This window comes from Pinus tabuliformis, chromosome 8 (genome assembly GCF_031772625.1).
Source record: "Pinus tabuliformis cultivar Carrire ecotype Pingquan chromosome 8, CPIR1, whole genome shotgun sequence".
In the NCBI taxonomy this organism is placed as follows: domain Eukaryota; kingdom Viridiplantae; phylum Streptophyta; class Pinopsida; order Pinales; family Pinaceae; genus Pinus; species Pinus tabuliformis.
The window spans coordinates 672,274,178-672,346,266 of record NC_142294.1 but is presented as its reverse complement, the minus strand read 5'-3'; the positions used below and the strand labels follow the sequence as shown (position 1 = coordinate 672,346,266).

General features: G+C 36.7%; 2 pseudogenes; both read left to right on the top strand.

The window, feature by feature from the left end:
- Positions 1 to 34,984: 34,984 nt before the first annotated feature.
- LOC149237362 (13 kDa ribonucleoprotein-associated protein-like) lies at positions 34,985 to 36,199 on the top strand (annotated as a pseudogene).
- Positions 36,200 to 40,029: 3,830 nt separating this feature from the next.
- On the top strand, positions 40,030 to 45,514 carry LOC149237361 (large ribosomal subunit protein uL10-like; annotated as a pseudogene).
- The last annotated feature ends 26,575 nt before the right edge of the window (positions 45,515 to 72,089 follow it).

Genomic DNA, 72,089 nt, shown 5'->3' with positions numbered 1-72,089 from the left:
GATTTGGCTTTCTAGATTCGGGTGAATTTTCCTTAATTTCTATTCTACTATATTGTCATTGGATACCATCGGGATCATGTGTTCTATGATGGAGCTATCATATGTTTTAAGATCGTTATAGCTCCAAGGAAAGATACATTTAATTTTTTAATAAATGAATGAATTCTAATCTCTCATCAGGTGAGAGACCAAGTCATAAATTGATGTTTTGGGGTTTGAGATTAGTTCGAAGTTTTACTAGCTCAAACCTTAAGGTTTAACTTTGGAGTTTTGAAATAGTAACCTTCTTAAATCTGTCTTTTAGATCATAAAGATCTTCAAGCTTCACCATAGATTTAGGTATGGGATTTTCATTGGGTTTATGTTTCAACTGATTGTTATGTTCGTTTTCATCAATTATCTAGTTGTCATATGATCCTTCAGATGTTAAAAAGCTTAGGATATCTTCATCGTCATTAAACACTCATCAGTGACATTATTGGGAATCGATGGTTGAAAAATTAATTCTATAGAAAACCTATTTGAACTGTAGTATTCTGATGGTATAAGCTTGGATGCTATATTAGCCAAAAGGTCAGCACTTGCATTTTGAATTCTTGGAATAGGAGAAATGTTGAATGGTAAAAAATGTGAAGTAAGGTCCTGAATCAATGATTGATAATGTTTTAAATCTCCAAGGAGACAATGAATAATGTTTCTCAATTGTGTGATAACAATTTTAGAATATCCAAATACTTGAAGATATTTGATATCAAGACCTATTGCTTTATATAAACCCTCGATCAATGCCTCATATTTAGCAATGTTGTTTTTGCATTCAGATTCCAACCTACATGCTAGCATTATTTTTTCTCCTTGTGGACTAGTTAATATACAATCAACTCCTGCACCATCATTGGAGTTAGATCCATCAAAATGTAATGTCCAAAATAAATATTTAACTAATGGTTTATCTACAAGATTTATACATTTGGAATAATTTGTTTGTGAAAAGTTCTCAATATAGGAAGTAACAGTGTTACAAATAAAATTTGACTTATGTGCATTAAAATTTCCTAAAAATGACTTGGCATAGTAGTTTCCAATGATATTATTGTTAAAAGCTACTCGTTCATTTTCATCTTCAAAATCAGTTACTGTATACTTCAAATGTTTTTCTCGGTCAATTCTGATTTGATTTGGCTTTCCATTGTAAGGGAGCCACATATGAGACCAATCTGTTGCAAACTAACCATGAAGTTTCTCAGACCAATCCTTGTTAAGAATTAAACCATAAAAGTTGGGAATATCAGCAACTAGTATCTCAATTACTTGAAAAACTTGGGGATTAGAAGAAAGTCTAATTATGACTCAATTCATTTCCCCTAAAACCTCGAATTTTGTTCTATCAAGTTGGACAATGTGAACTGTAGAATTTTGGGATAAGACATTTAGTTTCATACAGATAGATCTTTGCATTATGTTTGAAGAGGCCCTTGAAGAGGAAAGGGGGAGTGTGTGAGTTAGATATAGCGGCAATTAAGATAGCACCAATGAAACTAACCTTGTTTGATGAATCATTAGGAGGCTTACCCATTCCTGTAGAAGCTTTGGATATAACAACAACAGGAAGAGGAGAAGTAGGAACTGCATTTAGTTCTTTGAGTAAAAGCTTTTGTTGATGTTTAAGTTTACTGAGCTCATGAAGAGAGATATTTTCTCTCGCTTTCTTCATGCCGCCACTATGTTATACTCCATAGTATTTGCAACTAACAAGGTTTTGGATGAGGATGGAGGATTAGATGATGATGGAGTAGGTTGAGAAGATGTGGAAGAAGACCTTTTATTGACCAATTTATCCTTAGAAGTAGAGGTTGAAGGATTTTTCATTTGGGTTGATTGTACAGAATCAACAAATCCTTTACTCTTAGTGCTAACAAGTAAAGCTTCTTGCTCATCTTCATTATCAGGAGTAGGTAGGATAAAATCCCACATCCCATGTACTTCAACCAATTCTTCATCTTCAAATTCATCAATTGATAATGTTGTTTCTTCATCATCTTCATCCAAATCAAACTCAACGTTACATATTGTATTTGGAGGTTGAGGATTAGATATCTAATTTCTCTTAAAGGATCTAAAAGGTTTTTTAGAAGAGGACTCAACCACTTGTTTTTTAATTTCTACTATCTCATCTGACATGGTTTTAAGGACCTTTTGTAATCCTTCAAGATCGAAGGGATCTTTAGGGGCTTTCTTCTTTGATTCATCCTTAAATGTAACCTTTTTCATTTTTCTTTCTTCCTGGGGAATCTTCTTTTCTAATGCAATTATTTTATTTTCTATAGACAAGGCTTATTTCATGTTTTCTACTAAAGTAGCCTTATTGGATCTATCCACAAAAATCACTATCTTGGAAGGAAGAGAGGAAATATACCATTCAATTTGTACATCAACACCAGGGATTGATGTAACTGGGATTAAATCTAGAATTAAAATCTTTGATATTTTCACCCAATTTTGATTTTAAATTAGAAAGATTATTAATAAGTGATGCAATTGTGTGATCATCACCAAATTTAGCTAAAAATTGTTGTTCAAACATGTCCCAATTAGTAATAGATCTTGGTGGTAATGAAAAATACCATGAACCTTTCGATCCTTGAAAATTGTAGGGAAAAAATCTTACTACACAGTATTCTTCAACTACTGCATTAAGATTAATGGCTAACATATAATTGTGGATATATCTCTTTAACAATTAATCTATCATCAAGACTAAATTTTAGTAGCCATCTTTTAGGATGTTTATGTAGATCATGGAGAGGTGTTGGAATTTGCACAACTCCAGGATTGGCCCATGGTCTAACTAGTGGTGGGGGTGGTTGTTGTTGTCTTCCTACCATTATTGGAGTTTGGCAAGAGGTGGATGTTAAGAGTGATTGTATGGAATAAGAGGGACGTTTTGTATTACTGTTGGATGAGCTAGCACTAGTACTTTGAGAAGAAGGGGTATTAACAGGAATGAAAGGAGGTAATGAAGGAGTTTTTGGAGGTGAATTTGACAAAATCTCACTAGTGGATGTTTGTGACACAAATTGCTTAGTCGTTTTTCCGAAAAGAAGGAAGATAAAACTCAAATGGAGGAACCTCAAGGTTTTCTCTTTGAGAACAGGTTAAAATCTGAGTAGGTTGTAAAATAGAGGTTATACTTCCTTTAGAAGCTTTAGATGACACATGATTTTCTGGAGAAATAGAAATTTCTCACACTTTCTTTATTAAAGTCTCGACATCAGGTGATTTTGGATGATAAACTGAAGAGGGTACTTCAGGAGATGTGCGAGGATATTTAGGTGGTGATTTCCCAACTTCTTATCTATAAATATGATATTTAGATGAAGATCCAGAGGTTGGGGGTGATCTTGAGGGGGAGTGACTCTTGGAATGGATTTTTAATTTAGATTGAGTTTTTTTTGGCATTCATAGTTGGATGGCCTCCTTCTAGCACCAAAATGTTGATGCCTCAAAATTTGTTGCAATAACATGGGGGATAAACACCCGGTTGGGGACTTGAATACCATCCCTTTTCTGTTTGGAATAGTGGCTCCGACTTGATATAAGGGGACCAGTTTCCCAATAAAATGTGATAAAATGGATAGAGTGTTTATAATAAAAAACTAAGTTATAAATGGGGGTGATTTATAAACTAAAATACATGTATATTAATCTATATATTACCCAAGTTTACTTATGTTTATGTGATATAGAACAATTTTCCTTAGTGCATGATAATAAAGATTAATCAAACACTTGCAGAAATGAAATGTATTTAAGATAATTATTTTGATTAAATAGTTAATCAAAACAATTGATGAAACTCATATCACAATCAAATAACGTTAACAAATCGCTTATATATGTATTAAAGATGAAAATTCTAGCATGTTCAGAAATGAGTTAATGCAAAACTGCATTAGAAATGATACATATAATAAACAATATAATACCCGATGTATGTTACTCTTCTCGTGAAAGAAATAATTTTGGTCCAATCTTTCTCATTAAGATTGTTTCAAAAGTACAAAAGTGCAAGCTTCCAAAGCCTTCTCTATAAAACCTCAGGACCTTGATCTAGTCATTCTACTAAGATAAGCTTGAAAGTACAGAAGTGCAACCTTCTAAACTCTTTCCTTATAAAATTTGGGGACCCCTTCTTTGTAGACATAAAAGTGTCTATATAACAAAATAAAGCTTAAAAATAGACGATACATAAAACATCTTGAGGAGCTTGAAACGACTCTCGTTAAAATAAGATACAATAGGATAGAAATAGAATTTGTTGAAATCACAAGCTCATGAATGAAATTGTGTTTATTCTTTCATTCACTACTTTAGCTTGTAAATATCTAAAATTGGCTTAGCTTCAAGGGCTGACCTTTCCTCTTGTGTAGCTATCCATTGTACACTACATCTGAAAGCGCAAGAAGCATAGGATTGGATGAGTTAGCAAGGCAGCGAAGCATTATCCATTGATTGTGTGGCTTCACAAGATATTTCCAGTACATCTCCTAGTCATTCTTGTGAACTTTTTAATTGCTTCTTCCTTTGCTTTCAAAATTTATTGTCATATCCTTTCTAGAACTTTAATATCAGGAAGATTACCAGGTGGGCATTCTTGAATCAGGTTGGCATTATGCAGGTTATCATTGATAGTTTCAATGGTGTTATTGGGAACATAGTTTTCGCTGGAGACTTCTCTTTCTTCCTCTTTCAACTTTTTCCTTAGAGACTGCTCTTTCTTCCTCTTTCAACTGAATTTCCTAATCAATAAAGAGGATTTCCTTATGAGATTCCTCTATTCTCGGAAGGTATGCTGCTATGCCTTCTGGTGTATCCTGCCACATTATAAATCCCTAGATTTTATCATCAACGTCATTGAGAGTCACCCTCAGATCGTATGATTGATTCATTAGTGAATCACTTTTGACACATAGTGGATTGATGATAGATAAATTTTGACATAACATTGCTTGTTACTTTGATAACAGAGTGTGTAGTGCCAATGCTTCCTTTATAAAGTCTTCCACTTTAGGATTTTCTTTCAGCTAATCAAGTGAAAATTGGAGTTGTTGGATTTGAGTATCCTTAGTATGGATCTCTACCTAATGTTGGAGCTTTAATTGATCAAAGATCTACTAGAGTTGAGACAATTGTGTCTTCACTTATTGATCTCTACTTTGTCTTTCCTCTAGCATCTGTTGTTCTAACTATTGAATTATTTCTTCCATTCCCCTGGTCAGTTATCAAACTTCTATTTCTTTATCAATCATAGCATATGCATAGGCACCTACGAACTATGACAACTTTATTAAATTCTCTGAAGGATTAGTTTTTGTATCCTTCCATACTATGTCCATTGATATATCATCATGAATGACTACTGATGACGACTTTGTTCTTCTCCTTTTCCTCTATCTTTTCACGACAACCCGATGTTTGGGACTGTAAAAGACATCAAGAGGAGGATTTTCTTCCACTTTAAGGAAAATTTTAGATGAAGGGAATGCCAGGATGATTTCAATTTCTTCTGTAGTGACAAATTTATCAGAATCCCTATCAGTAAACGAGCTTGGGTGAGTGTTTTGGGGTGTGCTGAATGTTTTCTCTAGCTCAATATTCTCTGCCCCTTGTTGTCCTTTTATCTGTTCGTCAAATTGTTTCTAGGCTTCATCCAGTTCATTATTGAAGGGTGTTTTATCAGTGTGGATTTCTATGGATTTATCTTCCACTTCAACATCTTTAGAAACCTGCTCTGAATTTTATCTTGAATTATTCTCTAAATTATTTTCTGAATTCTGCTATGAACACTACTTTGAATTCTGCTCTGAACTCTGCTCTTCTTGGGAAATCGGTTGAGGAATCCACAATAGATCAAATGGGATGTTCTGTAGTCTTCTTTCCCTATATTATTTGAATTGTGCTAGCGTTTCTGGATTAAGTTTCAATGTGTCCAGTTGCTCTACATGTGATAACCTTTTAGTATATTCAAATAGGTAATCATAGTCATCATCTTCGTGACTGAATTGCCTAATTTTTACTTGAGAAATAACATTTTGTGCTACTTTGTTTGGATCAAATTGTCTGTCAGGCATAATAGCGAGATTTAAACATGTTATGTTATCAATTTTAGGAAAAGCATTCTTGAAATAATCTAGAGAATATAGACCAATAGGGAATGAAGGCCATAAATATTTCTTGGCTTCCTTTAGGGTTTTTGTCAATCCATCCCCTACAGTTTGATAGGAAATCTCCCTAGCCAGTAGTTTATGAAGGACATATAATGGGAGAACATGAGGAGGTTCCAAACTTCCATAGACTCTAACATAGGTAAATATTTCTTCACCAAAACACTTGCCTATCGGTATGAAATCATTTTTTTCCTCTTCGGATAGTCTTGGGGCTTTTTTATAAAAAATGGCTTGGTGTATTAGCATTATGACTTGGAAAATTTTATAAAAATGGGTGCGGAAATTAGATTCCCACAAGATTTTATGATATAAATGGATAAGAGTGGGGTATTGAATGGTCCATTTCCATCCCATGGTTGTGAAATCTGAACTAAAACATAATGCATCCATGGTATATGAACTCGTAAAGAATGGTGGAACTATTGTGGTAGTAACATACCAATTTTGTCTAAATTCTCGGATTTGGGAGGCAATATTATTTGAAATGATATTTCCCCAATCCATTATATAATAATATACTGCTACCTCAATAAGAGGAACCCATTCCGCTGATAATTTAGCTCTATTAGCGTACCCGAATAACCTACACATCATAGCTACGATATAAGAAAATGGAGAGGCGAGAGAAGATATAGCGTACATATCCGACTTTTCATGTTTGTGTTTGTTTGGGTAGGATATCCATCATTTAATTGGATATGATTCCACCTCATTCTCATTTTCAAACTGTTCAAGGAAAGACTTGTCATATAACTTCGGTGGGTCAAGTATATGGTACATTTTCTTCAAAATTTGAATTTTAAAAGACCCGATGACTATTTTTCTTCAAGTCAAGAATGTCCTATCAGCAATATTGATGTTATCAATTATCCATTTCACCATATCGACGTAAGAAAGGATCTTGGGTCGAGCAGTGATCTCGTGAAGAAAAGAGCTGATGGCTTCATAGTTGGAGGCTTCAGAAGATGAAGCAGCATCCATTGTCACCACTCTCTAAATTACCTTGGGTCCTTCACTTTCAAGCAATTGATAGATTGATTCCCATGAGGATGTTCCACCATCTATTGTGCAAGTAGTGTTTGAGAAAAACAAGGGCATTTATGTTACTTCAGAAGCAGAAGGTGTGGATTGTGAAGCTTCCATGGCTTTCTTTCCTTTCTTTGCTTTGGTCATCCTTTTATACTAATGCTTCTCAAGTTTAACCTGAAATTGGAAAAACAGAAGAATGAAGAACAATAGGTTTTAAATGTGAGAGCGTTTGAACATAGAAGGTTTGAAATGATGGAGAGTTTAGTTTGAATGTGAAAAATCTAAAATATTTGCATACATTCCATCAAATCACCTTGCGACTTTAAATCATAAATATTGTTAGAAGTACTTAATAATTTAAATCATGGCTTCATGTGATAATTTATTATTCCATTAATAGATCGTATCGTAAAAACCTTTCAAATGGTAATCGTAACCATGTATCAATGTGTTTTCCCGATATGCGATTGTGATACTATTATATCAGTGGTTTGGGTATTGAAAGTCTGTGATGCGATGATCATAATATCGCAATCGGGGGTTTGCAGTGGAGGAGAATGGAAATGACCAAAGACTTTTGAGATTGCAAAATCGTGAGGAATGATGTGGCAATGGACCGGGCCCAAGCGATGACTTACTATTATGTTTTGACGCATTTTTCCTTTGTTTTATTCATTCTTATGATTGTATTAATTTTGCACTTTAATAAAGAGCTTTATCACAATTGGAAGATCTTAAGTGAATGGAGTGGCCTCCCTCTTTCCAATTTGCAATTCATCCAGACGCAACATATTTATAGGGTTGTATTAAATGTTATTTCAGGTCTGAAAGGTTTATCACATATCACAATCAGAGAGGTCCTTGGGGCTTTTATACTGCACTCATTATAATTTTTGCGATGCAAGTAAGCTCTGATATAGAGTGGCTATGTTAACAATACTTAAGGCTTTTAAATATTAAGTATGTTTTTGTTCTCGGGGGCTATACACATTGGGATATGTGATTTTAAATATATTTTATCGCATCACATCATTTAAAAAGGATAAAATGAGGAGATACTCATTAGGATTTTCAAAATGTGATAACGTCGGGATTTGTTTAACGTAGGATAATTCGAGTCCTTCAGGCCAATGAAATTTAAATTTTTTATTCAAATAAGCTCAAATTTCCTAAGAGATTTATATATAAATAAATGGGGAGGGAGGGGGGGGGGGGGGGGGGGAGGGGTTGTTGAATAGCACAACAATATGTGATTCATTGGAAGAACCAGTTATCTCTAATTTATAACAATGAAATTTCTAAAACTTTACTAAGTAAAAATAATTCAGGAAAGGAAAACTATTTTCAAAATATTTAGATAAGTAAGATTACTCTGAATAAACAAAAAATAAAAAAATAGAAAATAAATAAATAAATAAATATATATATATATATAAAATGCTTAATCATAATTATTTTCAAATCCTCTTATAGATGAAATACTTTTTGTCTATATCAGTCCTGAATTGGTTCTAAAGATAAAGTAGGGGGCTTCTACAACTTAGCCTTTTAATATACTCATTTTTCATAGGCAGAGCCATTGTTGCCAACACGTGTTCATAGCCTCGACAGGGTTACCTTTTAACAATCAATGATTCAAAATCCCATCCGTTTAAGAGTGAAAACTTTAGAGGTAATTTCAAACTATATGTATATTTCAATTTTTATTTTTTTAATTTTCTTTTGATAATTTTTTAGCAATACCTAAAAGCCATTATCTTGGTTTGGTGACCAGAAAGTCACAATGCCATTCATTGGTTGTAATTGAATTGAACAAGTTGGCTAGTGATGAGACCGCTTGTCATATAATTAAAATAATCATAAGCCATTACCCTGGTTAGATATTGAGTATTGGTAATGTTAGTCTACCATTCCCCTATGATCATGGTAAGCAGGCTCGTGATGAGACCCCTTATCTTTTAAGTTTAATGTATTTTTGAATTAGACTTGAAAAAAAGTAAAGTTAATTGATGGGGAGAATCATTGACTCCTTAAGCGTTTTGGATGACAATGTTATAGTTAGAGATTCTTAGCTACAAGAAGTCTCTACTTTGTTAAGGATAAACTTTCTTGATTGGTAATAGAATAAAAGGATTTTATTAGGGCTAAAAGCGCTAATGACTGTTTATCTTGAAGTCAAGAATGTCCTATCAGCGATATTGATGTTCTCAATTATCAATTTCATCATATCGGTGTAAGGAAGGATCTTGGGTCGAGCAGTGATCCTTTGAAGAAAAGAGTTGGTGGCTTCATAATTGGAGAATTCAGAAGATGAAGCAACATCTGCTGTCACCACTCTTTAAATTACCTTGAGTCCTTCACTTTCAAGAAATTGATACATAGATTCCCATGAGGATGTTCCACTGTCTATCATGCACGTAGTGCCCAAGAAAAGCAGGGGAATTTTTGTTACTACGGAAGCAGAAGGTGTGTATTGCGAAGCTTCCATGGCTTTATTTCGTTTCTTTTCTTTGTTCATCCTATTACGCTACTACTTCTCGGGTTTAACCTACAATTGGAAGCACAGAGGAATGAATAACAAAAAGTTTGAAATGTGAGAGAATTTGAACATACAAGGTTGGAAATGATGGAGAGTTGAGTTTAAATGAAAAAGATATGAAATATCTATATATGGGCCATCAAATCACCTTGGGGAGTTAAATCATAAATACCATTAGAAGTCCTTAATAACTGAAATCATGGCTTCATGTGATAATTTATTATTCCATTAATAGATCGTATCACAAAAACCTTTCAAACGGTAATCGTAACTATGTCTCAATGTGTTTTCCCGATATGCGATTGCGATACTGTCATATCGGCAATTTGGGTATCAAAATTTTGCGATTTGATGATCATAATATTGCAATTAGGGGTTTGGATTGGAGGAGAATGGAAATGACCAAAGCCTTTTGTGATTGCGAAATTGCGAGGAATGATGTGGCAGTGGAGCGGGCCCAAGCGATGACTTACTATTATGTTTTGACATGCTTTTCCTTTGTTTTATTTGTTCTTATGATTTTATTAAAGTTGTGCTTTAATAAAGGGCTTTATCGCAATGAGAAGATCTGAAGTGAATGGATTGGCCTGCCTTTTTTTAATTTTCGACTCATCTGGACGCGACATATTTATGGGGCTGCCTTAATTGTTTTATTGGGCCCGGAAGGTTTATCACATATTGCAATTAGAGAGGTCCTTGGGGCTTTTATATCGTGCTCGTTCTAAATTTTTCGATGTGGGTAAGCTCCAATATAGAGTGGATGTGTTAACAATACCTAAAGCTTTTAAAGCTTAAGTATATTTTTGTTATCGAGGGCTATATGCATTGGGATATGTGACTTGCAATATATGTTATCACATCGCATCATTTCAAAAGGATAAAAAAGGGGTTACTCATTAGGATTTGTGAAATTCAATAATGTCAGGATTTGTTTAAGGAAGGCTCATTCGAGTTGTTTGGGTCAATGAATTTTGGATTTTTTATTCAAATAAGCTCAAATTTGTCCTTTTAAAGCACTAAAATATTTTGGTGTTCTATGTTTTAAAAATTAAAAGCGTCCCCATTATTTATATAATAATTTCCTAAGAGATTTATATATAAATAAATGGGGGGCGTGGTTGTTGAATAGCACAAAAGAGGGCTAATCATAGGTTCCTAAGATAATTCTTCTTTTAGGGCTTCAAATGAGCTTTGTGCATTCTTATCCCAATGGAGAGAGATATCTTAACGAAGAAGGTGTAACCAGGTGAACAAGTAGCGTAGTCAGAAAAAAGTGACGTAAGAAGTTGACCTTACCCTGCAAGATTTGGAGCTACTTTAAGGTTTTTGGAGGTGATATTTCCTTGATGACCTGGACTTTGATAGGGTTGACTCTATACCTTTATGGGAAACAATGAATCTCACTAGTCATCTCACGTTAACGCAAAAGACACAATTGAGAGGGTTCAATCATAGGTTATATTTTTGACATATTTAGATCACTAGGAGAAGGTCCTCCAAATCGTCATCACGCATTTGGGATCTTACAGTAAGGCCATCCAAATAGGTTAGAATGTGATGAGCCATATCATGGAAGATATAATTCATGGCTTGCTGGAAGGTGGCACCGACAGTTTTAAGGCCAAATGGCATCACTCAGTATGGAAATGTGTCCCATAGGGTTGTGAAGGTTATTTTATACGGATATGTGTGGCGGATCTAAATTTGATTATACCCAAAGAACATGTCCATGAAGGATAGGGATTCATGACCTTCACAAGCGTCAATGACTTGGTTGATGAATGGCATAGGGTAATCGTCCTTGGGACATGATTGGTTTAGATCTCAAAAATCGGTACAAGAACGAATGATACAATATTTTTTCATAATGTGTATAGGGTTATAATCCTAAAAAGTGTAAGCAATAGGATAGATGAAACCAACTTTGTGGAGTTTCTCAATTTCTTTCATGATCACTTCTGCCTTCGAGGGATGAAGTTTATGTTGTTTCTACCTAACATGGTGGGTGTCAAGCCAGGTGTTAATATGGGTTTCCACAATGTTGGGATTGATACTTGGCATCCCAGAGTAGACCCATGCAAGGATATCCCTATATTCTTGGAACAAGTCAGTGTATGAGGCCACCTCTTCTTAAGGGTAGGTTGCCCCTAGTTAGATCTCTTCAACTAGCTAGGTTTGTTTAAAATATTTACCTTAATGGTAGGTGAATTTGACATGTTCCCTTCCTCGAATGCATCTCGTGCCAGGATGGGATTCTTAGACCAATCTATATTTCGTGGAGGCAAGAAATATTTTGATTCTATGGCGCAAACATCAAGGCTAGGTGCGTAAGTAGGTACAAATTATTTTTTAGGTAGAAAGAACAAATGATGGTGCATGGAATCCCATGGACATTCAAGTTTTGGCATGGCCTCTAAAATATATCCGTCTAAGTGAAAAATATTATCTAACATTGGATTGGATTGCGCGAGTTTGTGAGGGTGGCATTTGGGCCAAGCTATGCTAGTCGGAAACCAAGAATATGATTTGGTGGTTGAGGATGAATACAATGGATGAATACTAAACACTTCAAGAGAATTCCTTGAGCTATGGTGCTTAAAAATCCTCAATAAGGAGGTTCCTTTCCTCAATCTCTTTGCAATATTCTCCTCTCTATCGATGAAGTATCAAGGCTCTCTTAATGGTGAAATCATCTCCACACTAGAACGATGGATTTCTAAGAAGAAACTATACCAACACAATAGTTCTCTACTTATTTTGCTTCAACAATGAAATGAAGGATTTCTCTGATATCAATTTTTCTAGCATAACATTGTCTTCTCTTTGGTTCTCCCATGGCCTGCTTATATAGAATTTTTTTAATCTCTCTTCCCTCTCTTGGTTCATGAATAAAAGTGACTTATGAGTAGGACAAGAGCATTCCTTTGAGGGTTTCGTATCTTCAAGGAAACTTGAATTCGACTTTCCTTGACTGGAACATGTCAGGGAATCATCTTTCAAGTGTGGGAAGTGGCCCTGATTTCGCTAAGTCGACCTTTTCTTCGACCACATGACTTTAAAAGATAATGTCCCATAGTTGTAATTTATTCCTGAGCATAAGCTGCACACTCCAATTTTATACATAAAACATTAGGAGATTTTTTGTTTTTGAACTTCATAATGTATTCCGCTAGAAAATATTCAATTTTATATTATGCTGGATGAATTTGGGCGTATTTTGGATTTTAAAAATATGTGTACGATTTTATGGTGTTAACACTAGGTTTAATCACATCCTTCTCTAATAGCTAATGAAGCTAATTCTTCTATTTCCTTTCATCCATAATGGACTATTTGTGTAGCCCAATATTTGGTAGTGGAGATTAAAGTATTAATTGGATTTTGTGCTTTACTTTCCTCTTTTGTGGTATCCCTTAGGCTCTTCGGAAACTTCCCTATATTCCTATAAAAACCGCTCCAATTTTTGTTTCTATTCTTTATTACACCCTTATAGGGATTCCTTTTCCCTTATTGACATAACTAGATTGATTTTCTATTAAGAAAAATAAAAGATATTTCTCACCAATATCATTCAATTTATTAGATTGGTTGGAACCTACTAGTGAAATTTTGGACTTTCCTTCCTTCTTTTTAAAGATGAATTATTTCCTATCATTCATGAGGTTACATAGATTGGCTCTGTGCATGAATATTACATCTTGGATATACATGTAGGTGATCTCAAACACATCTTTACATACATGAATTGCTACCACATCCAATTATATTTCATCAACATAATCAACAATGATAACGATTTTTTTTACCTTGATTACCGCATCTTTATTACTGATACAAATGTATATGGGATAGGATGTTATAGAAATTCCAATCCAAGTTTTTTAAAGAAATACACTAATATGATATTATCCTATTAACTTGTCTTAGATAGGGAATTAATCTTGGTATTCTTGTTCTACATGTTAATGTGGAATATTTTGGTCTACACTAATTCACCTCCTTTTGCATTAATGTGCAAATAATATTATGATCTACATCAAAACTAATTTCCACTTGATTACATGTATATGTTACTAGAAGATTCTTCTTCATCCCATTTTTCTTATGTATCTTTGTGTTCAAATTCTTATGTAGTTTATCACATTTCTCCTTAGTGTGACCATCAATATTGTAGTGGTTACAGGGGTCAATAGGACCCTTACACTAATATATAGTGTATCTTTTCTTCTAATCCTTTGCTCGTTTCCACTTATTGTTTCATTGCATCGAATCTTATTGGTTCCCTTTCTATTTCAAAATAGATGAATATGATTTCTTTTGGCCTATTATCTTTATGTATTGTTCATGTACACAAGTATCATTTGATAATTTTGATTGAACACCTTCTTTCATAGATGGATATGTTTGCCCTATAAATACTTGAGTACGCATATCCTCTTGGAACACATATCTTTCATGATGGTAATCATCCTTTATTTGATGGTTTACTATTGTACACCTTTCCCAAAACTCTTCCTAAACTGATACCATCAAATATATTGGTCCTGTATATACCTCATAGGGTATAAATAGGATTTTATGAGGGTTTTTATGACCTACAACTTATTTTACAAGGGGATAAGAATCTAGAATAAGTTCATTACTATGAAAATCTCATCGGGTTAGAAAATGAAAATCTAACTTCAATCTAGAAAATTATATTTTATGTTCCTTATTTATTTAGGGAACCATAATGTATACTTCAAATTGTTGCAACTAGAAATTAAATTTTAACTTATCGACTCACCATGGTCTGGCATTCAATTGAACTTAACTTCCATAATTAATAGGAAATGTGGATATGTGACATTTTGAAAATAAATTACCCTTTCTATAGATCTTTCCTTGAGTCCTTTTCTAATTCTTCATGATCCATTATTTTTCCTATAAGATAACCGATAATTTAGAACCCCCATATTCTTCAATTCCAAGTTTCTTCACTATAGTAATGATAAGGAGGTACATATTATGGTTGATGTCACCGATGTACACTTGTAGCCTCACAAATATCTTTTCTGTCAAATTTATATTCTTTTAAATAAAGTATTCCACCATCGCTAAGGTTTTGCATACTTTTACCTAAATCACTTCCTGGATCCCCTACAAAGTTCTCAAAAACATCCTCAATGAAATATTCGCTAATACAAATATGATATATAAATGGCTATCGATAATCCATTATATATTTTGACACATCAAATGTGCTAAAATATATAGTGTGAAGGTTAAAATCACTTGTATTATGGATTTGTTAGTTATTTATTTTATTCTTATGAATGATGTAAAGAAATTATGGAAAATATGGACAAACAAATATATCACACACCATCCACAATGAACACAAATACATTCCCTTGGAAACTATTATGGGAGAAAATCTAGCAAGAAGGTGAGGTTACTCTACTCTTTTTTCTTATATGGAAATAATTTATGTAAAAGCGAGAGAAACTCTCTGTGGAGTTACTTGAAACTTGTGGGTTTTTTAGCTACTACAAAGTAATAACCCCATATGTTATTATCTCTAACATCCAATACTAGTTTTTCTTCACTAAATTGGAACAAAATATAATGAGAATGGAACCCCTTCTCCTATTGATGGACTAATTTTGACATTTCTCAATATCTAACTCGAGTTTTATTCAATGCTCATCTACAACTATAAATTTTACCATTATAGATTTGTATTCATGTTCCAAACATGGATATTTCCCTTTTCTTGAGTAACAAGAGCTGACATGGAATTCTCTGAATCATGGTGGTCAATTACAATAGGTGAAGTTGAGGGAGGCATAAATTTTGCATATGAAGTCTAATTAATGTGATTCCTGAATTGTTGGAAATATATCTAGCCACATAATGAAATTAGTTGGTTTTGTAATTTTGTGAGAGATTTATAATACAAAAAATGTTATTTAATACCTTAAAATGAATTTGCAATATTTCAAACCCTCGCTATCCAAGCTAGAACCAATAATTGGAAATGAACTTGCAAGTTTTTCCCCGTAATTTTTCTACTCTAAAAACGTCTAGATAGATGATAAACAATATAATGATTGAATACAATTCATACCTCCCTATTTTGTAATAATTTTGGTCCCCAAAATATTTCACTGAGTGAGGTGAAGACATTTTTCATCTACCTTCTCCCTAGAATACCATTTTACTTTTCCTCGAAGTTGTCATTTCATGCCAATATACCAAAAGTGATGTTTCCACTATCTTTTATTTCTATACCTATTTGGAAAAATTGTGTCCTTTTCCATATTTTCCTAAGAATCATGTGCTAATTCATCCATGGAAGTACGACTTACCACTCCTCCTTATCCAAAGTGGAAGGCTCATAGAGTTAAAATGTATCCACATTCACCATAGAATAAATGCATCTATGTGGGGTAGAATAAATTTGAATGAATTATATCCCACCTTTTCGAGGACCTTCAATGAACAATATTGAAAATATTTGATCTTCTTACTAAGATACTATAGTCCTTCCTTGTTCAACTTGAAGCATACATTATCTCCTACTCCTAATGACTTATCTTTTCTATGTTGATATCGTTTGTCATTTTTTCTTTCTATGAATTATTTAGTGTCTGTTGTACATATAATTGGATGTACCTAATATTTTCAACATTTTTCCTTCTCTTAATGCATCCCTTGTGATATCCTACCTCAATAATCCTTGATGTCCATATACAACATCTAAAGGGGAAGGTGGAAAATATCCAAAATAAGCTTCAAATAGGTACATACTATGAACAATGTGGATTGATCTATTATAGGATTTTAGTATATGATCCATATTTACATGTGAGAGCTTTGAATGTTTCTGATTATAACCCCTCAAAATCTACACCAAATTCCGATTAACTAGTTTCATTTTCCCATCTCCCTATTGATGGGATGTCGTAGGCTACTTTAGTTTCATATCTATATTCTCCCACAATGTATTTCAAAATAAATTGAGAAACACGGTATCCCTATTTGAAATTATTCCTATTATAATCCCATAGTGAACCGAAACATGTTCAAAGAAAGTGTTTACTACCTCTTCCCACTGATGGTCTTTTAATGGGGCATGATAATGCACAATTTTTTGAACCTATCAACCACCCAAAAGAAGTAGTCATGTCATTTCCTAGTTATTGCTAAAACTACCATAGAATCTGATGAGCCCCAATTTTGGTACAATTTGGGCTCATTTTTGGCCTATTTTGCTTGCTCAAACCATTCATTTTTATTGTTTATGCATACACTTCTTAGTTTATTCATGTTGTTTGTAGGAGAAAGGATAGGCACTTTATCTACGTAGCTAATGCATTGTGATTCCAGGTTTTGGCATTAAAAGGGAGCAAAAGACAACGAAAAGGTGGCAAGGAGACAACGAGTTGGCATTGCTGACGTAAGGAGAGGTTGTCCACGGTCTTGGGGGACATTCCTCGTGATCCTCACCAAGAACTCCGAGCCCCACTCCATCCTCCCTCCGAGCTTAATACACGGCCAGCTGTTCTACAGGAACAGCAGTTCAAAACTGCTCTACAGGAAACAGCATTTATGATCATCCTACAGGATCAGCAGTTAAACTATAGATTGAACAGCCGAGCTCCTAGAATCATGGATACTTGTTGGAGCATCGTTTTGTATAATTATAGAGGCCTTAGCGTTGGTTAGGTTGTTGAAACTCTCGTATTACTATTGTAATTTTGGAGCACAGCTCAAGTTTCGTTCTCTTTTGTAAGCCAATTTGGCATGTTATCAGATTATGAATAAAGAAGGCCACTTTTGAGTTAGTTCTGAGTTTTATCAAGGAGCTATAGCTCTCAGGTTAGGGCCCAACCTGAGAGCCATAGACCTCCTCAGTGTTGTAATGCATTTACCATTAGTTCCAGCACTTGAGTTTGTTTAGTTTCCTATGCAATTCGGATTTCCAGCTTGTTAGTTTCATTGTTTTCATTAGCATAGATAGGACTGGTATGATGCTTTGCTTTCAGTATTCAAGTTTGATAGGTTGGTAGAATAAATCTCTTGGAGCTCCAACAAAAACAGGTTGTAAAGGTTCACTACCATCTCACTGTTTGGGATTGGGGTGTAGACCATGATTAGCCACCAAAAAGAACAACAGTCGTTTCATCTCCACGCAAGCTGCCACATGAACGTTTGTATTGAAGATCCATTCATACATTCTCGACATTGATCCATACTGCACTCTCACGCATTAGTTTCATTTCTTGTTTTCCATTTCGGATTTATAGGTTTCATGGCATAATAGGTTAATGAATTTCTTGTTTTGATGCACAGGTCATTTGTTTCATTTACACTGCTCTTTCTCAAGCCACTTCCTTCGTCGTTTTCTCCATCCACCTGCAAGTTCTATTCACCTTCTATCTCACTCACTTGCCCTCCAACTCTCTCATTTCACGTACAGCTCCATCTCCTGCACTCTCGTTGATTCCACCTTTCCAAAACATCAACCCATTGCATGCACCCTTCCTTCGTCTGACTTTCCATTTCCTGAGACATCATCAGGTCCATCTCCATCTCCCTTAGCCTCCCACACCATTCCATTTCTCCTCCATCACTCCAACCACTCACAGTAGGACATCCTGTAGCCATTTGTAGACATCCTGTAGAAAACAGAGTATCCTGTAGGATCCCCTGCAGCCTTCCTGTAGGAGGCCACTCACTTCGTTGCCGAGCTTTTGAATGTGAGGGACCTCTGTGGATGGGTGCTAAGGATCCCTAGGGACCTTTCCTAGCCTCCCCAACCTGTCCCACACTTTCCTTCCTTCTACATCCCACCTGCACAATCAAACCCTAATTAGGCCAAGTTCACACTCATTCCACACACCTAAAGGAAAAACACAAAAACACATTTCTCATGATGCAAGTAGCTTAGACCCATGCATTTACACTTGTTAGAGGTAATGACAACATTCATAAGAGTTGCATCCACATTCTTTGCATTATAGAGGATAGACTAGTTAAATTAGGGTTTCATAGATTTACATGCTTTAAATTGCTTTTGATTCAGTTTGTCAAGTAGAGTAGCCTTCCTTTGAGTTAGCTTTCGTCCATCATTGATAAAGCTTCTTCTGTGAGCCTATAGAAGTTGGCTTAAGCCCTAGCAGACTTGTGCCAGTTGACCAAGTGACAGCTGCGACAAGGGCTAGTACTTGTGCATACAACACCGTCGCTTCCAAGTTTGTACGAACTACCGGGTTGATAAAATTAAGAGACAGGAAGCCCCAGGAGTTGTAGCATTATTGCTACAATACTGGAGCTCACCATCTTTTTGGCGCCGTTGCCGGGGAAGCGTCAGAGTATTAGTAATTGTTGCTTTTCTTCTACTTTCGTACTCTTACTTCTGCTAAGTAGTTTGCTTCATTTCCATTCTGCAAAAGTAGCATAGACTTTCCTGCTTTCCTAGACTAATCTTTCCTGCTTTCCTAGATTAATATTTCCTGCTTTCCTAGATTAATCTTTCCTGCTTTCCTAGATTAATATTTCCTGCTTTCGATTTTTTAGGTTTTCCTGATGGCGAGAATGGCGAACCCTAGCTCCCCCGTCTCCTTGCCCTCGGCCGCCGTCAGCTCCTGGACTGCGCTGCGTGAGAAAAGATTGGAGCGATCGGAGCATCGAAACAGGGGCTATCTCTCTGCTGCAGATCAGCAACAAGGCCACGCCATTTTCAATGGTTCGAACCCCAGCTTTGATGCTTCCAGGCCCCAGGCCGCCGTTGGGTCACAAATCGCTCCGACCGCGGAAGGATTGAAGAGATCTGGGCAAAGATCATCGGCAGGTACTCAAGATCTCAATGCCATGATCGCTGGGATTGTAGATACAGAAGAGTCTGCTTTCCTCTTATCGGAGAGCTCCGGGAAAACATGGCCCCGTCCCCCTGCTTCCACGGCGCGACGGAGCAGCCCCCTTTCGACTATTGAAGCAGTGGATAAGGAAAATCGTGCGGCTCCCTTAGCCTATCCTCGGACCAGCGCTTCCAGAAAAGAGGGAACGACACTAATCAGATGTATGCCGCCCCTGCACACTAGACCAAAGCCGGATTCGAAACTCTATCAAGGCATCTGCCTTCCCGCCCCTCAGAACGGTTGGGGAAAAAAGCCTTCAGAATCATCCGCAGCTTTCCAGATTCAAATCAGGCTTCTTTCAGGAAAAACCATGCTTCAATGGGTTTGCCAGGCGGATCCAGTGCGGAATCTCAAGCATGCATTGGACATCAAATTGGGAATCCCTTCGGCAGACCAACGGCTTCTCTACCAAGGTAAACATCTGGAGGATCTCTTTCCTATTTCTTTTTACGGTATTGAGAAAGATGCATCTATTATCCTTTCCCTTCGTCTTAGAGGAGGAGCTGGGGGAGAGCCTTCCTCAGCTAAGGGTTTTTCGTACAAAGATGCAGTCCATGGCAAGCAAGCTGAAAAGACAGAGCCACCAATACAGACTTCACCCAAGGCCTTTTTGGTTGACAAAATGGAGGAGATCCCATCAGTTGAAATCTCCTACCCTGATCTTGAAGACGAAACCCAGAAATTTGCTGAAAGAGCCATCATCTGCAGATTCAATGGGCTCTGGCCACGCTCACAGGATCTTTATGACTGGATCAAAGCCACCTGGACGGATCGTTGTAAGGTTTATTTCTGTGCAAAAGGATATTTCATAGTGTTGTTCGATGACCTAGAGCATTGCTACAATGCCCTAGACGAAGGCCCTTGGTTCATGGGATCAGCTGGTCTCTTCCTAACTCCATGGTTTCCCGACTTTGACCCAGCTTCAGCAGTCATCACCAAGGCTCCGGTATGGATCAGGCTTCCAAATCTCCCAGTTCACCTGTGGCGTACAGAAGTATACAGGCAAATAGGCAATGCCCTGGGTCGCTTCTGGATGGGAGACTACCAGAGAGAGAGGCAGGGTCTCTATACATACGCCAGAGTGTGTGTGGAGCTTGATTTAAGCAAGGGACTGCCAGAGTACATCAATCTCAAGATCAAGGACGCTATCTGGACCCAGTTTATAGAGTACGAGAACACTGCCTTCAGATGCCGTCATTGTCACCAAACAGGGCACCTACATATCTCTTGCCCATCGCTGTCAGCAAGAGCAAAAAAGGGCCTCTTTGCTCATACTAAGCCCAAGCGTTGGGCCCCCTGCCCACCGCCGCCAACCGGAAGCTCCAGCCCCCCTAGTATGGAAAAGGTTCCAAGTATGGAAAAGGAGGAAAATCAGTCAGAACCAGATCAGATGCCGCAGACGATGGATCCGCCCACGAACATTATGGAGCACACCCATGTCTCAGCAAATTCCCAGAAACGTCCCCATGAGACTTCCTCCTCAGACTCAGAGAAGGAGTCCCCAATGATAGAGAACTCCAGTCTCCAAGTTGTTCTTGCCCATCCTCCTCACGAGGGCTGGACACAAGTTAACAAAAAGAAAGGGAAAAAACATTGTGGTGTAATCACTGTCCCGCTGGGGTAACAGCTTGTATTTGCTTTCGATTCTTCAGGTGTAGCAGTGTTTGTTTACTCCTTCCGAGACCGAGGTTGGTGAATTTATCATTTCCGGTCTGTCGGTCTTTTGTCTTTCCTGCAGCTCAGGGTTTGTATCTCTCTTCCGGGACCGAGGTTGATGTATCTATCATTTCCGGTCTGACGGTCTTTTGCCTCTCCTGTTTGTACCATATTGATTTCTCTTAATAGATTTAGTCTTTACCGATAAAAAAAAAAATATTTCCTGCTTTCCTAGATTAATATTTCCAATTCCGCAAATTTCATTTGAGTAATCTAGTTAGTTGTAGATCACTTTGTTTCAGTTTTGCAGGTACAAGAAAAAAAAAACAAAAGCACTAAAAACAGAGAAGAGTCCTTTCCCTTTCATGCCTCGTAGGAACCGAGATAGATCAGGCAAATTCCTACCAAACACCCCCACCACATCACTTAGTCACCCTTCACTCTTCGGTGGTGACAGTGATTCAGAGGAAACTATAGGTGAACGTCCCAAGACATACCGAAATCCTATAGAAGAAGAAGATTTAGAGACCACTCCACCTAAAGCTATGGCTGACAATAGAGAGGATGAGAGGATAGAAGGAGCTTTCCCCATCCGAGAGACCAATGGTGAGATGAAAATGAAAAACATTAGCCCCTCTGCTTTGCCTCACTTCCATGGAATGACCACTGAGGATCCTGATACCTTCCTATTTGAGTTTGTTGTCCTCTGTAGGACCTATGACTATACTGAGGATGAACAAAAGCTAAAACTTTTCCCTTCTACTCTCAAGGATGCAGCACTACGCTGGTTCATGGGTTTGCCTGGGAATAGTATCACCACATGGGCTCAGATGCAGCAAGCCTTCAACACCAAGTACCGGGATTATTGTAGGTCCAAGGAAACAAAGGGGGAAATCTTTCGGATGACCATGGGAAACGATGAATCTTTAGAGGACTATGAGGAAAGGTTCCAACTTAGTTACAAGCGGGCCAGGTGCACACTTGACCCTGAATCCCTTAAGTTGGTTCTGCTCCAAGGAGTACCTGAAGATCTCTTAGATACCCTTCACATGTTAGCTGGGGGGGACATTTACCAACTGCCTTATGAGGACATCAAAACTGTGTTTAGAAATCATTCTAGGGCAGCTAGGAAACGAGGTAGAGGAAACCTCCTCTCCACTGGTGTCCCTTTCTCCAAACATGAGTTTACAAACCAATTAGAAGACCTTAAGAGTGAGGTGAGACATACCATCGCCATGCAGCTGGACACATTCAGGATCCAGCAAAAGAAAGAAGAAGCTGAGAGAGCCCTGGCTGTCTTCTGCCCTAGGTGCACAAGAAGACATCCTAAGAACGAATGCCCATTGCATTCGGTTGAAGTGTGTTTTGTTTGTGAGGAGGACCATCCTACCAATCAGTGTCCTACCTTACCTGGGTTTAAAGCCATGTACCAAGGGACTGAAGCCCCCACTGAACCTCTCTACTTCATCAACCAAAGGAGGCCACAAGGATCTAGACCCTATCAGCAGGGAATGCAAGGGGCACCACAAGCCTATTACAACCCCAACCAATCGATTCCTATGCCTTCCTGGGGTCCCCCTGCTCATCCTTCTTGGTCCATGCCTCCGCCATGGTCTTATCCACCGCAGTATGGTCTTATCCACCGCAGTATCCTACTCAACCCACTACTCATTCATATCACTCACATGCCCAGTCACAGCCTCAGTGGAGTGCACCTCAGTCGGGGTGGAGGCCTCAATACAACAATCCTCCCGCCATTCTGCCTCCACCTCCAGTTCAGCCACAACCATTACCTCCTACTCCTCCAAGGCAACCTCAAATGCCTGCTCAACCGAACCCAAACCCCAACAATAGACAGGCTCAGCAGGTATATATTGGGGAGACCTCATGCCCTATCGATGCTGTGGAGATCCAGGAGATCAATCTTAGATCTGGAAAGACTCTTCCAGATTGCCAACCTCCTCCCCCAGAGGATGAGGAAAACCATCAGGAGAGTGAACCAAAACCTATTCCACCCTTTCCTGAGAGACTTACAGCCACCACACAACCCAACCCGGAGGAAGATGAGCTTCTGGGAGAGCTCAAGCAGTTGTGTGTGAAGATACCCCTTCTCCAGGCCATCAAGGATGTGCCAATCTATAACAAGCTAGTTAAGGAGAAGTGTTTCAAACATCCAGGCAGACGGAAGAAAGATGCTTCAACTATCAATGTCATAGGACAACTGTCTGACCTTATGCTAGGACAAGTCATCTGTCCAAAGTACTTAGATCCTGGAAGTCCTGTAGTAGATGTCCACATCAATGGCACCATCATACCCCACACCCTGATTGATCTGGGGGCTGCCATTAATGTAATGACCAGGGATACCATGTGCAAGCTCAATCTTCAAGGTTCCTTGAGGAAGACCTCGACAGTACTGCAATTAGCAGATCGCTCCACTGTGACTCCCGAAGGAATTGTGGAGGATGTCTTGGTCTCTATTGACTCTTGGGAGTATCCTGCAGACTTCCTGGTTCTGCAACCAAAGGCAAAGCTTACTGGATATCCCCTCATTTTGGGAAGGCCTTGGTTAGCCACTGCAGATGCCTATATTAGTTGTCGTGCCGGAAATATGACCATCAAAAATGGTCCTATGTCCAAGCAACTTGTCCTATACCCTCCTGCCCAACCCTCTTTAGAGCATGACTTACCACTCTGGTTGGAAGAAGGAGAAGAAGACGAGGTGTATTCAGCACCTCTATGTACCATAGAAACCAATAGAAGAAATCCCCCAACCGAGGATGATTTGATCGAGAACTTGATCCAAAACCCACCTACCAGTGCACTACCTTTAGAAAAATTGGTGGAGGATGCCCAAGCCAGCACCTTAGTGGATCTTTGTACAACCAACCCTGTCACTCCCAGAGTTAAGAATGTGGAATTCGGCCCTGAGAGAGCATTGAAAATCAGCTCCTCCCTATCTCCTTCTCAGGAAAAGGAGCTGTGCAACCTGTTGGCCAGCCACTTAGATGCTTTTGCTTGGAGCTATAAGGAGATGAAAGGAGTCCATCCCTCGGTCTGTACTCATCATATATACATCAAAGAGGACTGTAAACCGGTTAGGCAACCGCAGAGGAGAATGAATCCAGCCCTTAAAGACATTGTCAAGGAAGAATTGCAAAAACTGTTAGATGCCGGATTCATCTACCCCATCTCAGATAGTGAATGGGTGTCCCCTCTAGTGTTGGTTCCCAAGAAGAATGGGAAGTGGAGGATCTATGTAGATTACCGGGAGCTGAACAAAGCTACCAAGAAAGACCATTTCCCTCTACCTTTCATAGATCAAGTGTTGGATGAACTAGCAGGAAAGAAGTTCTTCTCTTTCCTGGATGGGTTTAGCGGGTACAATCAAATCCAAATCAGCCTAGAAGACCAAGATAAGACCACCTTCACTTGCCCTTGGGGTACCTTTGCCTACCGAGTCCTTCCCTTTGGGCTGTGCAATGCTCCTGCTACTTTCCAGAGAGCTGTCCTAAGCATCTTCTCGGAGCTGGTCCATGATACAGTGGAAATCTATATGGATGACTTTACTCCTTATGGGGCCAACTTCCAGGAAGCATTGTCAAATTTGGGAAAAGTCCTCACCAAATGCATTGAGATGAACCTGTCCCTCAGTCCCGAAAAATGTGAATTCCTGATGACTGAAGGGACCATGCTAGGCCACACCATCTCTAGCCAAGGATTACAGGTGGATCCTAACAAAATTGCTCTAATCAAGAAGGTTCCACCTCCACAAAAGGTAAGGGATGTTAGGAGTTTTTTGGGATTAGCGAGATACTACAGGAGATTCATTAAGGACTTCAGCAAGCTCGCCTCGCCATTGTTTGGCTTGTTGGCAAAAGATGTGGAGTTTAAGTGGACTGACGCTTGTCAGAAGAGTTTGAATGAGTTAAAGGACAAGTTGGTGTCAGCACCAATCTTGAGAGGTCCAAACTGGGCCCTACCTTTCCACATCCACACTGATGCCTCAAACAAAGCCATAGGGGCAGCTTTAGGACAAATTGAGGAAAAACTTCCATATGCCATTTACTTCGTTAGTAAGAACTTGTCCAAAGCTGAGCTGAATTACACTGTAACCGAGAAAGAGTTCTTAGCTGTAGTCCATGCACTAAACAAGTTCCTTCATTACATTACCGGATATCAAACATTTGTACATACTGACCATGCTGCTATTAGATATTTGATGAATAAACCAAATGTGAATGCTCGTATTATTAGATGGTTACTTTTATTGCAGCAGTTTGATCTAACCATTGTTGGTAAACCAGGAAAAGAAAATGTTGTTGCTGACTTCTTGTCTAGATTGGATTTGTCTGCAGATGAAGATGGGACGGTGGATGACCAGATGCCTGATGAGCATCTGTTTGCTATCTCAGTACTCTCCCCATGGTTTGCTGATATAGAAAACTACCTTGTTTCAGCTCAGTTTCCTCTGCACCTCTCTTCAAAAGAGAAGAGCAAAATCATCAGAAAGAGTGCCTCATTTACATGGATTGCGTGCAACCTGTTCAAGCTTGGCCCCGATCAGATCTTAAGGCGTTGTGTAAGGGAGGAGGAAGTCTTTGACATTCTCCTCACCTGTCATGATGGGCCTTGTGGAGGACATTTTGCAGCAAAGAGAACTGCCTTCAAGATCCTGCAGGCAGGCTACTATTGGCCCACACTTCATCAAGATGTCAGGAGATATGTTAGCCAGTGTGACCAATGCCAAAGAATGGGGAAACCGACCCAAAGGGATGAGATGCCTCTCCAACCTCAAGTGACTCTCGAGCCATTTGAGAAGTGGGGCATGGACTTTGTGGGCCCAATCAATCCCTCTTCGAGGCAGAGATCCTACATCATAGTGTGTACTGACTACTTGACAAAGTGGGCAGAGACTAAAGCAATCAAAGCAGCAACTGAAGAAAAGGTGGTCGAGTTCTTAAGAGAGAACATCTTCTACAAGTTTGGCTACCCAAGAGAGCTGGTGACTGATCAAGGGAGCCAGTTCACATCCAACTTGGTTGAAGATCTACTAGCTCATCACAAGATCAAGCATAGGACTTCCACCCCCTATCATCCTCAAGCAAATGGGCAGGTGGAAGTCACCAATAGAGCATTAGAAGGGATCTTGACCAAAGTAATGAGCAACAGCAGAAAAGATTGGGCAGATCGCCTAGTTGAGGCCACATGGGCTTACAACACCAGTTGGAAGACCACCACCGGCTTCACACCTTATGAGCTGGTCTATGGGAAGAAAGCTTTGTTGTCCATTGAGTTTGAGTATAACACTTTGAGGTTGGCAGCTCAACTGGACCTAGATCTCAGCCATGCACAGCAAGAAAGGTTATTGCAACTGAATGGATTGGATGAGCATCGCATGCAGGCCCTCCTTCACTCAGAAGTGGTTCAACTTCAGAGGAAGGTGTGGCATGACCAACATCTCCATGACAAGCAATTTCAGCCGGGAGATTGGGCCTTGTTGTATGACTCCAGATTCAAAGATTTCAAGGGGAAGTTGAGAACCAGATGGCTGGGACCTTATGTGGTGGAATAGTGCCATGACAATGGATCTGCCCTCATTCGAACCATTGATGAGGAATCCATTCCCATGCTTGTCAATGGGCACCGATTGAAGATCTATAGAAGACCTCTCTCAAGACAAGAGTTTATCAGCACTATGGAGAAATCTGTTTTGGTTATAGAGAAGGGTTCTGCCTCCACTTTGGGCATACCCTGAAGGATCTAAAACACAAAAAAAAAAAAAAAAGATCCTTGGGTGAAAACCTCTCTGAGGCGCCCAAGGCAGGCAGTAGGGGTGAAAACCTCATTGAGGCGCTCCTATTGTCTTTCGAAAAAGAAAAGAGAGAAAAATAAAGATCCTTGGGTGAAAACCTCTCTGAGGCGCCCAAGGCAGGCAGTAGGGGTGAAAACCTCATTGAGGCGCTCCTATTGTCTTTCTAAAAAAAAAAGAGGAAAAAAAGAAAAAAAAAGGAAAAAGCAATCAGCACCATAAAAGGTTTGCATGCAGATGTTCTATGGAGGAGAAGAAGCCTCTCCACTCCAAGCCAGGGGCCTTCATCATGCTAGCAAAGGATGTCATCAGCACCACCTCCAAGAACAGCAATGTTTTTTAAGGTATGTGCAATTATTATCATGCTTTGGATCTTCTACAGGAGGATACAGTTTTTCTACAGGAACAGACAGTCTTCCTACAGAAAGACGCGGATCTTCTACAGGAAAGTGCCAATTTTCTACAGGAAGCTCTGTGTTCTACAGGAAACTTCCTGTAGAAGGTTACGATGGCCGAAATGTGTTTCAAATGAAGATCTAGCGACTGAGGAGTGGATTGAATGCATGCATGCCAATGATGGCACCCCTGAACATTGCCATTATCGTCCTCCACCATCCTCGTCGCCATGCAACCAAGATCCCTGCAACAGCACAACAAAGTAATCAGTTCTCGTGAGAAAGCATCTGTCAAAGAAAAACTAGGCACCGAGAACCATACCACATCCACGTTGATCCATCAGAAGCGCTGGGATCGTGATCGAGAAGCCAGAACCGCCAGCATGCAGCATACACCCGAGGAGAAAGAACGGTGACAAGACCCCTCGCGGGGATCCTGTAACAGTTCAACCTGCTCAAGTGAAGACCGTTCACAGCACCGCCATCTGAGATCAAACACGGGCGCATGAATGCAGAACCATTCACTCCATCTCCAGCATCCTGTAACCACGAGCCTACAGGAATGTGCAGCCACAGGCGGCAGGTAGATCCATCGCTCAAAAAAAAAACTGGAAATCATGTGCAGCCGCGCGCAGGTAAGTGTTCTAATCCTTCTCTCCATCAAACTGCATGATTATTACTTCGATTTGTTTTGCATGGCATAAAGGTGAATGGTTGAGCGGCCTAAAGGCCAGTGATTGGCCACGTCGGTTAGTAAAGGGATAGTCAGAGGACGAGGTGGCAGCCACGACGAAAGAAACACGCAGCAAGCACGTGAAGATCAGTCCCGTCAACCGAGAAGTGAGTTTAACCGAAAAGGGCGGCAGCAGATCTGTGGGAATGAATGCGGCAAAAAACGAATGTGCAGGCGGATGATGGGTGACGTCACCCAATGGTCCGGCGGGGACAGCTCACCCCCGCGCCGATTCAAAATCTAATCGGCTCGATTAAGCGTGTATCTCCATCAACCTCACTTCAAAACTCGAGTAGATCCTCTGCTTACCTCTGCATATTGATACGCCGAGCTCTCGGCTACCTGAACGCTGGTAAAGCACCTCTCGACCGCCAGCCAACTAAAGCTCTTCCCGAAGCCTGCGCACTGCTCCTACAGGAACGCTGTCCTACAGGAAGCAGTTTCTACAGGAACGCGGCTCTACAGGAAGGTGAAGTCTTCATGTAAAAAAAGGTGGTAGAAAAGAGGTAACCCTGAAACTCCTTCCGCAATTGTTTTTTAAAGGTGGCAAGGCCTTTAGTCACAGTGTGGTCATAAAAAATTGGATTGCCGTGCCTATACCATCGCTCCTATAGGATAGCTGTATAATCAACTATGGTCTGAAAATTCATTGCATGTTCTGTCTTTAGACCGAATTTCCTGTGTATCCACCACCTCTGGTATAAACCACTGTGTTCATCATGCCTGGCGGGTTTATCAGGCGAGAGCCCACTAATTCAAATGCATTAAGGAGAAACCCGACAGTGGTTGAGCTCTTCACTAGAGCGCAATGGATGCCTTTCTGTGATAAACTACAGGGCTACGATGATGAAGTAGCCGAGGAATTTTTGCAGGCTCTACAGCCTAAATCACAGACATTGGCCACGGTAACCTTCAGAGGTATCAGCCTTGAACTCACCCCAGAGCATATCAGTCGGATTACAGAGCTGCCCATGGGTCTGCCGTGGGACAAAGAAGAGCGGAAGATGAGCCAGCAAGCAAAGAAGGAGTTCTTCCCACCGGAAGAGTCATTCACCGAAGACAAAAATGGAGTCAAAAGGGCAAGCCTGTTGCCGCCATGGAACGAAGTCAGTCTACAAATTATGAAATATATAACCTGTGAGGGTCGATATAGCATTGTATATGCGTATCACTTCAGGCTGCTTAACGAACTAAGACACCAGATTGACCTCCCTGCAGCACAGAGGTTGATCATTCCTTACTTTCTACTACAGTCCTTAATGGAGTGTTCCACCAAGCTCAAGGACGGAATTCCGGACCAGATAGCCCACCATGGGCTAGTCAAGCTCCTCGTGGAGGATGCTCTCCGCTCATATAAAGTCCCCCTCGCTTGGGAATCATTTAGGAACTTATCCAAAACGGGGAACATAAAAATGTTGCTTGAAGAAGCGGAATCCTCTAACGGAGAAGAAGAAGAGCCAGCAGCCGGGAGTAAGAAAGGAAAAAGCCAAAAAGTTCCGGCTCCAGCACAGAAAAGGGAATGAAAGAAGAAGGAAGAGGGCAAAGATGACAAAGTCAAAGAGGACACCCCCATCCTATCAGCAAGGGAACAGAGGTTGAAAAGCAGGGCAGTCAAAGCTGAGGTGGCCCCTGCCAGCCCAAGCACCTTGTCAGCTTCTGCAGTCAAAGCCAAACGCAAAAGCCACGAAACAAGGCAAGAGAAGGTGGTGAGAGTTGCATCTGCAGGAACGCAATCACAGGCTTCTACAGGAAGCCCGAAAACGCAAACTCAGGCTTCTACAGGAAACCCGAAAACACAGACAAAGGTTTCTACAGGAAACTCGAAGATCAGTAAGGAGCAGGCTTCTACAGGAAGCCCAAGAGCAACGACCAAGGCTTCTACAGGAAGCCCGAAAATTGTTGGAAAACAGGCTTCTACAGGAGGCCCAAAGACGGAGACAAAGGCTTCTACAGGAAGCCCGACAGTACAACCATAGGCTTCTACAGGAAGCCCGAAGACAGAGACAGGGGCTCCTACAAGAATCACAGGGCTGGAAAGAGGGGTTTCTACAAGAGGCCCGAAGGTCATTGCGAAACAGCCTCTTGTAGAAAGCCCGAAGACAAAGAAAGAATCTTCTACAGGAGGCCCGGAAGCGGGCAAAGCAGGGTCTTCCACAGGAAGCCTGAAATCAAAAAAGGAGGGACCCTCTACAAGGAGCTCCGAGGGAGCAAAACACAAGAAAGAGAAGGCTAACATCCTCGATAAGGAGGCAGCAGCGGCACTGGCTGCCCTCAGCACACCTCCAAAACCGAAAGAGAAAAGGGAGAGGGAGATCCCTCTGCCACCTGAAGCCAGGAGAAGCAAGAGGATGTCCCCGAGCAAACCACAGCCTTCACCCAGTGGCCATACCACTTCAGGGGACGTACCTACTTCACCCAGTGCAAGAACCCCCTCTAAACCATCAGCTACCCGCGAAAAGAGGAGCCCAAAAATAACTTCCTGGACACGAAAGATAGGCCAGTCGCCTTCTGAAGCCCGACTCAAAGAAATAGAAAAAGGGAAGGAAGCATCACCCTCATCACCATCAGGGGCAGAAAAGGCAGGGCCATCAAAAGCAGAAAAGAAACAGCCTGTTCCGGTCCCGAGTCCTCGGCCAAGGACGAGGAGTAGGGGCAAGGTTACTCAAGGATGAGCAAATGGTTCAGCTGGGGGGTGATGATGAGCCCCAATTTTGGTACAATTTGGGCTCATTTTTGGCCTATTTTGCTTGCTCAAACCATTCATTTTTATTGTTTATGCATACACTTCTTAGTTTATTCATGTTGTTTGTAGGAGAAAGGATAGGCACTTTATCTACGTAGCTAATGCATTGTGATTCCAGGTTTTGGCATTAAAAGGGAGCAAAAGACAACGAAAAGGTGGCAAGGAGACAACGAGTTGGCATTGCTGACGTAAGGAGAGGTTGTCCACGGTCTTAGGGGACATTCCTCGTGATCCTCACCAAGAACTCCGAGCCCCACTCCATCTTCCCTCCGAGCTTAATACACGGCCAGCTGTTCTACAGGAACAGCAGTTCAAAACTGCTCTACAGGAAACAGCATTTATGATCATCCTATAGGATCAGCAGTTAAACTATAGATTGAACAGCCGAGCTCCTAGAATCATGGATACATGTTGGAGCATCATTTTGTATAAGTATAGAGGCCTTAGACTTGGTTAGGTTGTTGAAACTCTCGTATTACTATTGTAATTTTGGAGCACAGCTCAAGTTTCGTTCTCTTTTGTAAGCCAATTTGGCATGTTATCAGATTATGAATAAAGAAGGCCACTTTTGAGTTAGTTCTGAGTTTTCTCAAGGAGCTATAGCTCTCAGGTTAGGGCCCAACCTGAGAGCCATAGACCTCCTCAGTGTTGTAATGCATTTACCATTAGTTCCAGCACTTGAGTTTGTTTAGTTTCCTATGCAATTCGGATTTCCAGCTTGTTAGTTTCATTGTTTTCATTAGCATAGATAGGACTGGTATGATGCTTTGCTTTCAGTATTCAAGTTTGATAGGTTGGTAGAATAAATCTCTTGGAGCTCCAACAAAAACAGGTTGTAAAGGTTCACTGCCATCTCACTGTTTGGGATTGGGGTGTAGACCATGATCAGCCACCAAAAAGAACAGCAGTCGTTTCATCTCCACGCAAGCTGCCACATGAACGTTTGTATTGTAGATCCATTCATACATTCTCGACATTGATCCATACTGCACTCTCACGCATTAGTTTCATTTCTTGTTTTCCATTTCGGATTTATAGGTTTCATCGCATAATAGGTTAATGAATTTCTTGTTTTGATGCACAGGTCATTTGTTTCATTTACACTGCTCTTTCTCAAGCCACTTCCTTCGTCGTTTTCTCCATCCACCTGCAAGTTCTATTCACCTTCTATCTCACTCACTTGCCCTCCAACTCTCTCATTTCACGTACAGCTCCATCTCCTGCACTCTCGTTGATTCCACCTTTCCAAAACATCAACCAATTGCATGCACCCTTCCTTCGTCTGACTTTCCATTTCCTGAGACATCATCAGGTCCATCTCCATCTCCCTTAGCCTCCCACACCATTCCATTTCTCCTCCATCACTCCAACCACTCACAGTAGGACATCCTGTAGCCATTTGTAGACATCCTGTAGAAAACAGAGTATCCTGTAGGATCCCCTGCAGCCTTCCTGTAGGAGGCCACTCACTTCGTTGCCGAGCTTCTGAATGTGAGGGACCTCTGTGGATGGGTGCTAAGGATCCCTAGGGACCTTTCCTAGCCTCCCCAACCTGTCCCACACTTTCCTTCCTTCTACATCCCACCTGCACAATCAAACCCTAATTAGGCCAAGTTCACACTCATTCCACACACCTAAAGGAAAAACACAAAAACACATTTCTCATGATGCAAGTAGCTTAGACCCATGCATTTACACTTGTTAGAGGTAATGACAGCATTCATAAGAGTTGCATCCACATTCTTTGCATTATAGAGGATAGACTAGTTAAATTAGGGTTTCATAGATTTACATGCTTTAAATTGCTTTTGATTCAGTTTGTCAAGTAGAGTAGCCTTCCTTTGAGTTAGCTTTCGTCCATCATTGATAAAGCTTCTTCTGTGAGCCTATAGAAGTTGGCTTAAGCCCTAGCGGACTTGTGCCAGCTGACCAAGTGACAGCTGCGACAAGGGCTAGTACTTGTGCATACAGCACCGTCGCTTCCAAGTTTGTACGAACTACCGGGTTGATAAAATTAAGAGACAGGAAGCCCCAGGAGTTGTAGCATTATTGCTACAATACTGGAGCTCACCAGAATCCATGAAAATTATTTCCCAACGATGGGTTGATATAGGTAAGGGATGGCATGTCTCCTATTTCCTATTATTGAGCTTACTAGTATGACAAAATATACATCTTGTAATTAATTTTGCTACATCATCTTGAATTCTAGGCTAGTACACATACATCTATAAGCTGGGAATTGTGTTCCGAACAAAAAAAATCCATACCACATTGGAGGTGTGAGCCTCTTTGATTAGTTATAGTCACTAAACTTTAGGAACAAAAAAAATATCCAACTTGTAGAGTAACATATTTTGGAGATCACAATCAACTATGTTTTCACCATCATCTACATGACTATAGCCTTAAAGATGTTTAAATACCTTCTTAATTTCCTTGTTCTCTATATATGCCATAATTTGTACGAATCATGGACCAAATAATCCATGTGCATCGAAGTTATCAAAGCTCTAATTTTTTATTTGGGTGGCCTTGAAGCCATGCCAACCAACCTGTTTGTATTTCCCCCTCCTTGTAATTGATGGTTAAATAAAAATGTTGTAAGGTGTCCATATCCTATTAGTTTTTACTATATTGTACCTTATTCTGGGCATGTAAGTACTATAAAAATTAGATATCTATGTGGATGTTCGTCTCCTTTCCCATTGGATAGTGTTGCCATCTTTTGCTAACTTGTACCCAAGCATGGAGATCCTTGTCATAGTTAGGGTAGTTAAGGACAATCCTATGAAATGCTTCAAATTGATAGCATACATGCCTTCCTCCCTGCATGATCACCACTCCCATGGCATAACCACTCACATCAATCTCTATTTAGAAAGGCTAAGACAAGTTCAGTAGCATTAGAAATGGTGTTATGATAGTTTTCTTTTTCAAATATCCAAAGTTAGTTTGCTAGCCCTTTGCCATTGGAAGGTTTTGCAACTCATTATTATGGCATGGAGTCGTGTAGATACTAATTAAAATTAAGCTTTTAATTTCCTCAAGTATTGTGCAATCCCAACAAAATTCCTGACCTTGGAGATATTTATAAGGACTAGCCACTTCATGATGTCCTTCATCCTTGTAGAATCCATTTTAATATCACCTCCAATGATGAAATGTCATAAATACACAAAATAATGCTAAGAAAACTCACTTTCACTAATATTTTCCAGTATATGGTTATTTTTTATAGTATCTAACACCTTCTGGTTATTTTTTATAGTATCTAACACCTTCATGAAGTGCGAAATGTGTTCGTCATAGGTATAAACCTAAAAAAGCATATCATCGAAATAAATAATAACAAATAAATGTAGATAAAGGTGTAGTACATTATTCATTACTCTAATGAACATAGTTGCTTCAATACATAGACCAAATTGCATAACTAACTGCACTCCTAGATAGAAAGGGGTCTTAAGACATTCTTTTAAGACAAAATAATTATTTTTGTCTTAAATCGTTATATTTATATTTTAATTATTTTAGAATAAAATCTAAAATCATTTTAACTATCTTTATAACAAATTTAAGTCAAAAGAACTCTATGCGGACAACTACCTTCTTTTGAAAAGGGACACGTATGTGCTTAATTTTAGTTCCCATGAAGTCTGCTATATGCGCTAATGGCCAAGATCAAGCCACGGTTCTGAGGTCTGGTGTGCTTGTTAAGAAGAAATTCGTTTCTCCCCCATCATGATTTAGAGGATGGTTTGAGGTTCGTATCTTCTATTCCCCAAAGCCAATTTTTTGGTATTGGGGTAAACGAATGCCAGTAAGTCTGATCGAGCAAGACGGCTTCAAATTCGATGATATGAATCTGAGCATGATTAGGGTCTAAGAGATGAATGTCTGAAGTTATCAGTAGGCTTTCGTATCGACATGTGAATTGTTTGAATGGGAGTGCAAATTGCCAAATCATTACTTCTACATCATCTATTAAAGCAACGAGTAAGAAGTAGCTATCTTCGCCACATATCTATAGCAAGTAATGCCTCGGACAAGACAATAAGATCCTCCTCTCTCTAGCTTTGTTATCTCTGTTTTCAAATGGGGTTTAGGGTTTTAGTGGAGGCTCTAGGAATGGTGTCTCATTGATTATTTACTGTGATTATACATAAGCAACAATAAATGTAAATATGAAAGCCTGACCACTAGCCGATAGGGAGCTGTACACAACAATAATATATATTGTTCAGGATGCATCTAAGGTCAGAAAACTGAAGAAACATGAGCATGAAAGTGAATTCACTGGCTACTGCTATAATTATTTATATATTTATTTATTTGAGGATAAGTAATGAATTTGCGTTTGCTAGGTTAGTTTCAGGACATTGCACGGGCGGTTAACAGACATTGCTCTAATCGTAGTGGACACATAGCCTCTGGATATTGTTCTCCATCTGCCAACCTTGACAAAAAAATAAGGTCAAAAAATTGAACTCTAAACATTATAGATAGACATAATGTTGTGGTTATATTGTTAATATTAAATTGGGAATTTGTGTTTCTCTCATTTAGTCAAAAAGTAATAATGTATGTATTTGTTCCATCAAAACAATAATTGGGACATTTGTGAGAGTGGTGATTGGTCTTGTGGTTTCCTAGGTTGTGATATTCACAAATACAGGGAACATAATTGACTCCCAAATAAGCAATATCAAGGTATTTAGTAATCAGGAGGGATTCATATGGAAATTTGGTTTTTCCGGATATCTGTTTGTATTTTCGATTTTTAAAAAAAGAAGAAAGGTTGCATTGAAATGCATGGACTTTTTTTAATATAATTTTTAGTTATAATGGGTATTTTATTCTACTAATATTCCTCTATTATTTGTATCTGGCATCATCCCTACATTATAGTATCCCATTTCTCTACCTTGGTCTCACCCAAACTTTATGTAACTCAAACCTTCTCAGAGTCTCTTTCTTGCTTGCTCTAATATGGCATCTTGGACCTTGATTTATAGCATCCAAAATGGGTGAAGTGAACTAGTGAAAATGGAATCTTGGTGGATGGCCTATCCCTCTATCTCCATTGGAAAATTGAATAATTACGAAAGTAATTTTCATTTGGTTTTGTAGATTTTCATTGAAAAGTTGCACATGTGAGGATGAGGATATCATAACATAAGATAATGGAATATGCCCTGCATTGGGTTTAGGGTTGATGGTGTTAAGAAATTAGCCTAGAAATTTAGCAAGACTTAGCCCCCAAGTCTCTAATTGTTGGTTTTCTATTGAGTTTTTACATTTATCTAAACTAGTTGTGTATAATTTTTTTTTATGTTCCAACATGATATGTGTTTGTTCACTATTCTCAATAGTATTTTCTTTTATCAATGTTTGAAAGAACAAAATCTGGAATAATGAGTGATTTTCATTTTAGATGGAAATAATTGGAAATCTTTATTCATCGTGTGGTAAAATAGTAAAATGTCATTTTTAGGGTAATTGATGATTATTTGAAATTAGGGATTTTCCATGCCTATTATTGGAGATAGGTAATATCTTGTTTCTAGTGGCTATTTTTGGTTGTGAGAGCATTATCATAAATAATTCAAAATTTGGTGGTATCACAGTGTTTTTGAAACACTCTCTTCAATTTTTCTATATTACCTTGGTTATGGATTAAATAAAGAATACAAGCATTTGTTTGGAAACATACTAGGAGAGATTTCAAAAGTTGCACCACTAGTGGCTATAAATCAGGAGTTATTTTAAATTCCTAATCCTTTCCTCTGAATATATATATATATATATATATGACCTCTTAATAAGTGGAAAATCTATAAATATGAACATAAGTTTTCTCACAACATAAAGGAGATATAAGATTCTAGAACAATTGGAGAGTCAATTGAATAAGGAGATAAGCCTTCTCGCAACACATAGTAGATATAATATTTTAAAATAGTTGGAGGGTAATCTCACAAAGCATAAATGACATTCCACTGATAGTCCTGCGTAGTGTTTTTTTTCTACAAAATCATTGAGATTTGGCACCTTTGGCACCTTAATTTTATTTTGTTCATGCATAAAAGATTCGGGTTTTAGATGGATCTCTATCAATGCACTGTTAATACATAATAGAAATGACAATGAGAATAGAAAAAGGAAACGCATCTTATGATCACGGGTAAAGTTTTTGGATTCAAAAGTTGGTTGTGACTTGATAAATAAATTCTATTTATTAGCATAATTCGTAAAAAAAATTATAAAATATAGATCTATGAGACTTCATATTTTCCTCTTTGTCTAATAAACAAGTGGCTTACAAAATCCTAAAAACCAATTGCAATAGTGGAAAAAATTAGACCATAAATATTATTATCAAACAGTGAAATACATAATTATGGAATAGATATTATATGGGTGAAATAGAAACGTTGGATCTAACCTATTCACAATGCATAAGTACCAATCAATAATTGCATAGCGAACATTCCATACAGTTTTGTCTGGACTTATTATAGAATTGCTGACACAAAGTCCATGGTTATTCATGAAGTTCAATCCTTTTTATAACTTGAATAATCAAGTTGTGGAATGAAAAATATTGATGAGCCCCTGACACGGTTTTCCCTTTTCTCTAAACTATAGCTTAAGCCAACAATTATGGGGTAAGTTATGTTCATTCTCTCTCTGATGGTCAGATTGGAAATTCATGAAACTTAAATAAGGAGAGAGGACCTACAATCATGTATACATTTGCAAGGTTTTTTCTGTGTAATTCTCATGTTTATATTACTGAATCAAAAGGATTCATATTTTTTTCCTATGTACTATTGGTCTGACCAATAACACAAGTTTAGATTCTTATATGACTGATGTTTTTCCTAACTAACGTTTCCAACAAAAAAAAAAGGAGGTCTTAGACTGAAATATTGTGAATATCATTACAAAAATGATGGCCCTACTCACGAGGGCCATGTAAACTGGACAAAATTTTTCCATCTTCTCCACAGCTAAGGTGATGCATTAAAGAGAACAACAGTATGGCAAAAATAAAAAGTGTTGACCAACCATCTCCCACTAAGGATCGTTACTGACCCAACGTTTTGTTCACCCGCCAACTATCGTTGATGATCTGGACCATTGTAGAACTGTCATGGACCACCGTGTAGAGGTTTCAGACCATATTGATTCCCCAAATCTTTGAGGTTGATTTCACTACAGAGAGGATCCCTATCAATGAATCCACATCACACTTAAAGATGGGATTTTTTGAATTTCCATATAGCATCAACTAGACTCCCATGAGAAACTAATTGAGAGTCGAGACCCGGTTGTGGTTAATTATATATTCCAAAAAGGGGTTCCATTTTATGCGTAGAGATGACATGTCTTACAGGTCCAGATAACAGTAAACTGACCCCAGATAACACGAAACTGACCCCATGCAAAGACCAATTGAATAAAATTGAAGCCAATTATTACTTACTGCAATCCACGACGACTCATGAGCCTTATATAAACTCTTATATACCAGAGAAGGGAACTTGATGGTCGAGGCTCTGCATGAAATCTTGCACATGCAGAACCTCCCCGAATTGCTCCAATTGAGCTCTGCCACCCCTCTCTAAATGCATCAGCTCTTACCGAATTTCTCAACATATAGAGAATTAAGGAAATAGAGAAATTAGACCGAGACTTGCCTCTTTGTATCTAAATCCTGTGAACGATAAGAAAGCAGAGGAGATTTTGGGAAGTTTGGATAAATATAGTGAGCCAAAGGGGCCATTGAAGGTTTTGAAACCATCCTGCTAGCACTGGAGGTCGGGGATGGCTGAGAGTCCAACCAATTGTGACACAACCATTCCACCTTTGAGACCACCCAAAAATACTCAGGAACGAGCCAATTTCCGAAAGCGAAGAAAGAAGCAACATCAAAGGAATTTTTTCTCCGCATTGATACCGCCATACACATTGTTTGCCGACACGACTGGGCTCCAATGGAGGTAGCAGGGGATGTAAATAGACATGACAGAGGGTGACAACTTGCCATGACACCACACTTATGCTGGATAGTATAAAACCACTATAAGTTATCATGAGAAATTAGTATGATCCCATAGGGCGATTGAACTGTGAAGTACGATGACCAAGATTGCACTGGTGTTAGCATGATTTCCTGGTTACTCTGAGCATACCAGAAGGTTAACTACGTGGCTAGATGGCTGCATATATCCTTTGGCCTTGAATGCTTCCTGAAATCTGTAAATGTTGGGAACCCACAATGGGGGAGTAGATATTTGCAAGGTTGCATGAGATCACCACCTATAATTTTATGCATGGATAGAAACCAACAATGCCACACTTGTCTTACTTTTTCCTGTTTATTTTGGGGAAAATTGTCTAGGTTTTTTATTGGGTTGGGTATAAACTCTTGGGACATGTCATTTGAGATCACATAAATGCTTCACTATTTATTAGTAACATGGTTTGCATGTTGCAAAACATTGTGGGTTTCGTTGAATGTTAAGGACATTGGAAAGAAGATAACAAATAAATCTATCCAGTATAAATGAAGCACTCTGAATATCACATGACTTCAATGTTGCCATAAACCTCTTTTTCTTTTAAAGTAACATCATTCCTTATTGAAATATCAAGTAAATGATGTTTTCCATTCATCTAAATAATCTATATTCAAAGTGATGGTTGCTTTGCAACAAAACATAGCCTTACAGTTCAAGATATTATCAATAGTGTTACAAATATGAATCTATGATAATTCCTTTAAATGGGTTTTGCAATAGTTATTTAAGTTTGCAGCTTGCGAGAGTATTCCATGGGGCATGTGAATGGCGTTAAAGGGAACAAAGGCAATGGAGAAGGTCAACTACTATAAGAAAATATATACTTTTCTAAAGAAATACCCACAGGTGTTGGTCTGCATTATAGATAATGTGGGATCCAAGTAGTTGAAAACTAAAATATGTGATTTGGTAGAAAAATACTCATAGGTGTTGGTCCGCATTGTATACAATGGGGGATCAAAGAAAGTGCGGAACATTCATCCTAGTTTGAGGCCGGATTCAGTCAATCTTATTGGGAAAATACCATGGTGAAGAGATCCATTTATCTCTATGCAAAGATGTCTTAGAACATTGCTTATCATAACTTCATTCCTTTGTTGGTGGGTGTTAAACACACACATGGCAGAGACAAAATAGGAAAGATAAACATGAGATTGTTGTTCTTATTCACAATGATACATATTTATAATACATAGGAGTGACCCTTGGTTTCATATTCCAAGTGGTCGCTTGGACTCCTTTTCGCTATTCAGCGTCCACACCAACCCTTAGAGGATTAGGTGTCCAACATTGCCCCCCTTAATCCGAAGGGTTATGTATGAGTCCAAAAAGAGAGCTGTAATACAAAATGAGCAAAAAGGCATCGCAACACTAGGTTGAATGTGCTCTCTGAAATGTTGGTATAAAGGGCAGTGGTTTAAGGATGACCACCAACACTGGAATGCTTAGTGCAGTTCCCGGAACTCTTCCAAGTCTGGCATGAAGCTTAGGTCTTCTACTAGAGGAAGTGCTTCTGATGTTTTGAAGAGGGAAACCTCAACCATGAAAGGGAGGTCTCACCTCACATAAAAGGGAGAACCTCAACCTGAAAAGGAAGGTCTCAACCTGTGATGGTTTAAGGATGGTCAACAACTCTGGAATGCTTAATGCAATTCCTGGAACTCTTCCAAAACTGGCAAGAAGCTGAAGTCTTCTGCTAGAGGAAGTGTCCCCAATTCTTTGAAGAGGTATCACCGACTGAAGGCATGCTCAGGGGCATATTTTTCTCTGGCTACAACTCTGAATCTGGTATGGCAGGTTGTGGCTCAGGCTCAGTTGATGTGGCTTTGAAGGTTGTAGATGACCATCATTTCCCCCCCTGTTAGATACAAGGCAAGAAGATGAAGAGAACTCAACTGCAAGACTTTTCAATATTCGAGAACAAATCCTATTGTATGAGAGAAATATCTTCTTGGCTATTGAAGCCCATTGCCAAGAAGCAATCCATCCCAAATGAATCATTGTTCTTGCGGGATGTTTGTTTTTGAAGCATCTGTTTGAAGAATGACTGGTTTTATGACAATGCTTACATGGATGAAGATCAAAACAGTGATCTTTCATATGGCCAACTTGGTCACAGTGTTGTCATTTCACAATCTCTTGTTGTTGCTGTGGAAGAGGAGCAGAAGCTGAAGGTGAACTGTCATGAAGAAATCCAGCACTATGAAATTGAATGGGCTTTGAGTAATCTGGAATATGAAGGGACACGTCCTTGTCATATCCGAGACCAGTTCTGTGCTTGTTGTGGACAAGCTCTTCCCAAGGTCTGATGATGGGCTTAGGAAGTGCAAACTGAATTTCTACATCTACATGTACAACTGCTACTTCATTGGGTACTAAATTTGAATGAATTGTAATATTATTGACGTGCTGCTTATGGGTTGTTGTCTCAATGTTTTGAACAGAAATAGGTTCGGAATGACGATTCCATTGTTGTAATTCTACTTGTTGTAGCTGAGATTCAAGCAACAAAAAGTCAATTTTCTCTTGTGCATTTTGTAGACAGACCTGAATGTCCATGAGAGAAACTTTGTTGAGTTTTAATGTATCATGAGTAGTAGACAATATCAAAGTTTTGAGGAACTCTAATACTTCATTGATTCTAGCCATTTTCTCCAATGTCAAACTTACACTTTAAAATTTGTTCACAACTATGAACCAATGTCACTGCAAGGTACTCTCAAAATTTGTTCTCACAGAAAACTACAACAATCAAGTGATATTCTTCCTTGAGGAATGAACCAAAAGCAAGATTTTAACTCTACAATTATTCTCCAAATCCACACACAACGATGGTTGGTTGCATTCATATACAAGGAAAATTATATTGTGCATTCCCAAACGATGAGACTCAAAACAGGAAATAGGTTATTATCAAATTTGGTTACATAGACCTCGGTCCAACATCATGGTGAGGATAAAAATCTTGTGCAAAAATCGTTACAGCCCTACTTTCTCCTCAGGGCATATTGTGGCATTCAAGTAGTTGAATATTATAAAATAAACAGTTTCTCGTAGCTTTTCAACTTCTCATGGCATTGACTTGCTCCATATGACTAATGGAATGGCAAGGGTGTAATGCATTCAGGAATTGAACTCATTGCAGATGAAGTCAGATGCTTTGCCATCAAACATATGAATAGAGTGACCTTGCTGGAATCTTTCAAGCTCTGTTTAGGAATAATTAGTTGTGGCAGCAATCATTGTTAAGCTACAAGTGACCCTTATGTGAAAATGAAGACTTGGGTTGGCCTAGAAATGAACAAGTGCAGCTATAGTCTGGTTAACCTCTAGCGTGGGCTAGCTCAATCTTGTATTGTGCTCCTTTCAATGAATGTCCAGGAGAGGCTCTCAGTTTTGCCTTACAAGCACAACAAGGAGGATACATATGTGTACGTTCAGCTGACAATTTCCATACAGAACTCGTGCCCAAACGATAAATCTGCCCACAGTTGATATATCCTTTTAGTAGTGAATCTTGGCTTCCTGAAGTGGCCTCTGACAGATGCAACAAGATTCGTCTTTTTCCATAACTCTGAATGTGAACCGTTTGATGTTAAAATCAGTTTCAAATTGAGGATGTTTGGCCAAAAAGAAGAATTACTTGCAACAATGCGCCTTCCAATTTCAAATCGGCCCTCTCATAAACTGAATAATTTGGCATGAACCTTGGTAGTTATTTAATGGGCAACTTCAGCCACTAGAATTTTCTCCTGGATATATAATTTGTGGAGAGACCTCATCTCAGAAATTGACTCAGAAATACATTAGCGGCACTAATAAATGCTTTGAATCCAGCATAAAAATATGACCCATGACCTATATTCTGTCCAATAATAAGGAGCTCAGGGTCCCCACTACTAAAACTTCAACGCAGATGAAATAAGTCCCGACTTCGACCAACAAGAGTAATATGGTCTCAATAGGCCCAAAACGTCCTCCAATGAGACATAGAAATAAATACACATAGGGAATAGTAGAACTAGCTCTCTTGTCCAACAAGAAAAGGTTCACGGTCTATCTGTGACTGATAGTAACTTCCAGCAATAGGCTACGCTCAACCCACCAAGAAAATACGTGGTCCTAATGAAATACATTGTCCAACAATGCACAAAGAGAGTGGCCCTCACCCAGCAAAGAAACACAACCTCAAGAGGGAATTCAATGCACAAGGGTTCTGCAAACACAGAAGGACATCTGCCTCCACGAAAATCTGGCGAAGCAACCAGTAGCTCTGCTGAAGTCCCTACCAAAAAGGTGAAGACAACCCACAGCAAGAGCAATGAAAGGTCCAAAAAGAGACAACAATGGCGGGTAGACCATGGATTGGTTATTTCCAAGTCAATTGCAAGATTTGCAAAACCTGACCAGAAGGCTGAGATTCAACCGAAGTGGGCAAACCATTCAATGGCTATTGAGCTTGGCCACCAATGATTTTTTTTATTTTTATTTTTAAATGTCAGCTATTTGGGGTTCCAGTTTAATGGCGCAGACACTATAAATTGGTTATTACAGAGAAACAACTGAGTGAAATGACTGAGCACATTCAGAATGGGAGGATAGAAATGTCACCAATAACGTTGAGTGAAGGAGTGTTTCTCTGCGCAATAATGGAATAGGAGAATATATGGACCAAAAGGTCAGAACTAATCGATAGTGTGGCAGAGAAGGCACAGATATGTTATGCAAAGGATTGTTAGACCTGGGGTATATTAGAAAACACCTATATTAAAGTGGCGCAACTCTTTCAACATAGAGCTCAAGAGCAGAATTTCAGGGAATTAAGTGTAGACTACAGAGTTTTTGTAAAGGAAATGCTTCTGACACAGAGTAGAAATGGAAAAACTGGCATGCACAGAGAGGCCAGAAAACCTGTGGCTCAAACATTAGCAGGACAGGAAATCACCTGCTCTAATACCATGTTAAACACACACATGGCAGAGACAAAATAGGAAAGATAAACATGAGATTGTTTTTCTTATTCACAATGATACATATTTATAATAAATAGGAGTGACCCTTGGTTTCATATTCCAAGTGGTCCCTTGGACTCCTTTTGGTTGTTCAACTTCCACACCAACCCTTAGAGGATTAGGTGTCCAACAGTGGGAAATGTTGGTCTTCTTTTCACAAAGGGTGACCTCAAGAAGGTGTGGGAGGGGTATCAAAGTAAAAGGTTGGAGCTCTATCTAATGTTAATCTAGTTGCACCAGTTGATGTGGTGCTACCCCCTAGAAACATTGATTTGGATCCATCTTAGACATATTTCTTCTTAGTGTTAAATATTCCGACAAATATTAACAAACGTAATATTGAAATTATAACACCTATGGAGCTTATTAAGAAGGGAGACAAGGTCAGTTTTTCCGAGATATATTTTCTTGTGAAACTTCGCATTCAACCATTTTACTATGGATTGATTGGGCAGTCTATATGTGACAATGGATCAACATTTTATCCTTAAGATTTTGATCTCACAAAGCATGATTTGATAGAGAAATTTTTTGTTGGTATTTCTATCGTAAAATCTCTTTCTCTAGCCATGAGTTATTTTAAAATTCCAGTTGTTCCACATTCTATCCTTTCTTTTCCTGTTAATGTTGGTCTTCACTGCCCTTGTCTTCCCATTGATATTGTGAATGCATGCACCTTATTTTCATTCCATTTTTCTTTCTCCACATCTGAACGATAATCTTTGACCATAGAACTTGAGTTTGATAATTGAACAAGATCCTCGTCTAATCCCTTAGCCTTCTTTAAGGAACTTAATTTATTCAACTGTAGATAGTTTTTCCCAAACATCTCCATCAAAACATCTTCAAAGGTAACTAGTAGATAGTTATGGCCTAGAAGCAAAGTATCATATGGATGAAGAAACTTCAAATTCTTGTGAGCACCATCATCAGATTCACCATTACCTGGATTTTTTTAGGATCACAACAGCATAGTTTCTATGATTGAAAACCATGACCTTATTGGGACTAACTGGCTAATAAATATTCTCAATCTTGTGCCGTGGGTGTTCAACAATAAGACATGTTGCTTCTATCTATTCCACATGATATCATCAATGGTTAAAATAATGTTCTAACAGTCAATCATTCCACATGATATCATCAATGGTTAAACGAAAGTTCTGACAGTCGAGATTGAACATGATTATTCTTTTCCAATAGCCGCGAAAGTGGATTATTCGAAGGGTCTAACCATGTTTGCAGTTGTTGCTACCCCAATTTCTCTTGTTACAGAAGCTTCACCTGCTGCGACTGCTCCAAAGGAAGAGGAAAAGAAACCTAAGACAAAGGAAGAGTCTCAATAGGATATGGGTTTTAGTCTTTTTGACTAGAAATGATATGGGTTTCACAAAACAAATCATTAGAATTGATAATTTTAAGAAAATCACTACTATTCCTTTTTGTTGCAGTGTTAGTCCATCAAGAATTATACTACAATAATTTTTTAAGGTAAGTGTATGTGTATAGTCTGAGATTATGTAGTTGAAGGTACTATTATAATGGGTTACTTTTACGAGTTATTTTTGAGGTATCAAAAGTGTTATTTGTTTTATCATTGAAATTTTGTATTAAATAGTTAAGCTATTTATGCTTAGCTCTATATCTTATAAGTCAAATGGTCTATTTATAATAATAAATCTCTTATATATTCTATGGAAGTGTGCCTTTATGGATGGTCAAACAAAATAACCACTCAACTCAGTTCGATGTTTCCTTCCTCCCTCTTTAGGGTTGTGTCAATTCTACTTTACTCTGTAATGAATGGGTCTAAAATAAAATAGCAGGTTCTTGAAATGGAGAAGTATGCTAAAACATTTATGCAGCAGGAGAATATCATTTCATCACAAGAGTAAGTTCGTTTCCTTTCCTCTTGATAGCATGTGCCAATATCTAATTGGAGCAGTATAGTTCCATTTCGACAAAGAAAACAAATACATTTTTACATCTAGTTAGTACACTATCGTTTTCGTTAAATTTAAAAGGTTAACTTTGCGTTTATTCTGACTTTAAAAGTAAATGTGTTTTTGTGTTTATTGAGTTGTCTAAAGATATATCATGTCTAGTCGCACACAATGAGAATATAGTACCTGAGGAAAAACGAATATATGAAACTAGACAAGGAAGAAGTTGTGAAGGAAATTTCCAATGTATTATAGATGTTTTAAGATAAAAAATTAGAAGTGAGTTTGTATATGTCTTTCTATTGGATTTTATAGGCAAGTTCATATGATGTAAAAACTATGTTTCTCTATGTTTAGGTTGACTATTGATTGGGTTGAAAGATGATTTGTATTGTTAGGTTTTGTTGTAACATGTTTTATTTTTGATAAGTTAGTTGTTATTTTATAAAATAGGGTATAAAAAAAATAAAGAAAAAATGAAGAAATATTGAAAACATAGAAAATAAAAAGATGAAATAGAAACCCATCAAAAGATAGTCAAAAGATTTGAATAAATGTGCTTGTTTAAATGAACTTCATGAATAAATTCCATTTTTAATAATAAAGGTCTATGTGCAACTTGTTTTTTATGCCACAACCTTTTCTTCTCATCTCAATGAAACTGTTTAATCTTGATCAGACCATTTACAATTTTTTTATAAACTAGAGAATAAATTCAACCAAACAGTTTAATCTTGGTTGAAAATTAAAAATTAGGTTTTCTTCTTATCTCAATCAAACTGTATAATCTTGATGGGACCATTTAAATTTTTGTTATAGACTAGAGAATAAATTTAACCAAACAGTTTAATCTTGGTTGAAAATTAGAAATTAGGTTGGATCGGGGCAAATAAAAGGCCTAATATGATTAAAAAATTGGCCTAAAGTCATATAGATTATGTTAGATTAGTTAAATAGTTTAAAAGGGTAGCTAGTCTAAATGCGCCCTTAGTTAGATTAATTTTCATTATTTTTTAAATTACCTTGTTAAATAGGGTGTTTAATTATTGTAAGTAAATATGTTTCTTTTTCTTTTAAATAAAAGTCATAAATGACAAAATTATTTTGTCGGAAAATGATAAACTTCGGGCAAAGATCAACGGTCATCAGCCTTCCCACCCAAATCAACGATGTGAACCCTCTTCACACCCCCTCTCTACGAAATGAGATAACAACGAGGGGGGTGTGAAAAGCCGTTTCGTTGGTGTGGGCCCCCTCACCTACGTGTCACTGCCCCAACACTTCTCACCCCCCTCACTCCAAACCACTTACCACTACCCCCCCCAAAAAATTTGCCATTCACAATCCCACGCTTCTCGATACCACGCCAATGGCCATTTCTCCCACGCCTTCCTCCTCCAATGACTCCATGCCACATGTCCTCACCTAATCACTCTTAACCATTCCCATGTATCTGTTGCTACCATAAATTCCATTTCCGTTGCTGCTCTTCCTTCCCTTTAATGTATTAATTTCCTGATTAGCCGATCAACAATGACTTCTTATGTAACATTCGTCCTAAATCGTTGTTAAATATTCATCTCCCCTGTTACATCTTCCTTTCTTCTACTACTATTCCACTCTTACCATTCATTGCTCTTGTGTGCAAAATTCCCTATTTTAGCTTGAGCCTGTAACTGGAAGTATCCTCTTAGCTACCTCTGCATTTTTCTACCCTACACCATTACAACTTTGTTATACCCATGGCTCCAAAGAAGAAGGATAAGAAATTTTCCATCTCCTCTGGAACTCCGGAAACCCGAAAGGCCTCTGATGCCTTGGACTTGGATCATATTCCATTAGTCGATCAATACTTCAAAGTTGTAGACACTGAATGTGAATTCGACATGTTCAAATTACACAAATCGTTGAAGAAAACCTATTTTGATTTTGAGGATGAAATAAACCTTTGGGAATCCAATTTACCCTTGTACATGTTTCCCCAAACTTATTCCTTTCCTGACCTAGTTATCTTTTGCCAATCTAAATATAATCCCTTAGAAAGAACAATTGTAGCTTATAATGGAGACATTCTAATAACTATTTCTACAAAAACCATAAACAAAATGCTTATGATAGCTCACAGTGACTCCCTTGGTTTTTTCTCCACTACAGCCGTAATTGACCTATATCAGAAACTAACTTTCCCTAAGAGAGCTCAAATATTTGAAATCTTTCTCCCTGAAGATGTTGAGCTCCCCAAGAAGAATCCTCCTTACCCAACATCTATGTTCCCTGAAAGTGCCAAACATATAATTTCTCTCATTTCTTGCTTGTTAGGCTATCAATCAGACTAATGGGTAGATGAAGCTATCCTAGGCTATCTATCTATATTTTCCAAAGAAAGTAAGCCTACATTCATGTATAACTATAGTCAATTTTTGGCTGAATCTATGCATGAGAAATTGATGAACCTCACTACTGAAGGAATGTTTAAATACTCCTCCATTTTATTTCATATGTGTATTTTTCAGCAGGGATACAGGTTGCCTATTGTTTTTCACAAGAAGGATGATCAGCAAGAGAATTAATCAGTTATTGACAGGACTTGATTAATTAGAAAGAACTCAACTAAGTTTAGATTCTCTAATTTCATAGATTGTTTCATTCACCCAATTGCACAGCTCCTGAGCAATCAAAGTGAACCCAACATCAGCTTAGAAATTAAAAGGATCCCACACCTCAGTGATAAAGTCAGAACATGAGACTGGTACCTTTACCAGAACTACATAGAGAACCGAGTATATGGTTGTGAATTGGCTCCGTATAAGCTGCCAAAATATGTTCCAATGAGAATATTTTCTCTAGAATATATTAAGCAGATGATGGACATGGAGAAGCTCCATTTCATTTCAGGGAAGCGGAGAGGAGAGTTTAAGATAAAGGCACAGGTTGCATCATTCATCTGTAACACCAGACCAGCTGGTTTAGAGGCAGATGTTATTTTGAGATAGTTGGATTTCTAAACCATCTTTACCTAGTCCTATGATCCATTGAACATTATTTCAGACTTAAGGTTGGAACTCAAAACCACTCCTTATAATCATACACCTAGGCCATAGATTGAGAAGTTTATAAACCAGGAACGATGGGAAGAGAATACTCTTCAAGAAGTAGAAGAACACATTCTACCTCCTTGTACTCTTCAGACTCCCACTTCTCAAACTAAACATGAGAAGAGGCCTAGGGAACGATCATCATCATCAACAATGGGAGAGAAGGAATTCATCCATTACTAGAATAAATCAACGATTGAATCAAAGGGCACTACAACTACTACTACAACTCAGGGTTAGAAGGAGCTTATCATCATCAATTTGGATGATTCACATGTTTCTGTTGGGACAGAAGAACCTGTGATTACTACTACTCCTTTTTCTTCTACTTCACAGAATTTTCTAGAAATTACTCAATAAATATGAGCAAGTGAAACAGAGGAGTCAAATGTTTTCACTGGCTTCCTTGAAATCAAGCAGAAGAATGAAGCTTTGAAAGCTAATGTTGATGCACAGTTTTGGAAGCAGACTTCCACGTCACAGCATAGGTTATTGACAACATTTGACAGTGAGAAAGGAAGAATGGAAATGGACTTTCTGCAGGCTCAAGTCCCTTTTCCTAAAATTTCTTCTGATTATAAGAAAATTGTATTTACATTTGATGCAAATCAGTACATCCAATTGATCAAATGGATATGCATAGGCAGTCTGGTGAGATGTTGTTCTCAACCATGACTGACATTGTTATGGCATTGTCAAAGCTAAAAAATGCTATGTCAAATGTCCAATCAAAGTTGAAGATTGAGAAAATATCATCTTTAGATAAAGACAATAGGGTTAAGTCATTGGAGGACTTAGTAATTAGAATTGGATATGCCCCTAGTGATGTCAAATTTGTTGAAGATATTATCAGGAAGAAGAACACATACATTGTATTATTGAGAAAAAAAATTGAAACTTCCTTCCACAGAGGACCCCTAGACCAAAGAGATGGCATAGAATGAGCAACACAAGGAAGAAATTATCAAACTAATAATTGAGTAGAATGTACAGATTAAAACCATGGAGGAGAAGATTGAGAAATTTCTTAAGGAAAAAATCAATTTACTCAGTTAGTTATAGCTCCCATCACTACTATTCCTATTACAGTGTCCAAAAAAATAGGGGAATAAACATCAGCCACAGGGGAATCTTCATCGACAACACAAGATTTGAACAAACTCTCACAGGAGCTCACTCACCAGAAGCAAGAGAATGAAAGGCTTCATAAGAAATTTCAGAATGTGGAAGCTCAGAAAATAAGTAGTTTGTATGTTGAGGAAATGAAAAAATCACATAGGTTGAGCAAAAGAATTGAAGAGTTATAGAGTCAGTCATTGATTGCCTAGACCTTGGCCCAAGCCAAGGAAAGCATATGGGCAGATATAAGTCAGGCCATGAATGAAGTATGGCCTTCCATTCAAATCATTTTTGAGTAGGAGGAACTTGTAAAAAGATGTCAGGTAGCCATTGATCAAGTGAGGAAGCTACTCAACGATAAACCAAGTGAGGCTGCACACATGATCATAGTTCTTAACTCAAAAACTAGGGCTGAATTGTAGTAGATTCAAATTCTGGACAGAACAAAAACCATCTTAGAAATCAAGAAGGTGTTGCAGAAGAAGAACTTGATGACTCAGTTAGAGACCAAGTGTCAAACCTTGAAGAATTTGGTCCATAGGTTTCATTTTAAATTTAATTTACTAAATCAGAGAGGACTTCCAGGATTAGCGGCCCCAAATGACATGATGATCAGTCTAGAAGAATACTTCCAGAAGCTTTACACCATAACCACTGATAAATCAAACTTTGCATGTATAAAGGGGCATATTACAGGGAAACAAGCATTAGAAGCTTTAGATTTTGATTTAACTATTAAGCATGAAATTAAATATTTTTTTTCTGAATAATCCCACTTTTGAGAAATACACTGAGGTTGATGAAGGTTACAGAAAATTGGTAAATCTTGTGATACATAGTGAAGATTGATGGGATCACTTATGTGAATTTATTGAGTAACTTTCATCAACAACTGAAGGACAACTGGGAAACACTTTTTGAGGAGCACATCATCCACAGATTCCTAAAGGATAGGACCAACACTTAGAAGTTTTCAAATTCCTACAATTTTGTATTATTTTTGTAATTTTGTTTTCAAAATATCTAGTAGAACTTTTGTATAAATAAATCCTTCTACGAGTTATTAAGGGTTGAACCCTTGTAGAGCATTGAGAATAGAATTGTAATCGAGTTGGATATTTGCAAAGCTAATGAAAGGATTATGAATTTGTCTACTATAGTTTTGTCTTCTTGTAAGTTTTCGTATGTGCTTATTTCATTATGTATTGCTTCATATATTCAATTCTTTATGCAGAGATATGGTTAGATCATATTGAGTACTAGTTTGTCTTAAATCCCCTGTGAAGTTATCATCAATAACTAAGGACTAGCTTATCAGACTATTTGTTATTATAAACTCCCCTATATCAATTAATTGTCACACAAATCTGCATTCATTTAAATATATTTTGTTCTACAAGAAACGTTGTTTGCCTCTATTCTTTTCTTATAACCAATCAAATATTTTGTTTGAATATTTAGCAAGTTATAACATCATATATTGTTCTATTCATTCACTTTAAAATCAATTCACTATAGCTAGACAAATAACAACCCTGTCATCTAGTTTAGTAATTGTTAAGGCTTAAGCACCTATTTTAAATAATTCATATCATTGGTCATCCATTAAATTTAAAACCAATAAAATATTTTAGATGCTATGGCATGACTAACTGACCTAGAGTCATCTCAGAGGACAACAAGTTCCATTTATTGTTATGTATTACGATGAAAAATGCCTTAATTTTCTTTGAGATGAAGAACATAATTCAACAGAAAATGTTGACAAAGATGAAAAGCCTAAATTGAAAATGTACAAGGTAATTGTTTAGCTTAACAACATATTCTTCTACAGTTAACTTTCATAACCATATTCTCATTGTATATACCTTGTTTTCTTTAGGCATTATGGGAAATACAAATGTGGGATAGGGTGAATGCATGAAGATGGGTTACACTTTTGGCCCAAATGTGGCTACGAAATTTCAAAATTTTACTCTTTTATTGAATTTAAGCCCTCAAAATTCATATAAGCATTATGAATTTTGATTCAGAGTAAAAAGAGAACTTGCGTAGAATTATGTTGTTGTCCTAATGATATGTTTTTACAAAAAAAAAATAATGTCATATAATCTTTTAATTTTTGATTAAATGAAATGTTTGTCCTTGCAAATTTTCACAAATATTAAGAGGTATGTGTATGTTCACGTAACATAACTTAGTCTAGAATGTGTAATTTTTAAAAATTATATATATAAAAATGATCTACACAAAGAGAACTAAGTTTTTCATATTAATTTTTTTATGAAAAATTATATTTTTCATCACTTTTTGAAGTTGGTGAAGTCGTATTTCAAGACACATGTGTTTGCATAAGTTTTTTTTCAACAATTTAAATAAATTGAAGAACCAGGAGGAACCTTTTGAAGAGAACTCATAAACAAAGATAGTAGTATTTTTTGAAGAGATTTTATTTTGTATATTTTAAGTCATTGATTTTTTATTTAACCCCTTTGAAGTTGTCCAAAAAACTTTCAAGCACTACGTTTAAGATAAATTAGATGAAGAAATCATATGAATTCGAAAATGTCAAACTCATATGCACTCAACAAAGGATTCCTTGATGAAACCAACATGATCAACTCTTCCACTTAAGGACAATTTTTTTCATAATTCCTCTAGGGTACAAAATGGTGTTGTAGAGAAATCTGCAAAAGGGGTGCTAAAATTATGGTTTTTAGGACCTCATAAGCTTGATCAACTGCATAAAAAAATAAATTTAAATAACTCGATCAAGCTTTTAAGAAGCCCTCAATCGATCCATTTACACTATTAATGATGGCCTCGATCAAGCTATAACTCTTGATCAATCTACTAAGTTCGATCGAGCCTTTGTAAAATAAAGTTTTCCAAACTTCTAGGAGGTTTTATTTTTAAGGATAAGATCCTTATGTGGACCCCATAGATTTATAATCAAGAAAGATATAAAATTTAATCTATTGATAATTTAACCAAGTTGATATGATATTATTTCACATAAAATGGAAATTCAACTAGATATTGATTATGAACAACATTAAAAAAAAATTATGTTATTAATAAATGTCATGTGTTAGATTGTTGTAAAGCGTGGAAAGAGTTACACACATGCTTCGTATTATATTATAAAAAGTACAACACACACACACACACACACACACACACACAAACACACACACATACACACACACATACACACACACACACATATCATGTTGTGACTAAGATCTTATAGATAACCTCAAAATTAATAAAATTGAATGAAACTTATTTGTAGTTTACACCTTCACATCTTTCAAAGTTGAATAAAACTTATTTCAATCATAAGGAATTGATTAAACTACTTGGATAGCTAAGTAAATTTAGGAAAGTTGATAACATTATATAAAATTATAGAAATGTTGTCATATACTATTTTTTGAGCTATATTAAATTGCAATACGAATGACTTATATCATGTTATGACTAAGTCCTTGTAGAAATTTTCCAAAAAATAATATTGACTAAAACTTATTTATTGTTTACACTACATATTTTAAAATGTATTTCAATCCTATTTTGTTTTTTAATTGAAGTTGAAATAAGAAATTGATTGCAATAATTAAAAAAGTTGACCATGCAATGTTATATGGGTGTCTCACAAAAATTTTCATATATAGTTTTTTTATTGTAATATGGATGACTTTAGAATTCAAATAATTTATTTTTTAAATTGAATTGTAATAATATACATGTTGATTGCACTAAAAGACATTTTCTACAAGTCAATATGAAACATATTTGTAATTCTTTCCATGCTCAATATTAAATTTATACATGATACATTTTAGTTCGTTTTAAGTATCAAAGTGACTTGCATCTTAGTAAGAGTGTAATTATATCATGTTATGACTAAGCTCTTGTACATGAGCTCAAAACAAATAAAATTGAATATAACTTATTTGTTGTTTACAAGGAATCTTTTAAAATTGAATAAAATTTATTTCAATCTTTTTTTTTTTAGTTGAAGCTTGAGATAAGGAATTGATTGAAATATACTTCAAAGAGTTGGCCATGCAATGGTATATGGGTGGGTCACAAAATTCTCCATATATATATATATATATAATTATATATATAATTATAATATGGATGAATTTAGAATTCAAATAATTCATTTTTAAAATCATTGTAATAACATATATATTGATTTCACTAAAAGGCACTTTCTACAAGCCAAGATAAAACATATTTTTTATTATTTCCATGCTAAATATTAAATTGATACATGATATATTTTAGTTCATTTTGAGTATCGAAATGACTTTCATCATAGCAATATTGTAATTATATCATGTTAGGACTAAGCTCCTATAGATGACCTCAAAATAAATAAAATTGAATAAAATGTATTTGTTGTTTACAAGATATATTTTAAAATAGAATGAAACTTATTTCAATTTCATTTGTGTTTTTAATTGAACCTTGAGATAACCAAGTAAATTTTGGACAATTAATATTTAACTATATATAGAATTATAGAAAGATATGTCATTAATTATTTTTTGTTATATTAAATTACAACACATATGACTTAAATATCATATTATGACTCAGCTCTTGTAGATGACCTCAAAAGAAATAAATTTGATTAAAACTTATTTGTTGTTTATCAATCATCTTTTTAAATTGAATTTAAAACGTATTTCCATCTTATTTGTTTTTTTTAATTCAACCATAATATATTTTATTTCATTTTAAGTGTCAAAGTGACTTGCATCATAGCTTAATATTGTACTTATCTTCTTAGTCTATAAGACTAGAAATCAAAATTGTTATTTTTTTTACTATATAGAAAAAATTTAAGCTACTAAAATAATTAATAGATTGATAAAATTCAAAATTTAATGAACATCTATAAACAAGATTAATAAAAATCCATAAAGTGAAATAATGAATGTATCAATAAAATATCCATATTAAATTATATAAAAATCACAAATGTTACATGAACATCCATAAACTGAAGTAATAAGCATTGATAAACTGAAATAATGTTCGCGTACGTCCATAAAATTTTGATGTATGGAAATATAAAAAGTCTGTATCACATGTGAATGTGCCCTATGAAATGGTTTTGAAAATATGCAAACTATTCAGTGTAAGTAGTGCTAGAAATTCTATGTGAGTTTCGTCGCGCAAATTAATCGTCCATAATCGGTACTGCAATATAACACATTCAAATTCAAATGAATTAGATTGTTATTTGCAGCAAATAAGAAATATGGAAATAAATGATTTTGAACAATATTTAATTACATATATGAATCTAATAACCTCACTCTAGGTGAAATGTAACACATTTAAGATGGGGATATGATGAATCTGGGTTTGGTTCTCCCCTACCTGTGGCTCAAAGATTGGGGCCTGCATCGTTGGACCTGCATGGCTAATTCCTATATACACAACATACCACCCATCTGTCCACATAACTTCGACATCGATAACATTTTACATATGGGCTTGTGTACACAATAACAAAGAAACATTATAATTAGTCTACGAATTAATTAGCATGCATGTAACTTAAAAGAAGAAAATGTTGAACTCATAGGAATAAAAAAGTTTACCTCAACTATTGGTCTATGTGGTTGTACATTATGACCCTCCTCAACATGAGTGTTATGAGGTGGAGGTGGAGGTAGAGGAAAATCCATGGAAACATGCACTAGAAGAGGCTAGTCTGGTTGATCAACTACCCCCTCAGATGAACTCATAACCTCATCTATGTAGTTGGGTTGTGTCTACATGTTATCATGAACTTATTGATATAAATGAAATATAACACAACCTAAATTAATATAAATAATTATGTATAATTGGATTATAAGAGTCAAATGTTTCATATATATGTTCTTGGTTTACGTCACGTGGGTCATGCACCCTCCAAGTGTCACGAATGGCATCACAACACATACATGCATATGACAAGAGATGGCGAGTGGGAAGACTCACGATATATGAATCATCGTATAATGGAGCTAGGAGGTCACGAGCAAATGGCGGTGGTCTTCACATCTCTCCATGCAATTGGACATGCAAACTGGCCAATATCCTTTGCATGTTATTTATAATGGTATGTATGGTCCTAGGGACTAGCTGCGACATCTCCTCTAGCTCTATTGGTAATACCACAGTCCAAGATGTTAGTGGGAATAATCTTGGAGGTTGTGTTACATGCCTAGGGTCCCTGCAAGCCTTGTCACGATCAAAGGTATGTCCCAATCTAGATCCATAAAAATCAGATCTTGTGTTGGTGTAATTCGACCTCATATGTAGCACGAACTATGCCTATATATGTTTTGAAAACTGAAAGTGGACCCGGTCATGGTGGGTGAACTGGCCCTAAGCTCCAATGAATTGATCATAAAGAAAATGGTTTGCATGAACATTCTTAAAATATCTTAGTGGAATCAGACCTCAATGTATAGAATGACACTCCGTAGGGATGTCGAACAACTCCCCAAAAGCATATATGTTCTTGGTGGTATCTTTCACCGCCTCCCAAGTATATGGCCCTCTAACCTCCTACCTCCTAGTTGCATGTATGGAATGTAGGAGGCAGCTCTCTCGGCCCACTCTCTGGTATGTCTCGATCAAGCTATCGATGTTATCTAACATCAAAGAGAAACTATTCCTAGTAGGTGAACTATTAGAGATTTTACCCAGCTCTCGTGTGATCCATGTATGCTTGGTTGTAACATTATCTAGTGTGATACAAGCTATAACATCATCACACAGAGGGATCGACGATACACTATGATCCTTAGCTTCACCCTACTGACGTTCTACAAATAATAAATGTAATTTAACATATATATTTAACAAACTAGAAGAAAAATAACATATACATTAAATGCAAACACATGACTTGAAGACAATTTAAAAATTAAAGAAAATTTCAAGACAAAATCACATAATGTTTAAAGAGGATTTACAAATGCACCTATAGTAGGTGAAGATGGTCAACTATTTCTAATATGATTTTCAATAGAGATAGAAACATTTACTTTGACACTCTGATTGGTGTTAGAGACAAGATTTATGAGTGGAACACATACTCTAGCTGGGCTACATGGTCTATGACGAGCTTGACCATGTATAATCAATCCCCCCACACTCTCAAATATTATGGCTGGGGGGAGTATAGGAGATTGATCTTCATATTACGTATAATACATATAAACTAATCCAAAAAACAAATTGACTAAACTATTACACATAATACAAAACTATTACATATGATAGATATAAACTAGTCCAAGAAAAAAATGTTGTCTTAGAAATAATGCTAATAAGGAAACTGTATCTAAAGTGAAGTAGAATAATCTAGCTTGAAGTCCAAAACTTTAGAGTCCATATTCTGATAATATATAAAGCAAAGTATTGAGTTCCATGTAAACACAATCAAAAGAAGTGATCACATCTACCTTCATACTTTTTCCCATTTCTAAATAAGCATTTTATTCATAGGCCATAAATATTTAAATATATATGTACAAAAATTCAAATAAACCTATTTGAAAACATAATAAAATTTCATGGTAATGAAACACTCCAATAGAAATTAAATCCTTATAATATCTAACTTTGAAACATTACATGTACTAGATGCAAGAAAATGGAGACAAATTAGAAAATACCAAAATGCTTTTACTCACTTTAAATGCACTTTTCATCATGGATTTAATGTATCTATTAATGATGCATTGTTGAAACGTGAATATATGTGTGTGTGTGTGTGTGTGTGTGTTAAATGTTATAGCTATAAAAATATTATGTTATAGTTATGTTGTACATGTTAGCTATGTTATGTTATCTATAGTTATATGTTATATTAAATATATATAATTAGAATTAGAATTAGAATATAATAAATAGTTATAGTAATCATATATATATATATATAGATATATATAGTAAATTTTAATTAATAACATTTTTTTTAGATTTTTAACTTTAAAGATAATATTCTATTTAAGTAATTAATTTTTTAAAACTAATTATGATAGATTTATTATTAAAAAATATTTGTAATATAAATTAATTTAAATTTTAAATAAAAAAATGAAACAAAATTTCTTATTTGATAAATAGAGGTGGTCAGAAACCACATTCATTGTGTGAATCTTAAGCTCATAATTTATTTATTACTGGTTATACTTTAGGTTTTTTTGTGTTTTGGTGTTTTTCTGGGCATATTTTTTTATCAAATTTGTTCGAAATTTAAAATGCATTTTAAATAACAAAAAATCAAAATATTTTGCAAATTTATTTCTCTATATTGCTAAGGAAGAACTTCAAAACATAAAATAAAAATAAAAATTAAAGTTTTTACCATTCAAAATAAAAAAATAAAAATCATAATGAACATGAGCCTACTATTCCAATTATTGAAATCTTATTCCATGAAATGACAAAAAAAATTAAAACCTAAATTATCTAGTTTTTTTGGATTTTAAGGGTTTTCTTGGGTGGTTGTATGGTTATTTTTTTTGGTTTTCATGGTCTTTTTATGGTGGGTTTTCATTTCAAAATAATTTCTTTGTTTTTGCAAGAAAAATACTCAAATAAAGAAAAAATGATAGGAAACCTACCTTGGCCTGCAGAAAATGGTTAGTTTGATCTTTGGGGACATTGGCGGGGTCACTGCTCCATCTCCCAAAAGCTCAATAGACCTCCAAAACCTTCGGTTGGGCACTTAAACACCTCATTTGAGATTTCGTTTGCCTCATAGTTTAAAAAATGGCTTGGTAGACCGTGACCATGACTTTTAATGCCCAATAGAGGCTCGATCAAGCCTATAACTCTATCAAGATCTTGTATTAACTTGGGTAATGTAGGAGCTCGATTGAGATTTTGTTTAAATTCTCAATCGAACTGTTTAGTAGCACTTAAGTAGTTCTTTAAATGGCTTGAATAATCTACCTTTCTTTACCAAAATTCACCCTTGTTTTTTCAAAAAGTGTAACCCAACTCCATGATTAGACCCGATAGGAAGTGGCTTCTACTTCAAATGAGAGAGAATGCTCTTAAAGCATCTTATGAGAAGTGTGTTGCAAAAGGAACACGTGGACATGAAAATAAATTGAATATATTAGAATCAATTTTATAGTCTGTTGTTAATTCAAAGTATGAATGTATTGTTGATGACATTGTTGTGAAGTTTAACTTGCATTTTCCACCTGATGAAGTTGAGGTAGAAGAAGTTCAATTTAATAAATAAAATGAAAATATTTGTACAACATCTATCATAAATATGGATTAGGAGGCCTATCACAAAATTTTATTCTTGGTTTGGAGAAGTTGGGAAAGAATCTGTATTTGATGTACAAGGTACAAGTGGTGAAGCTTCTTTTTAGCACTATTTTCCATTAATGGAACAAATTTTGAGTGTTTGAATTTGAACGATTTTGTTCTACTTTTTGTGCAGAAACATGAATTTGATGATGCCAGAAAGAGGGTGCTGAATTTTCTATGAGATAATTTTTTGATTCTCCATCAAGACTTAAAGGTGCCACAAACATGGTATGTTTCCTTAGTATCATAAATAGATTATGATTCTATATTTTAATAGTTGTCATGAGATGTAATTTAATTAGAAAATAATTTTGAAGGTTTTTCAAGTAATGGTAGAGATTAGTTTCTATCAAACTATTGAGGAATATGCTTGAAGTGTCTATATGGAAAATGCATTGCTAACTGCAATGCTCACAACTGATGGATACAGTGCCATAGATTCCTTTTATCAATATGTAGGGCTGAAGTGGCTGGTTAACATGCCACTTAGTACGTTTGATGATGTTAGTGGTTTCTCATTCAGATTGTTGAAGAAGAGAAACTTCCCTATGTTACTATTGGTTTTCCTAAAGAAGTAAGAGTTGAATATGGAATGGGGGAATTAGAAAGTCATTACCTAAGTGTTGGGGTGAACAAAGCTACTCAATTATGGAATAAGAAGCCCAAATTAATAGTAAAGGAACCTTTATCCCAATACATTTTACTAATACATAGAAGGAAACACAAATGGTTCTAATGGAAAGAGCGAAAAATTGGTTGGTTCAAGATTATGACTCAAAGCTCTAGAAGAAAGCACCACTTTCTTTCTATAAGTGTGAAAAGTGTGACAGGGGACATACTAATGAACATTTAGATACACGTGTGATGAATTGCTGTTAGGGTTTTGCTAAAAATCATACAACATTTGTGATGCTACATTCTTTGGGTGAAGTAGTGTATACTAATTGTACATCACATTTAGGTATTCGTTTAAAGAATCTTGATCGAATAAAAAGAAAATAAATTTATCAAGAACGGTTCTTAAAATTCATTATGGATCATCAGCATCATGTACTTTCTTTGGAATCTTCCAAATATTGTAAACACTTGAAGAATGACATATTTGAGGAAAAAATTGAAGGCACTTTCTCCTTGTAGTTTTTGTTTGGTAATTTTTCGCTTGAATTAATGTAGAATGGTTGGCTCTAGGAAATATTTAAGATTGTTGAGGGGTATCCACATGCATTTATTGGTTGTCTCAACACTTTAAATGTGGTATGTAACACCCTGATCCCACATTTACAAAAGCTAACCATTCCGCTGGGGTAAACATGTGATGAGAGGCTACTATGTTATGATTCAACTCCCCATGTGTAGTTAAGTAAGTGGAATCGACAAAAAGCAACCATCCTAACCTTCTACACATGCTACAGAACCTCGAGGAGCCAATCAAACTTCCCAAGTGACTGAACCCTAAGGAAACCCTACATCTTACTGACCTAGAGCCTCATTCACTCCAATGACATGGGTATGCATGTGAAATGGGCCCTCCAGTTGCTCTCACAGCAAGGGTATGCAAGTGATTGGGGCCTTTATCAACTAGTTTAGAGCCAACAAATCTAGATTCTATCCCACCTTTTTTAGAGACAACTCTCAGGCCACTGCCCATAATTTCATGAAACTTAAAAAAATGAAGAGTAACATTGAAATAATGATACAAATGCTAATAATTGACCAAATAATTGAATGGACCCCTACTATCCATGACCCAAACTTCATCAAACATATCACAAATATGCATTCTACATGTCATAACAATAGATCTAAGCATAGGGGTCTCATACTTATTTGAAAACTGCTAAGAAGCATTGATGCCTTATCACTTTAGGTGCATTATCATCTATTAGGTCATGTATTCATTATTCATTCATTTAAAAATAAAAAAATAATGAGATCCATACATCATAATTGTCATAAAACATACTCATATCTAGCATATAAAAAATAGGAATAATAAGGATACAACAGCCATATAATCCACATGTAAACCAGTACATTTACACATGAAATAATAAGGAGAAGGAACTCTTATTGATGAATACAAAATAGAACCAGGTTTAGGACTTCCACGAACCACCCAACCATATATTGGTTGAACCAAATATTTCTTTTAGCCAATCACCCCTCTTCCATATTCCAAAAATGAATGTGGGACTCATAACTAAAAGAAGAAATAAATAATAATGGATGCCACGAGATTTCTCCACCTACACCACAAGGAATTTTACTATCTCCTACTCTCTACGCTTTACTGTAATCCACAGTCCTATTCAAGGATCACTAGGCTATAATCGATAGACCACTCTTCGGGCTTTACCATATATCCTTCCATTCACCAACCAAGGATTCCTAGGCCTGATTAAGGAAACCCACGACTAGGCTTTACCTTATATCCCGCCATTCACTAGTCAATGATTCCTAAGCCCACCGAGGCAACACAAAATCTAGTTTTATCGTAACCCATAGTTCAGTCCAGGGGTTACTAGGTCATAATGTGCTCCAGGGATCCCTCGTCCATGTTTTCTTCCTTTCATAGATCCACCTCACTTAGTTTCAAATCCATCTCGTAATCCAACTAAACCAAAACATGAGAACCCCATCACACCAAGGCTATCTGGAAATGGAAAGGCTAGGTTGAAAAACATTGTCACACCTAGAAAAACCCATGCTAATGACAAGAAGAAAAAGAAGACACACATTCATAACCATGCATGAAAAATTTGGTAAGGAAATCACACATGAAAATCAAAACCTGCAAATAATCCTACTGTAGTTATTATTTCCTGCTCTTCCTTTCTTGATCCTTTCTTTCCTTTGCCTTCTTTTCCTTTCTTGATCCAATGCTGAAGTGCTCCAAGAAAACTCTAAGTATCCAAAAGTGTGAGAGAGAGAAAATAGAGAGAGATCTCCAAAACTGAACTAAAAAAATGTACCAACTTATCATCAGAAGAATTTTTATTAATGAGGCCTCTATTTTCTTCAATTCTCCATTATTTTCCTTCATTTTCCTCCTCACATGAAACTTGTGACCTTTCACCTTCCTTTACTCATAATTTCAATTACTTTCATACATAAAATTCCAATTAGTCCCTCATGTATTTTCAAAGCCTTTGCTTTTTATTTTTCCAATTTCCTTAGTGATAATACACCAAATGAACACCCACAATAGGATGTATTTCCCAACATTCATCTTGGAATAAGTGTCCCATAACTATGGTTATTATTTTTCCTTTACTAACTTTTATTACATGCAATTTTCACCAAGGCCATTACAGAACACTTCGCGTGCCCCCCGCCTTGGGGAACACTGTCCTCAGTGTTCAATGACACCTACAACCAACTAGAATGTTGTAAGAAAAACATATTTCCCATGGAACTTTATAAATTAGCTCGATACAGTAGTTACAATGATCATCCTGCTCAAACGAAAACCAACATGACAAAATAACAATATGACAACCATAATGACATGACACCCATACCAGTTGTTGGAGCTTTATAGCACAACTCATGGTGGTATTTACATCCATATATATCTATATATATATATATATATATATATATATATATATATATATATATATATATACACATATATATATATATATATATACACATATATATATATATATATATATACATATATATATATATATATATATATATATATATATATATATATATATATATATACATATACATATATATATAAACCAAAATATATAAAAAAAGCATTAACTCAACCAACGAATAAGAAAGGATACATAGCCCACATATGATCTGTCATGTCCCATGTAACTTCATCGGACTCAAAGTGCTACCACTGCACTTTAACCTGCTCGATTGCTCTATTCCAAAGCATCAGCATCTTTCTCTGCAATATGCATTATGGCTCCAACTCGAATTCTTCATCTGGGTCCATCTGCAATACAAACCAGTCAATAAAATGATCAACATCTTTAACATACTCCTTATGCAATGAGACAGGGAAAAATCATGGAATTTACCTGTTGGAGGCAATGCAAGTAGATAGGCTACTGCTCCAATCCTTTCAAGAATATTGAAAGTTCCACAAAACCAAGGTGCTATCTTGGCACATGATCCAATATGCATGGAGATATTCTTCGACTTGATGTGAAAATACACCTATTCATCAACCTAAAACTCCTTAAACAACCTATTTTAATTCTCATAGCTTTTCTTCCTCTCTTTTACTACCTTCATATTCTTCTTGATTACCTGCATTTCCTGTTCCATTTCTGCCAATATATATATTCCAATCAACATCCTATTTATGGGATCACTGCAACTGATGGGAGTATTACAACTCTGCACATACAATATCTCAAACAGACTCGTCCTCAAGGATTCCTGATACCCATAGTTGTAAGGAACTCAACTAGTCGAAAAAACTCTTCCCAAGTTTCCACTGCTGATGCATTACATACATCCTCAACATGTCCTCTAATATCCTGTTGACCTTGTTTATCTATCCATCTATCTGTGGATGATAATATGTACTGAAGGCCACCTCTGTCCACAATTCTCCAAACAACTCCTTCCAAAACTTGGAAGTGGACTTAGCATCCCTCTCTGACACAATATTCTTTGGAACACCATGCAATATGACCACATGTCTGATGAAGACATGTGCTACATCACTAGCTGGATAAGTAGACTTCACTAGAATGAAGTATGCTACCGTTTTCAACCTATCCACCACAACCATGATGGAATCATGTTGTCTATATGGACTTGGAAAACCTGTGATGAAATCCACGGAAATGACCACCCATTTCCACTCTGGTATTGTAATCGGCTATAGTATTCCACCTGGATGCTTACACTCTGCCTCTACCTATGGAAAATCCTAGAATCTAGCCACAAAAGCTACTACATATCTCTTTAAATTCGGCTATTAATAAAACTTCTTCACAATTTTCAATGTATTCTGATACCCTAGCTGACCTGAATAAGATTTTTCATGAAACTCTCTCAAGATAGTATTCTTGATCTCACTACTATCTGACACATATATCATGTCCGTAAATTTGATCAAGCCATATGTTTTAAGATGATAGTGCACATCTTGATGACATGTACCCCGTTGTAACATGTGCATAAGCTCCATGTACCTGTCATCCTATTGTCTTTCCTGTGACATCGAGCCCTGTAGGTCTATCCCATAAGAACTCATAGTTTCTATGTGGTTCACCTGTAACCTCCTACTAAGAGTATCTGCAACCCTATTCTCCTTACCCTTGATGTACATGATCTCAAAATCAAACTCACTAATCATGGCCAACCATTGATATTTCATACCATTCAAGTTTGGTTGATCAAATAAGTATCTCAATCCACGGTGATCACTCATGAATACAATCCTCCCGCCAAGAACATAGTCCCTCCACATCTTTAATGCATTGATGATCAGTGCTAGCTCAAGATCACGTGTCAGATAATTTTTCTCATGCTCATTAAGTTTCCATGACTCATAGCACACTACCTATCCTTCCCGCATAAGGACTCCACCAAGTCCCCTCTTGTAATAATTTTTTCATACCACAAATTCTTTCTCGAGATCTACAATATTGAAGACTAGAGCATTTTTCAACATCTGCTTCAATTGCTCATAACTAGTTGCACATTCCTCCGTCCTTTCAAATTTCATACCTTTCCTTCGAAATGACGTAATAGGATATGCAATACGTGATAAGTTCCTAATGAAACTCCTATAGTAACATGCTAGCGCCATAAATGAACTTACCTCATCCACATTTCTAGGAGCCACCCATTCCATGATATCTCTTATCTTCTCTAGATCCACTGATATACCTTCCTTGGAAGCAACATGTCCCAAGTAATGTACCTTGATCTAAAAGAAGCTTCATTTTCTATGATTTCCATACAACTAATTCTCTCTCATCAATCTAAACACCACGGCTAAGTGGTTGGCATGCTCTTCCTCATTTTTATAAGATATCAAGATTTCATCAATGAATACAATAAGAAACTTATCTATATAAGGATGAAACACACTACTCATAAAGCACATAAAGGAAGTTGGAGCATTAGTCAAACCAAATGGAACTACAAAAAACTTATAATGCATGTACCTAGTCTAGAAAGTTGCCTTGTAAATGTCCTATTCCTTAATGTGTACCTGATGATATATGAATATCAGATCAATCTTTGATAACACTATTGCTCCATTCAACTGACCAAACAAGTCATCAATCCTCGGCAAAAAATATTTGTTCTTGATGGCTATATTTTCCAACTGCATGTAGTCATTGCATATCCTAAGAGTACCATCCTTCTTATTCACAAGAAATATTTGTTCACCCCAAGGTGATTCACTTAGCCTAATGTATCCCTTGTCAAGCATCTCCTTCAACTCTACTAACTCTAGTGTGCTCATCCTTTAAGGTTCCTTTGATGCTGGTACTTCCCCTTGTACCAAATCAATGGAAAAGTATACTTCCTTGTGAGGTGGAAACTATGAAATATCTGTGGGAAGCACATCCTGAAATTTCCCGAAGATCAGGTACCTTCTAAATACCTCTACATCCTCAAATCCTTACCTTTATCATTAGAAATATGCATTGTAAATAACACACACCCTTTTCTACGACTGCACTTTGCCTGCATAGTTGTCACCATCCTAACTGATGTTTCTTTCTTCTTACCCCACAATATTCTTTATTATCCCTTGTCATCCAAGCAATTAATGGCTTTGTCATAACAATCTACCTTGGCCCTATGAAGATATAGCTAGTCCATACCCAAAATCATAGTATATGATCCCAACGGAAATGCATTCAAATGTGTTGATGTAGGCATAACATTCAACTCAAAATCACAAGCTCTTACCCAATGATGGACTCACTTTTTTGTACCTATAGCCAACTCCACTAACCAAGATTTTGGATGCACTTCCTTATTTAAACCACACTTGTCCACCAAGTTAGGGTTAACATAACAATAATTAGAACTAGGGTCAATCAAAATAGAAAGAACTTGATCACAAAGCTTACCATCTATCTCAATGATAGATGCTTGATGATATTCCTGCCTATTATCTAGTTTTTGATAGATATGAGGAATGTTGTACCCAACGTCCCAAATATTATATGCCTCATGTGCACTATAAATCTATGGTATACCACCCTAATGCTATGGAAAATCCCTCCTAAGATGTTCCTTACCACATGCCTAATATCACAACCAACCTATATCATCACTTGTATTATGTTGTTGTAACCCATGTCCCTGTCAAGATATGTTGGACTTCTTGTATGATGCAACATTCTCTTTCTCTTATGCATTCAGAGGCATTTTTATTTTTAGCTACCATTTACCTTTACCATTATCTTTACATTTCTATTCTTGCTGAGATTTTTCTTACGCTTTGATTGTTCATAACAATGCTTTAATTTACCAATAACTTCTTCAAGTGACCAAGGTTCATCATACTCAATCCGATATCTAAATGATAATGAAAATCCATTTAAAAATATATGAACTTTATCTCTCTCATCTTTAAGATATGTTACATACCACAAGAGCTCCAAGAACTTGGTCCTATACTCCTCATCAACCATCAATCCCATTTTTATTGTCGTAGTACCTTTCTGACAAGTATTTCTTCCTGAAGAGTCCCTTGAATTCATGCCAACTGAATTCTTCTATCCTGATTTCTCTAACCCATCTTACATCTTCCCACCAGATGTTTTCTTTCCCTTTAAGGTTGAAGATAGCTACTTTGGCCTTAATATTCTCTGTGTACTCATGCAGTTCAAAGAACTTCTTCATCCTAAATAACCAAGCCTCTACATCCTCTAACTTCTTCAAATATCCATGAAACGTAGGTGCCTGTTAGAACCAAAACTAGAATACTACATGTGTCCATCACCTCTCCTATTCGAAGTATCCAAGAACCTTCCATCTCTAACCCTGTCATCATTATCTGACCTGAGAACATCATGAGATCTACTTCCATATGCCCCATTGTTTTTTCCTCCTACCAATGGCTGATCTGAAGTGGTCCCTGTCTTTGCAATTCTCAGAAACTTTGAAGGATTACTCCATTGAATTCTACTTTTTTCTCCTGTGCCTGTATGATTATGTCATTATCTACCTCGCAACTTCTTAATTATTCCTTTAAGCTTCTGAATGTGTCTACTAAGTCAAAAGAATTCCCAACACCATGCTACTCATCTGATCGATAGGGAGAGTCGAAGAAAATGTAGTATACCATCTTGATAGTCATCTTTGTTTTTTTCTTCATGCAAAGTATATCATGTCAGCTAAAAAAAAATATAAACATAATCAACATACCACAATATAGTTCGGGGAGGATATCTCATCTATAAGATCAACCAAATTGGTGCAAAACATGTATAAACATAATCATAACAACATATAGATATCACCCAACCATAGTCAAGTCATCAATGCATGACCATATCAACCACACATAATGACCTCATGCATGACAACTATAACCATGTTAATGTATGCATAATCAACATATGTATGACATGAATGCATACACTATACATACAAACATTATCATGCATAACCACTACATAACCGACCTATACTAATGATAAACACATCCAAAAACACACCCTCCCCTTTCACATGGTGACACCACTACAACCATGACCAACACCATGCATATGCCAAAAGCACTTATATGAAAATCATAGAGAACACATATTCCATCGATATGAATGTATGACCAACACACCACCCATCCAATCTAAGGGGTGAACCATGCTCTAGTACCACTATGTAACACCCTCCTCCCACATTTACCCAAGTTAATCGGTGCATTGGGGTAAACATGTGACGAGAGGATACTATGATCTGATTCAACTCTCCATGTATAGTTAAGGAAGTGGAACTGACAAAACAGAACCAACATAACCTTCTACACATGCTACAAAACCTCCGGGATCCAACAAACCTTCCCAGGTGATCAACCCCTAAGGAAAACCAACATCTTACTGACCTATAGCCTTAGACGCTCCCATGACATGGTTATACATGCAATTGGGACCCTCCAGTCGCTCTCACAGCAAGGGTATACAAGCTACTAGGGTCCTTTTCAGCTAGTTTAGAGCCAGTGACCCCAGATTTTGTGACACGTTTTTAGGCTAGGTCTCATGCCACTACCCATAACTTCACGAAACTTCCAAAAATGAAAAGTAACATTGAAACAATGATACAAATGGAAATATTTCAACAAATACTTAACTGGACCCTTACTATCCATGACATACATTTCGTTAAACATATCAAAAATATGCATGCTACAGGTCATAAGAACATATCTAAGCATAGGGGTCTCATACTTATCTAAATATCACTACGAAGCATTGATTAATTATCCCATTAGTTTCATTATCATTTGTTACATCATATACTCATTTTTCATTGATTTACAAATCAAAACATGATGAGAGACATACATCATCAATGCGATAAAACATACTTATAACCAACATATAAACAACTTAAATAATAAGGATACAACAACCATAGAATCCACATATACACAAGTACATTTACACATGAAATACCAAGGCGAATTAACTCTTACTAATGAATACAAAATCCAACTAGGTTTAGGACTTCCATGAACCACCTGATCATAGATTGGATGAACCAAATGTTTCTTTTAGTCAATCACCCTTGTGCCATATTCCAAGCATGAATGTGGGACTCATAAACCAAAAAGTAAATAAATAGGCATGGATGCCACCAGATTTCTCCACATACACCGTGAGGAATTTTACTGTCTCCTAGTCTCTAGGCATTACCGTAATCCACAGTCTAATTTAGGGATCACTAGGCCATAATTAAGACATTACCCTCTAGGCTTTACCATATATCTTTCCATTCACCTACCAAGGTTTCCAAGGCCTAATCAAGGACACCCAACTCTAGGCTTTACCATATACCATATCGTTGACCATTCGAAGATTCCTAGGCCCGTTGAGGAAACAAAAAATCCATGTTCACCGCAACCCACAGTCTAGTTCAAGGATTACAAGGCAAAGGCTTTACCACAATCCGTGGTCTAGTTCGAGGATCACTAGGTCATGTGTTCTTCATTTCAAAGATACACCTCACTTAGTTTCAAATCCATATGGTAATCTAGATCAACCAAAACATGAGAACCCTATCACACCAAGGCTATCTAGAAATGGCAAGGCTAGGCTAAAAAGACTATCACACCTAGAAAATCCCATGCCAATGATAGCAACATAACAAGTAAGACACATGCATAACAATGCATGCAAAAACTAGAATGAAAATCACACATGCAAATCAATACCTCCAAATAATCTCGAAGTAGATGCTGTATCTTGCTCTCCTTTCTTGATTCAATGCTTAAGTGCTCCAAGAAAGCTCTAAGTGTCCAAGAGTGTAAGAGAGAGAAAATAGAGAGAGAGTGCTCGAAAAATGAACTGACAAAACATATTAATTGATCCTCATAAGCCTTTTCATCAAGAGGCCTCTATTTTCTTTAAATTTCCATTATATTCCATCATTTTGCTCCTCACATGCAACCTGTGACTGTACACCTTCCTTTTCTCATAATTTCCATTATTATCATAAATAAAATGTCAATTAATTCCTCATTCTTTTATAAATTCTTTTCCATTTCCTTTTCTAATTTACTTAGCCATAATAAACCAAATGAACACCCACACTAAGATGTATTTCCCAACATTTATCTTGGAATAAGTGTCCAATAACTGTGGTTATTATTTTTCCTTTATTAACTTTTATTACATGGAATTTTCACCAGGGTTGTTACATGGTATATGACGATGTGGTTCTACCTAGCCTTTATGACAAATTTCACATTTCCCAGGACCAATCACTAACACTAAATGGTATCGATGTGATATGTGAAAAATCTCTAATATTGACTAGTATGTCTTAATATATTTTATATACACATCAATAGTTTTCTCCTGTTGATTGTCATTGTTGTTCTATGTACACATTGTTATATTCCTCTCTCTAACATGTCATTGCTAGTTTATATTTAGAGATTTCCATCTTATATGTTCCATTTATTTGCCTCAGTCATGCACAGTATGAAATTTAATTATTTCTCTCTTATATTAATTGATTTTTTTTCTCTTATAGACTACATCATGTTCTCAAACAATGTACAATATACATTTACCTCATAACTAGATAGGAAATTTGAGATTTTAAGGCATATTTTAAGCAAGATGACAAGTTGATTATGACATAGAGTTGAAATATTTAAATGATGATGTAGCCTTGATTTTTCTTATACTAATATATCTAAAGTGAATATGAGTATTGATGTGTTTCCTACTTCTATTATACTATGTAAAAAAAATCCCTTGTTTTCATCTAACTTATTTCATACTCTACTATTGGCAACTTTCTTTTCAAGGTTTGAACTCTCTCTGCTCAACATTTCTCACCTATATATGGAAGGCCTAATAAATATAAGGCGCACCTTTTGTGTTTGATCATGACATAGAGTTAAAATATTTAGGGTTGAGCATGATGTATTGATGTAAGTCTTTTGTTTCTCTTATAAGTTCCTTTTCTTTGCCTCAGTCATACACAGTATGAAAGTGCCTTTTATTTCTCTTATATGATCTACCCTATGCCATGATCAAATTTAAATACAGTTTTTAAAATTCAAAAAAAAATTATTAGAGCATGGATTTTTAGATATTTTGTGAATTTGTATCCCTGTATGTTTCATGGTGACTTAGGTTCATATACATTTGAGCGTATTAGGTCAAAAATATCTATTGACTTAAGGTTGTTTTTTAGAAAAGCAACTTTCACGTGATTTTTTAGTGCACAATTTCTTTTACACTCCTTTCATCTCACTCTTGAACTCAACCTTGACGTTTAATAATCCTTGCACCATGTCCTTTAAGATTGACAATGCTCCATCATAAGAAAATAATTATTTTGTCCGAAGCTCACACAAGTTCTTATTATCATGCACTAGGTATTTCATAGAATCCTTTACAACCTATACATGCACCTTCTCTGATGCATGAGGATATGAGGTTTTTTTCTAGATGAGGAGTTGATTATCATCAAACATAACCGTATAATCTAGGTTTTTCATTACATAATTTGGAAGGAGATTCTTAATTAAGATAAGTACATATAAAATAATAAAAACTAGTAAGCTCAAGGACATCTCTTTATGACATCTGGAATGATGAGTGGATAATTAGGTTGATCACCAGGTTCCACTTCCATACTTCCCTCCTGATTCTAAGGTTTGTCGAATCCCTTCTTGTTAGAGGTCATATGTTTGAGGCTCCATTATTCACATATTTTCTAACACAAAACACATGCTAAATGAA